At 38.7% G+C, this 72,089-nt stretch overlaps 1 protein-coding gene and 1 pseudogene across 1 annotated transcript; both read right to left on the bottom strand.

The window, feature by feature from the left end:
* Positions 1-30,738: 30,738 nt before the first annotated feature.
* Positions 30,739-31,683, bottom strand: LOC126079270 (olfactory receptor 56A3-like). The gene has a single exon (XM_049890192.1). It carries the CDS (start codon positions 31,681-31,683, stop codon positions 30,739-30,741), a length of 945 nt encoding a protein of 314 aa, XP_049746149.1.
* Positions 31,684-55,632: 23,949 nt separating this feature from the next.
* LOC126080059 (olfactory receptor 56A3-like) lies at positions 55,633-56,580 on the bottom strand (annotated as a pseudogene).
* Between the last annotated feature and the right edge of the window lie 15,509 nt (positions 56,581-72,089).

Genomic DNA, 72,089 nt, shown 5'->3' with positions numbered 1-72,089 from the left:
TGGTTTAGTCCTTTTGTTCTGACCCTGCCTGTATTTTGTTTTGTCTTTCTTGTCAGCTAAAGTAGTTCTTATCTACTTTCTAATTAGTGAGTACTCCTCTCCCACCCTTGCTCCCTCCCCCATCTCGTAACCATCAAAGAATATTTTCTTCCCTGTTTAAACTATTTCTCCAGTTCTTATAATAGTGGTCTTATATAATATGTGTTCTCTTGCAACTGAGTAATTTCACTCAGCATAATTCCTTCCAGATTCTTCCATGTTAGGAAATGTTTCCCAGATTCATCACTGCTCTTTATCGATGTGTAGTATTCCATTGTGTGAATATACCATTATTTATTTATCCATTCATCCATTGATGAGCACCTTGGTTGCTTCCATCTTTTTGCTATTGCAGATAGTGTTGGAATGAACACGGGTGTGCATATATCTGTCCGTGTAAAGGCTCTTATTTCTCTAGGATATATTCCAAGGAGTGAGATTGCTGGTTCATATGGTAGTTCTATTTCCAGCTTTTAAAGGAAGCACCAAATCGATTTCCAAAGTGGTTGTACCATTTTACATTCCCACCAGCAGTGTATAAGTGTTCCAATCTCTCCACAGCCTCTTCAACATTTATTGTTTTGTGTTTTTTTTTGATTGATGGCAGCCTTGTTGGAGTGAGATGAAATCTCATTGTAGTTTTGATTTGAATTTCTGTAATGGCTAATGATTGTGAGCATTTCCTTATGTATCTGTAGGCTACCTGAATGTCTTCTTTAGTGAAGTTCTGCTCTTTTTTGATTGTTGTTTGCTTGATATATTTTTTCCACCCTTTGAGTTTTAGTTTGTTTGTGTCTCTAAGTCTAAGGTGTTTCTCTTGTAGGCAGCATATAGACGGATCGTGTTTTTAAATCCATTCTGCCACTCTCTGTCTCTTTATTGGTGCATTTAGTCCATTTATATTCAGTCTAATGATGGATAGGTATGAATTTAGTGCTATCATTTTGATGTCTTTTTTTGTGTGTTATTGACAGTTTCTTTTTCCCACTTAATATTATGTGCTGAGTAGATTATCTTTATATATTGTCATTTCCTCCTATTCATTGTTGTTGATTTTGTTTCTGCTGGGTCTCTATTTTTTGTCTTGCATTTTATTTTGTTGTGTAGGAGAGTTTGTCTCCTTTGTGGTTACCTTATTATTTACCCCTATTTTTCTAAATTTAAACCTAACATTTATTTCTTTGTATCGCCTTATCTTCCTCTCCATATGGAAGATCTATGACTACATTTCTTATGCCCTCTTTATTGTTTTAATGTTGTCTTCTTTCACATAGCATTGCTGTTACTCTGTTTTGAGCTTTGATTTTTTTTTAATCTTGCTTTGTTTTTTTGATTTCCCTGTCTGTGTTGACTTCTGATTGCTCTGTGTAGTGTTCTAGTCTTGGTTTGATACCTGCTATTACTGATTTTCTAACAAAAGAACTGCCTTTAGTATTTCTTGTAGTTTTTGTTTGTTTTTTACGAGCTCCCTAAATTCTGTTTATCTTGAAAAGTACTCTTTTCACCTTCATATTTAAGAGACAGTTTTGCTGGATATATGATTCTTGGTTGGCAATTTTTTCCTTCAATTTTTAAAATATGTCATCCCATTGCTTTCTTGCTTGCACGGTTTCTGCCGAACAGTCTGAGATTATTCTTATTGGCTCTCCTTTGTGGGTGACTTTTTGTTTATCAATCGCTTGTCTTAAATTTCTTTCCTTATCTTTGGTTTTGGCAAGTTTGATTATAATATGTCTTGGTGACTTTCTTTTACATCTACCTTGCGTGGATTTCGATGAGGATTTTGGATCGATATCTTCTCATCTTTCACGATATCAGGGAAGTTTTCTGCCAACAAATCTTCAACAATATTCTCTTTATTTTCTGTTATCCCTCCCTGTTCTAGTACTCCAATCACTCGAAGGTTATTTCTCTTGATAGAGTCCCACATGATTCTTAAAGTTTCTTCATTTTTTTAAAATTCTTTTATCTGATTTTTCTTCAAATATAATAGTGCCAAGTGATTTATCTTCGAGTTCTGAAATTCTAGCTTCTACTTGTTCAATTCTACTCCCCTGACTTTGTATTGAGTTGTCTACTTCTGTAATTTTATTAATCTTCTGAATTTCTGATTGCTGCCTGTCTATGGATTTTTCCAGCTTATTAAACTTTCCATTATGTTCCCGAATAATCTTTCTAATTTCTTCAATTGCTTTATCTGTGTGTTCCTTGGCTTGTTCTGAGTATCATCTCATTTCCTTCCTGATGTCTTGAAGTGTTCTGTGTATTAAACTTTTGTATTCTGTATCTGGTAATTCCAGTAATGCACTTTCATCTAGAAGATCCCTGGATACTTTGTTTTGAGAGCCTGTTGAGGTGATCATGGTCTGTTTCTTTATGTGACTTGATATTGACTGTTGTCTCCAAGCCATCTATAAGTTATTGTATTAGTTTATGCTTGCTTACTGTGTTGTAGCTTCTTGCTTTGTTTTGTTTTGATATGTCCAAATGGGTTGCTTGAGTGAGGTAGTTTGACTATTTTCACCTTTGGAGCTCTGACATCCTTTCCCCAGATGGCTAGAGCTGTTATCAGGTATATCAGTCTAGGAATCCATTTACTTTTCTTGTATGAATTTGGCTCAGGTGTCCAGGTAGCTGATCATCAAGTGTGTGGTACAGGCTCTGTCCTACAGTCTTAGAGGGGTAGGCCTGATCAGTGTAGGTACCAGTATCTGGTTGCAGCAAAGGGTCACACTCTTGACAAGGTAGGGGCTGATAATTTTCCCCCAATTGTCTCTGAGGAAAGCATGTTCCTGATCTCTAGAGTGTACAGGTGGGTGGTTTCTTCAGATGGACCATGGGCACCCAATGTTTTCGGTCGTAAAGGTTGGTTGGTATCAGTTATCCTTGGACCCCTGTCATGGGTGGCTGGGTGACCTGAGTGGAGCTACCAGTCCTTAGGCCCCTGATGTGGGTAGGTGAGGACCCTGCTTAATAGACAAAGCAATATGAAACATCAAACCCCCAACTCTCCGCCGCACAGCTGAAATGGTTGGAGTTTGTCAACAAGGGCCTATTCTCCTGAAATAGGCCCACACAGGTCCATTCAGAGAGGAAAGGTACTCAAAGTCCCTGGAACATTTATGCCTGGACAGGAGCCGCTTCTGTCCTGAGCTCCTCTGCTAGTGGAGATGGCAAATTATCTTTTTTCCCCATTTGTAAATTTTTTCCTTCTCCAAGGCTGGGAGGATGGCTCTCGGTGCTCAACACGGCTTATCTGAGGCCCAGGGAATTCAGCAACTGAAGCTGGCTTGTGGGTGGGGGGGAGTGGTAAACTATAGGCAAGTACTTAGCTTTTGCTAAGTAGGCTGTGTGGCTGGCTGCTTCTCCCTGAGCAAACTGTGGTGGAATGCTAGTACCAGCATGCCGCCGCCACTCCCAGGAATGTTTCCTGAGGGTTCCCAGCGATTCGGGTACAGTAACTCCTCTCCCCTTCTGAACAATATCTTCCTCCCCCTGCCCCTCAGTTCATTTTCTAAGCTTGCCTTTGATGCTCAGGGCTCCTAGTTTGTCATAAATATAATTGTTTCACTTGTTTTTATCGAGTCTTTGTTGTAAAGAGGGCTCACTAGAAGTGTCTGTCTGTTCTGCCACCCCGGCTCCACCTCTTAATTTTGGTTTTTAAAGTGTTTTCCAAATCTCTACTTATGTTTTTTAGATATATGGAATGCAGTTATAGCAAGTCTTTTAATAGCCTTGTGTTCTAATTCTGACATCTTTGTGTCTTCTAATTCCTTCTTGCTTTGAAGGAACCTCTGGGATTATGTTCATAGGGACCCATTTCTCTTGAAAAAAATGTATGTGGATAGCACGTGTCTGGGTTTGGAGTAAGGACTTCACACTGAATCCACAGCCTCTTACTGAAACTTACCCATAGGCTTCTCACTTCTACTTCCACATGCTTCTCCCAGAGGACCCCCCCATCATCCTTACTTTCTGGTTATTTACATCTTTCTCATTTAAGGCATGAACAAATTGAGCAACACGCAGCTATTTTCAGTTTTCTGTATACACTTGAAATTTTTGAAAGCAGAATTTAAGAAATGCATTAAGGGATGAAAATAATCACAATTTAATTGGCATTATTATATAAAATTCAAACACTGTGTTATAGTTTACTGTGTGCAACATCATGACAATGTTTAAACATATGTAAATTTCATTATTTCTTTCCAAATTTCAGTAATATTTTTTAGAATTTTATTGGCAATTCCAGTTATTACTCCTTTAGCACAGTGAAGTATCTCTTAACTTAAATAATAAAAAAAAAATCTACCTTAGGAGTTTAATGACACAGGAACCTAGTGAAACCCGGTACCATCGAGTCGATTCCGACTCATAGGAGGAGTTATCTAATTTAACATTACTGTCAATAGGGTATTTATTATTCAAAAATTTGGATTACAACAACGTAATGCCTGCTGAAATGAAGGTAAGATAGATTATTTTTTTCCAAAGAAACTGCATAATGGATAAATTTCAAATGTAAGTTTATGTTATGCCCACTAGTTTATGGATAGAACATACAAACATATAATTTTATGCATAAAAGAAATGTTCTTTTTGTAATTCAAATTTCAGCCTTATAAATTGCATATTTTGTATCACTAGATTTATTGCAATATGATACAAGGCAACAAGGCATTTTGCCATTGAAATAGAAAAGTTTTCTCTTTTGATTGTAATAACAGATGAATGAAAAGTCCTTCTTTTAGACATATATTGTACAATGTTATGGAAAACTCTTGGTCTCCTTAGAGAAACCATGGCCAACACTGAAAGATATCACTGTAGAAATTGCATTGATTATGGCCTAAAGAGTCCAAGAGAGTATGAGGTAAAGTGAGCAGTAAATTTAACATGACCAGAAAATTACCATTCACATTTTACTGTACACTCTGGTCAAGATTTGGAGTTGTGGTCATTATTAATGAAGAACAGTAGCAACCTTTGAGAGACTCATTAGAAGCCAGTGTTTATGGGCACCATGATGGGTGATACAGTAGTATCATGAGTAGTACTGTAACTGGCATTAAATAAATGCTATTAAGGAACTGTAGAGGCAAATGATCTATATAGTTAATAAAACTTGTTCCAAATGGTCACAGTATTATGAGTAATAACAGTATTAGTACAGTTTTCTTGTGGTGGGTAATATAGAATTAGCTAGGAAAGGCACACTTGGCAATAAAGAACATGAAGAAATGCTACTTGGACTGAACAGGAAGAGGTAGAGTCTTAACACTTCAAAGAATCTGATGGGACGATAAATAAATATGTAAGAATTTTTTTTCTCTATCCATTATCCTAAGTTTTCTTGGTTAATCACTTTACTTCACATGGGCCCATAAATATTGTAAAGCATTTAAAAAATTAAATTGCTTATATAGACAGGGAACTTATACACTCTATGGGTAGTTTTGAATGCAGTTGAGCATACCCTCCTAATTGACTACCATCTATTTTGTGGTGCTTTCTTCTGTGAGTCTCTTGTTTTGTTTCTACTCCCTTTGTTTTATCTTTATGCTAGTCTCCCTACCAGAAAGTAAGGATGATTTGGGCTTTTTTCTGGCTTTTTTTGTGGGTTTCCTTTTCTTTTTACTATATATTCCCATTCCTTTAATTACAATCAGTAATCAATTCCAAAGTTTACATCTTACTTGAGAGCCAAGCCTGTAAATCCAAGTGCTTGTTATACACTTTCACTTGTATGTCTTGTGGCTGTTCAAACTCAAAATGTCTAAAAGTATACTTCTGATCTGATCCCTGCCTGTTCTATACACTTGCTCAGACCATAAACTTGGGATCATGCTTCAAATGTGCTCTCTCCCACACTCCTGACATCTAATATAAACAGAGGACAAGGACTCTATATTCCTAGTAACTAGCATACATTCATTTAATTATTCAACATCCTTTCAATTATTTACTTAACAAACATTTATAGGTCTTTATCATATACCAGGAGCCTTGGTGGTACAGTTGTTAAAAAAGCATTTGGCTGCTAATCAAGAGGTCAGTCATTCAAATCCACCAGGCACTCTGCAGGAGAACAATGTGATAGTCTGCTTCCATAAAGCTTTATAGCCTTGAAGTCAAGATTCTGGTAACTCCATAGACACATCCAAACTCCCTGAGAGACTGAAATGGTGGGCTGAGGGCAGTGGGGACCATGGTCTCAGAGACATCTAGCTGAATTGGCATAACATAGTTTAGAAAAAAATGTTCTACATTTTATTCCAGTGGTCTCACCCCTTAGTGAGCAAGGAAGAATGAAGAAAACTAAAGATATAAGGGAAAGTTCAGTCCAAAAGACTAATGGACCACATCTACCATGACCTCTACCAGACTGAGTCCAGTATAAGTAGATGTTGTCTGGCTACCACCACTGTTTGCTCTGACAGGGATCACAATAGAGGGTCCTGGACAGAGCTGGAGAAAAATATAGAACAAAATTCTAACTCAAAAAGGAAAAATGGACTTGCTGGCCTGACAGAAACTGGAGAAACTCTGAGAGTATGGCCCTTGGACACCCTTTCAGCTCAGTAATGAGGTCACTCTTGAGGTTCACCCTTCAGCGAAAGATTGAACAGGCCCATGGAACAAAACAAGACTAAAGGGGCACCCCAGCCCTGGGTCAGGGACTGGAAGGCAGGAGGGAACAGGAAACCTGGTAATAGGAAACCCAGGGTTGAGGATAGAGAGTGTTCGCGTGTCTTGCGGTTTTTAACCAATGTCATAGAACAATGTTTGTGCTGTTTGATGAGAAACTAGTTTGTTCTGTAAACCTTCCTCTAAAGTAAAATAAAAAAAAATCACACCCTTGGAAACCCTATGGGAGAATCCTACTCTGTTCTGTAGGGTCTCTGTGAGTTGGAATCAATTTGACGAGAAAGGATACCATATGCCAGGAACTGTTCTGGGCACTGGATTAAGAACAGTGAATATAACGGACAAAAATCCCTGCCCTTATGCTGTTGAAATTTTAGTGAAGGGAGGCTGAGTAAACAAATTAATTAGTAAATTTTATGATCTCTTAAAAAAACAAGTTGCTGTTGGGTTGATTCTAACTCATGGCAACCCTATGTGTTAGATGGTGATAAATATTATGCCAAAGAGTGACACTAGGAAATAATTTGTGTTTCAGAGGAATATTGCGGAGTGCTGCTTTTAATGAAGAAAACAAAAAACCATTGCTGTTGGGCCAATTCCAACTCCTAGTGACCCTATAGGACAGAGTAGAGTTGCCCCATACGTTTTCCAAGGAGCACCTGGTGGCCAAACTTTTGATTAGCAGCTATAACTCTTAGCCACTATATCACCAGGGTTTCAGCTTTTAATGTAGTGTCCAGGAAACCCAACGGACTTGAAGGCGAGAGCTTTTTGTGGAAAGTATTTTAGGCAAAGGAAATAACAAGTAAAAGTTTCCAGAGGCAGGAATTTGGTTGGTGTGCTCGAGAATTTGAGACATTGCTAGACAGTTTGGACATAGTATCATTATGAGTTGGAATTGACTCAGTGGCAGTGGGTTTGGTTTTGGTTTGGTTGGACAGAGTGGTCTGAAGTAGAAGATGGAACAGATATACAAGGATAAGACTGTGTAGGGTCTCTCAGGCCATTGTAACGATTTTGCCTTTTATTCTGAGTGATATATGAAATTGTGCAGAGCTTTAGTGCATATCAGTGACATGACTGGCATGACATATTTTCACTCTATTTGGGCTAAACTGTAAGGAAACACGCAAGGAGTCCCCTCTGTCCATTTACTCCTGGGCCGTTAAAGCAATCCAGAGTGCAAAGGAGGTGGCTTGAATGTGGATATAGCAATGGAAATAGGGAGAAGTCGTAGGATTCTAAGAATGTTTTGAAGGTAACTTTGACAGGATTTGACTGTGGGTGAGATATTGGTGACAAAGGAAAGAATGAAATGAGGATGCCTCTGAGGTTTTGCTGGAAAAACTGGAAGTATGGAATTGGCATTAACTGGGATAGGGAAACTGCAGAGAATTACCCCCTATTCACTAAATGAGCCAACGACTACTATGCTCCCATGCTTTGACTTATGATGGTCAGTTTTCGATATGGTATTCTTTTGTTATTCTGCCAGTCTATCATCCTACTGTCTGCATGTACCCTTCTAACCCTACCTAGAGGATTCACTTCCTGTCTTCTGGGCTTATTCATCCTCCAAGCTGTTTTTAGACTCAAGGCAAAGGGGGCAGCTGCTAAAGCTCTGAGTATGTGTGGCTCTACTTTATTCTTATCCCCTTCTTCAGTACCATCATGCTGGTTTTTGTGTTCATCCATATGGCTAAGAAAAAGGTTTCCCCTGATATTCCTGTCTTACTTAATGTCCTACACCATGTAATTCCTGCAGCTTTAAATCCCATTGTCTATGGGGTAAGAACCCAGGAGATTAAACAGGGAATTTGGAAATTACTGAGGATAAGTGGTTGACAACAGAAAGTGATTATGTTCTTGCTTTGTTCTTCTACATTGGGAATACTCAAAATCACAACTGGAGGCAGGAACTGAGGGGGAAAAACACAAGCCTAATCTGCTCTCTGGGCATGCCTGATATGAGCTATGTGGTTTCCCTTTTTTTCTGGGGTTACATCCTACTTCTTGCCATTCCATGGCTTCCTGGCAGAGACTAAGAATATACATGTATAATCTCTCACCATGTCTCTTAAGCCCGAAGCTATGAATTTTGATAAACTCAGCATCAAACCTAATTGTCTGCTCCTAAATAAATCCCAAAATGGGGCCAGGGGAAATTGAAAATCAATACTTGCTTAAAGAGGTTTGGTTGATATGAAAGGTCAGTACTTAGAGACATTTTCCTTTAGGCATTCGAAAATATTTATTGAATGGGATTTTGAATCCAGCATGGTGCCAGAAAATGGAAATCTAACATAAACACATCTTGGTCCCATTACTCAAGGAGTATACAGCCTAGTGGAGAAGGCTGAGGGGCAGGGACAGCCAGTGCTGCCAGTTGGGAGATTTGACAAAACAGTTCAGGAGGAAATCAGAGACTTCACTAGAGGGAGTGTTGTTGCTACAAGGCAGCATTAGCAGTGACTCTAGTGGGGTAGGTGTCTTTGAGTGGCTGAAGAAGAGAGAAGGAGTTAATTCTGCCATAGACCATAATGACTCTGTACTTAGCCTGTAAGACCTATGAGAGTAAGCATAAAACCCACCTGGTTCATCTCACATTCCTTGTGCCTAGCACATTTCTGTCACATAAGAGGCAGTTAATAAAGATTTGTAGAGTATATGTAAAAAAAGGGTAAGTAAAACAATGTTTTCCATCTTTCTTCTTTCATCTGTGTTCCATTTGAGATTTTCCCTGCTGTGAATTTATCTTTTGAGTTTGTTTACTTGATTGATTAATACTTAATGAATCCAAAATTATTTAAGCATCAAATGTTCTCTAAATAAAACAAGTGAAATGAAAGAGTCTAAGGTTAAGAAAATATTTGTTTAAATTTTAAAATGTACATGTGTTAACTAAAGGTTACACGGCATCCAGTACCAATTTTTAAAGATAATAAAACATGAGGTCATCTAGAAGCATGTTGGACTGGGTATATGGAACAAATCTCTTGATGAAAACAAATAAAATCCTATCTGTGGCTGTGTCCTTATCTGTATCTGTATTCACATCTACAGGTTCACATATATCTATACCTGTATTAATATCTATTCGAATGTCTTTAATGCATCCAGGAACAGGCAAAAAAAGAAAGAATAATAGGCCAAGAAATGAGTGAAATCTGAAGAGTTAAGTCAAACATTGATGCTGGCTTCCAACTTGAAGGCATTTGCGGCATTACATGAACGTAAGCACCAGTTTCATTACTTCATGGAGTTCAGAGACAGAAGATAAAATCCAGGGCTCATAAAAGTGAGGGAATGTATCAGGTGATTTGCCCATAGAGATAAGATTCCACAGCACTACACCCTCAGTGAAAGTGTGCACTAGAAATAAATCCATTCTTCCACCTCTGCACTCTGCACCCATACTTGGAGCATCAGAGAAAACTAACCATCCCACAGCTTGGTATAGTGGAGAAATCTCTGAAATCCCTGAACCATAGGTTTGTCTTCATTTGACTTTGCAATCTGAGTTATCTCCAGTGTTTGGCTCTAAAAGGAAACTAATTTTATCCCGTACTGGCACTGCCTTCAGAAAATAACAGAAGCAAGACCAAATACTTTCTTGAAGAATTAACTTTTATCCACAAAGAATTTCAACATATAACTTTCTGAAAAAAATTGAATTGTTTGCAGAAAAAAATTCTTTTAAATGAAAAAAAAAAAATGAGTAAAAGGCCATAAAAATAACAGATTGCAGAATCCAATCTACAAAAATTTAAGCTATGATGTTATTTGATAAAGAACATTGAACAAATTTCCTTACTGGCCTTTAAGCAATGACAGATATGCTTAAGCATACAAGAAAAGGATAAGTATATTTAAGAGAATAATTAGTCATGTCTCCCAGAAATTAAAAATATAATAACTAAAATTAAAGTTTTAAGAGATAGGTTTAATGGTAGATGGGGTACAGTTGAAGAGAGATTTAGTTAACCGGAAGACGGAACTTAAGAATTTTTTAGCATGAAGCTCCAATGCATAAACAGAAAATTCAAAAATGTGGTTAAGAGCAAAGACATGAGATTCTGATTAGACTTAGTCACTCTATCTTTTTTGGCTTATGGTGATTAAGAAGAAAATATCTGGGATTAATTTTGCTGAGGGCACTGGCAACTATAAAAAGTAACAAAGCAGATTTGACAAAGAACTGGATATAATGGAAGATTAGAAACAGCTAAAGAGAGTCAATAAACTTGATGGAGGTCAGAAGAATCTATCCAAGATGAAAATGGAGGGGAAAAAAAAAGGAAAATGACTAAGAAAGTGTAAGAGAAAGAGGATAAAGTAACACTGTCTCACATACATCTAATTAAAGTTCCAGACAGAAGAGGAGAGAGAATGATGCAGAGGATTTTGAACTTTCCTGAAGAGATGAAATTTATCATTAACTAGATTCAGGAATTCCAATAAATCTCAATCAAGATAAGTAAAAACAAAAATACACCTAGACAAATCATGGTCTTGCTTCAGGTACCAAAGACAAAGAGACCTTAAAGACCAATATGATAAACACAATCAGAAGAATCAGTACAGTGCCAGGCCACTGGCGCTAGAATTTCTGGTTGAGAGTTACTCATTAGCCTCAAGATTCTGGCCTCTTTTTTGAAGAATACCCTCACTCTCCTTCTCCTAAGCCCCTGTACTTACATTATTCTATCTTTGTCTCCTAATTCTTAGGTTTCTTTGTCCAGGTTAATAAGACCTCTCTCACTAGGGGCAGCACTTGTGATATCTTAGGAGCCCTTGTACAAGGGACCCTTCAGTAATCTGCCTGCAATATTGTTGATCTTTGTGTCTGGAGGAGGAATACCAGTGTAGTTGTTGTTGTTAGGTACCATAAAGTCAGTTCTGACTCATAGTGGCCCTATGTACAACAGAATGAAACACTGCCCAGCTGTGCACCATCTTCCCAATCATTGCTGTATTTGAGCCCATCGTTGCAACCACTGTGCCAATCCACCTGGTTGCGAGTCTTCTCTTTCACTGACCCTCTACTTTACCAAGCATGATGTCCTCCTCCAGGGACTAGTCCCTCCTGATAACATGTCCAAAATATGTGAGATGAAGTCTCACCACCCTTGCTTCTAAGGAACATTGTGGCTGTCTTTCTTCCAGGACAAATTTGTTCATTCTTCTGACAGTTTATGGTATATTCAACATTCTTCACCAAAAACATAATTCAAAGGCGTCAATTCGTCTTTGGTCTTCCTTATTCATTGTCCAGCTTTTGAATGCATATGAGGTGATTGAAAACACCGTGGCTTGGGTTAGGCACACCTTAGTCCTCAAGGTGACATCTTTGCTTTTTAACACTTTAAGGAGGTGTTTTGCAGAAGATTTACCCAATGCAATACGCCATTTGATTTCTTGACTGCTGCTTCCAGGGGTGTTGATTGTGGATCCAAGTAGCATGAAAAGCTTAACAAATTCAATCTTTCCTCTATTTATCATGATGGTCCTTATTGATCCACTTGTGGGGATTTTTGTTTTCTTTTTGTTGAGGTGTAATCCATACTGTAGGCTGTAGTCTTTGATCTTCATCAGTCAAACTTTCAGCAACCAAGGTTGTATCATCTGCATATTTCAGGTTGTTAATGAGTCTTCCTCCAATCCTGATGCCCCGTTCTTCTTCATATAGTCCAGCTTCTTGGATTATTTGCTCAGCATACAGATTGAATGTATATAGTGAAAGGATGCAACCCTGATGAACACCTTTCTTGATTTTAAACCATGCAGTATCCCCTTGTTCTGTTCAAACGACTGCCTCTTGGCTTACAAACAGGTTCCTCATGAGCACGATTAAGTGTGCTGGAATTCCCATTCTTCACAATGTTATTCATAATTTGTTATGATCCATACAGCCAAACACTTTTGCATAGTCAATAAAACAGTTAAACATCTTTCCGGTATTCTCTGCTTTCAGCCAAGATCCATCTGAAATCAGTAGTGATATCCTTCGCTCCATGTTCTCTTCTGAATTTGGCTTGAATTCTGGCAGTTTCCTGTTGATGTACTGCTGCAACTATTTTTGAATGGTCTTCAGCAAAATTTTACTTGTGTGTGATATTAATGATACTATTCAATGTTTTCCACATCATGTTGGGTCACCTTTCTTTGGACTGTGCACAAATATGTCGTACTGTAGTTGCTTGTGTGTTGCTGTGGTGCTGGAAGTTATGCAACTGGTATTTCAAACACCAGCAGGTTCACCCAGGGTGGATTGGTTTCATGGGAGCTTTCAGGCCAAGACAGCCTAGGAAAAAGGAACTGGCAGTCTATTTCTGAAAAAAATTGACCAGGGAAAACTTTATGAATATCAGTGGAACATTGTCTGATGTAGCACCAGAAGATGTGGCCCTCAGGTTTGAAGGCACTCAAAATACAAGTTAAGAAGAATGCTTCCTCACAGTAAAATCAACCTTAATGATGTGGATGGAGTAAAGCTTTTGGGACCCATGGATAGACCTCCATAATCTCTTTGGCTACTGAAGTAGAGTTTATAGAAGCTGGATAGGAATTTGTGCTAATTATTGTGTCTGACATCAAACCTATTCAGTAGGGCATGGAGGCAAGAGAGGAGGTAAGGAAAGATATCAATATGAGAGGAAAAGATAAAGTCCTTGAGTGGAATACGGTGCCATAAGCTTCTTGCCCCTGGGGATTTCTGTTGGTTTAGAGGAAGACATGCACAGTGTGGAATGAGTCTAGACTGAGTAAGTGGAAGATAACATTAGAGAGAGTAGAAAGAGTGAAGAAAACAGAAGCAGAAGTGTCCAGGTAATAGAGGGTGGAGAGAAGATGAAAAAGAGAAAACTGAAATTAAAGAGAAGAAGATCAGTCTGAGAATAGGGAAGGCAAAAGAAGCAAAGGCCAGAAGGAGGAGCAGGTGCTTTTAGGAAATAAGAAGGGAAGTAAGAGGCAGATTGATGTAGGTTTCTAAGCAATGATGATGAAGGGAGAGTGTTTGAGAACTCTTGCCCTTCTATATCTGCACTTGCCCTCATGCACCCCATATTAGTAATTAAGGCTACTTCAGGTATCTCCCACCTGATACCATGCTTCTGATCATTGAACTACATTTTGGGTGAACCCCCTCCCCAGACTGTACAGAAATCTGGACTTAGCTATGTAGCAGTTGTTTCCATCTAGCCCTATGCCATTCTCTGCTGAAGTCCTATACCCACCTTCCCTTCTGACCCTGGCACTTATGTTTCAACACTACAACTTCCCCGGTTGCAAGCTCAGCTCTGATACCACCCCAATCCCTGCTCTAGGCAGGTGTCTAATATTACATTTTTGGCTTGTTAGCTTTATTTTCTTAAGAGAAAAGTTACTGGATGGAGACAGTAATCTCTACCAGTAAGAAATCTTCCTGGCCATGACTGTATCTTCCACACGCTAGCTCTCAGAAAAGAGAAGCTTCAGCTTTCTCTGTTTCCCCAGATAAAGAGTGTGTTGTTGACTCTGGGCTCTGAGCCAGCTGGGGTATCTGGTGTCCAACCTTTTCTTAACCAGGGGAGTGGCAGAGCTCTTGGTATCCCAGTTCTTGGTATCCTGTGATCCTTGACAGAGTCAGTGTTGCCTCTGGAGGCAAAAAAAAAGTCTCAGAGTTAATTCACTTCACACCAGTTGAATGGGCATGATGTGATACTTAGAAAATAAAAGTATTAATAATTACATAAAAGTAAAAGCTTAGAGGAAGAAAGTTCAAGGTAAAATGCTACTGGATATGAAGTTCTGATATTTGGAAATATATTGATCAAGAGTATGCATCTATAGAAGTACATGAAACCAATCATGCATGCCTATGCTGAGAATTTCCAGTAATCACAACACATCCAGAAAATCTTAATTTTTTAGTGTCTGTGACTAGCAGTCCTACTTGTGTGAAATATTTTCATGAAGTCCTATTCTTCCGACATTTTTAAAATACAAAAATTCAACAAGGTTGCTTATACAGAACTGCTTACTTCATTATACCCCATTAATGCCTGGCAGATCAAGGATATAGTTGATGCTGTGGTAATAAAAGTTTTCCTAACCACTGTTTACCTTGATCTTTTTTGTAACGCAGAATGGTCTTATGGTCTATGACAAAAACTTGGAAGTTCGATTCCCTGCTCTGCCACTTCCTGGTTTTACTTAACAGTAACTAATAAGAACACAGTGACCAAAGTTTATTAGTGATTACTGGGAATGGATAGGAGAAAGGGGTAAAAAAAAGGACTCATTGCTTAGGGGAAACTGAGCTTCTGTTAAGGGTGATAGAAATATTTGCAAACAGCTAATGGAGGTGGTTGAACAACATGATAAACATGATTAATGTCATTGAGTTGTACATATGAGGAACGTTAAATTTGCAAATGTTTTGTTACATGTATATTTGTCAGAGAAAAAAATTAAAAAAGATTTTAAATGGTCAATCAGAGATATTCAAAATGAAGATGAGATGTCACTGCATACTGACAAGAATGGCTAAAATTAAAAACACTGACAGCACTAAATGTTGGTGAAGATGTGGAAGAACTGAAACTGTCACTGCTATTATGAATGTGAAATGGTGCAAACACTTTTCAAAACAGCTCAGCAGTTTCTTAGAAAGCAGTAGCTAGGGATAAACGAAAAGTCACCTACAAAAGAGAGTCAATAAGAATAAGCTCGGACTATTCAGCAGAAACCATGCAGGCAAGAAGGCAATGGGATGATGTATATAAAAACTGGAAGGAAAAAATTGCCAGCTAAGTATCATATATCCAGCAAAACTATTTCTCAAATATGAAGGTGATATTAGGACATTTCCAGATAAAAAGAAGTTTAGGGAATTTGTAAAAATCAAACCAAAACTACAAGAAATACTAAAGGGAGTTCTCTGGTTAGAAAATCAATGATACCGGGTATAAACCCAAGACTAGAGCACTGGACAGAGCAATCAGAAGTCAACCCAGGCAGGGAAAACACAAAAATAAATCAAGATTAAAAAAATTTCAAAAAAGGAAAAGTAAAAGAAGACAACATGAAAACAATAAAGAGGGACTAAAATGTAGTCATAGATCTTTCATATGGAAAAGACAAGGCAATACAAAGAAATAAAAGTTAGGTTTAAATTTAGAAAAATAGAGGTAAATAATAAGTAACCACAAAGGAGACAAACTATCCTGCACATCAAAAAAGAGTAAATAAAATAAAATAAAGAAAAAATAAAGACTCAGCAGAAAAAAAATCAACAATAACTAATATGAGGAAAAGACAATATATAAAGATAATCTACTCAGCATGAAAAATTACTTGGGGAGAAAACTGTCAACACACAAAAAAAGACATCAAAATGATAGCACTAAATTCATACCTATCCATAATTAAGCTAAATGTAAATGGACTAAATGCACCAATAAAGAGACACAGGGTGGCAGAATGGATTAAAAAACATGATCCGTCTATGTGCTGCCTACAAGAGACAACCCTTAGAGACACAAACAAAAACTCAAAGGATGGAAAAAATATATCAAGCAAACAACAATCAAAAAAGAGCAGGAGTGGCAATATTAATTTCCAACAAAATAGACTTTAAAGTTACATCCAACAAAAAGGATAAGGAAGGACACTATATAATGACTAAAGGGACAATACACCAAGAAGATATAACCATATTAAATATTTATGCACCCAATGACAGGGCTGCAAGATACATAAAACAAACTCTACCAGCATTGAAAAGTGAGATAGACAGCTCCACAATAATAGTAGGAGACTTCGACATACCACTTTTGGTGAAGGACAGGACATCCAGAATGAAGCTCAATAAAGACACAGAACATTTAATGCCACAATCAACCAACTTGACCTCATAGACATATGCAGAACACTCCACCCAACAGCTGCAAAGTATACTTTCTTTTCTAGTGCACATGGAACATTCTCAAGAATAGACCACATATTAGGTCACAAAGCAAACCTTAGCAGAATCCAAAACATTGACATATTATAAAGTATCTTCTCTAACCGTAAGGCCATAAAAATAGAAAATCGATAACAGAAAAGCAGGGAAAAGAAATCAAACACTTGGAAACGGAATAATACCCTGCTCAAAAAAAACTGGATCATAGAAGATGTTAAGGATGGAATAAAGAAGTTCATCAAATCCAATGAGAACGAGAACACTTCCTATCAGAACCTTTCGGACACAGTGAAAGCAGTGCTCAGAGGTGAATTTATATCAATAAGTGTACACATACAAAAAGAAGAAAGGGCCAAAACGAAAGAAGTATCCCTACAACTTGACCAAATAGGAAGAGAGCAACAAAAGAAACCCTCACGCATCAGAATAAAACAAATGATAAAACTTACAGCAGAACTAAATCAAATAGAAAAACAATTGACAGAATTAACAACACCAAAAGCTGGTTCGTTGAAAAAATCACCAAAGTTGATAAACCACTGCCCAAACTGACAAAAGAAAAAAAAAGGAGAGGAAGCAAATAACCCGAAAATGAAATGAGATGGGCGATATTACAACAGAATCACCTGAAATTAAAAGAATCATATCAGATTACTACGAAAAATTGTACTCTAACAAATTTGAAAACCTAGAAGAAATGGCTAAAGTCCTAGAAACACACTACCTACCTAAACTAACACAAACAGAGTTAGAACAACTAAGTAGACCAATAACAAAAGAAGAGATTGAAAAGGCAATCAAAAATCTCCCAACAAGAGAAAGCCCTGGCCCAGACAGCTTCTTGCAAAGTTCCAACAAACTTTCAGAGAAGAGTTAACACTACTACTACTAAAGGTATTTCAGAGCGTAGAAAAGGACAGAATGCTCCCAAACTCATTCTATGAAGAGAGCATATCCCTAATACCCAAACCAGGTAAAGACACCACAGAAAAAGAAAATTACAGACTGGTATCTCTCATGAACTTAGATAAAAAAATCCTCAACAAAATTCTAAGCAATAAAATTCAACAACATATCAAAAGAAATAATTCACCACGGCCTAGTAGGATTCATACCAGGTATGGAGGGATGGTTCCACATTAGAAAAACAATTAAACCATCGCATAAATAAAACAAAAGACAAGAATCATGATTTTATCAATTGATGCAGAAAAGGCATTTGACAAAGTTTAACACCCATGCATGATAAAAACTCTCAGCAAAATAGGAATAGAAGGAAAATTCCTCAACACAATAAAGGGCATTTACATCAAGCCAACAGCCAACATCATCCTAAATGGAGAGAGCCTGAAAGAATTCCCCTTGAGATTAGGAACCAGACAAGAATGCCCTTTATCACCACTCTTATTCAACATTGTGCTGGAGGTCCTAGCCAGAGCAATTAGACTAGATAAAGAAATAAAGGGGGGGCCAAGATGGCTGACGAGGTAGAAGCTACCACGGATCCCTCTTGCAACAAAGACTCGGAAAAACAAGTGAATTGTTCACATACATGACAATGTATGAACCCTGACCATCAAACACAGAACTAAAGAGTTGACCTGAGTGACAGGGGAGTGAAAAGCCGCACCCTGAAGCAGCAACAGCTTCTGAAACCAGCATACCGATCCAAAGTCTTGAGCCCTCGGGGTTCCCTGGTGCCAGAGAGGTGGGGCTGATAGTGGCTTACTGAGAAAGGGTAAGCACGGGACACAGCCCTAACCCCAACCCCTGTGGGGGGGGCCTTGGTAGAAACTCAGCCAGCACAAGCAGGCTGCACACTGACATGGCTGACAAGAGAACGAGCAACCACGGGGAAGCGGTGACAGTTTTCGGAGCCTGGAGCCAGCATCCCAGTCAGAAAGCCTTGGTGCCAGACTTTGGACTAAGTGCAGAGGAGCTGAGCACGGCTTCCTGAGACAGCAAAAGCATAGGAAGCAGCCCTAGACCCCTGAAGTAACCTCGGGGAAAACCCAGCCAGAGCATGCAGGCTGCACAACAATGTGGCTGACAGGAGAAAAAATCACCGGGAAGCAGCGACTGCTTTTGGAACCTGGTGTGCAGTGTCCCAGGCAGAAAACCTTGGCACTGGGCTTTGGACTAGGAGCTTGGAGCAGCTGATCATGGCTTCCTGAGATGGTGCAAGCAGGGGACGCAGGCCTGACCCTCAGGGGCAATCTCAACCTAGCCAGCCCACACAAGCTACACGCCTCTGGAATCCCAGATAAAACAGTCATCACCAAGCAAGATAAGTAACTTTGTCTCTATTGTCCTACTCTACTCTCCTATCTATCTGATCCCTCCCCTCTCTGCCGAAGACGGCTTCATTAACATTGGAATTTTCTCGGCCAGGGACTGAAGTGCTCTGTGTTTTTTTTTTTTTTTTCCCCCCGTAACTCATTCTTCTGGCCTGAGGGAAGAAGCAACTAAAAACCCAGGGGAAAAAAATCCTTCCCTGAATTCCCTAAACTGGAATGAAAATACAGAACCAGCTCAAGCCAAACATATGAGATCCACAGTCTTGGCTTTCATCCCTACAGGGAACAAATGGCTATTATAATGCAAAGGCGATTCTGTTAGAGATCTGACTGTAATTGTTTTAGTGAAGCAGTGCAAAAATGAGTTTTTGAGGTCTGATACCTCTCTACCCATTAAACAGAACCTTCACTGATCCACAGCAGGGAATTGAGGGCTGAAGCTCCAATCAAAACACCTAGCCACCTGCTAAAGGGGTCTGAGGATACTGACGCCTACCTCACTGGCTCTTGTGGGAAGGTTGTCAGCATCCTGTCCTCCTTGGGGTGTGACCTCTTGCTGCTACTATAATCTGGTGCACACAACTATCACCACTACTCCTCTAAGTTAATAGATGCCAGTTTATACCACATACTTGGTGACCCAAAATCTGAACACCTAAGCTGTGAATAGACTATTAAGCTTATATATCTGGTAACAGCTCAAAGAAGCTGGTAATAGGACATAAGTGATTCAAAGGCTACAACAGTCAAGACAGCGCAATCTAGTAGCCCATCTGGGTATATTGAAACAAAACAAGAAGATAAGACTCAAAGAGCAACTATAAAATAAATCATTACAATATCTTATAGATGGCTCGGAGACTGCAGCCAATATCAAACCACATAAAGAAGCAGACCATGATTGCTTCTACAAATCCCCAAATTAAAGAATCAAAATCTTTCCCAAATGAAGATACAATCCTGGAATTGCCAGATGCAGAACATAAAAAACTAATATAAAAAATGCTTCAAGACATCAGGGATGAACACAGAAATGAAATAAGGCAATCTACAGAAAAAGCCAAGGAACACACTGATCAAGCAGTTGAAGAACTCAAAAAGATTATTCAAGAACATAGTGGAAAAATTAATAAGCTGCATGAATCCATAGAGGCAGAGCATTCAGAAATCCAAAAGATTAACAATAAAATTACAGAATAAGACAACTCAACAGGAAGTCAGAGGAGCACAATCAAGGAATTGGAATGCAGAGTGGGGGAGTTGGAGCATAAGACAATTAACACCAATATAGTTGAAGAAAAATCAGATAAAAGAATTAAAAAAAATGCAGAAACCCTAAGAATCATGTAGGACTCTATCAAGAAGAATAACTTGCGTGTGATTGGAGTTCCAGAACAGAGAGCGATGACAGAAAATACAGAGAGAATAGTTGAAGATCTGTTGGCAGAAAACTTCCCTGGCATTATGAAAGACGAAAGGATATCAATCCAAGATGCTCATCGAACCCCATACAAGACTGATCCAAAAAGAAAATCACCAAGGTACATTATCATCAAACTTTCTAAAACCAAAGATAAAGAGAAAATTTTAAAAGCAGCCAGGGATAAAAGAAAGGTCTCCTATAAAGGAGAATCAACAAGAATAAGTTCAGACTACTCAGCAGAAACCATGCAGGCAAGAAGGCAATGGGATAACATATATAGAACACTGAAGGAGAAAAACTGCCTACCAAGGATCATATATCCAGCAAAACTCTCTCTCAAATATGAAGGCAAAATTAAAACATTTACAGATAAACACAAGCTTAGAGAATTTGCAAAAACCAAACCAAAGCTACAAGAATTACTGAAGGAAATTCTTTGGTCAGAAAATCAATAATATCAGATAGCAACACAACACAAGGTCACAGAACAGAACATCCTGGTATCAACTCAAATAGGGAAATCACAAAAACAAATTAAGATTAATTTTAAAAAGAAAAAAAATGCTCCAAACAGGGAATCATTGATGTCATTATGTAAAATATTACAATAATCAAAAAAGAGGGACTGAATACAGGAGGCATAGATCTTCCATATGGAGAGGAAAACAAGGAGATATAGAACAATACAAGTTAGGTTTTTACTTAGAAAAATAGGGGTAAATATTAAGGTAACCAAAAAGAGGTCTAACAATTCCATATTTCAAAATAAAAACCAAGAAAAACGTAACAACTCAGCAAGAATAAATTCAACTACAATGAAAATGAGGAACACACAATTTACGAAGAAAAACATCTCAGCACAAAAAAGTAAGTGGAAAAATGAAATTGTCAACAAAACACACAAAAAGGTGTCAGAATGATGGCACTAAATTCATACTTATCTATAATTAAGCTGAATGTAAATGGTCTAAATGCACCAATAAAAAGACAGAGAGTCTCAGACTGGATAAAAAAATACCATCCATGTATATACTGCCTACAAGAGACACACCTTAGCCTTAGAGACACAAACTAAAACTCAAAGGATGGAAAAAAATATATCAAGCAAACAACAATCAAAAAAGAGCAGGAGCAGCAATATTAATTTCTGACAAAATAGACTTCAAAGTTAAATCCACCACAAAGGATAAAGAAGGACACTACATAATGATTAAAGGGACAATTTACCAGGAAGATATAACCATATTAAACATTTATGCACCCAATGACAGGGCCGCAAGATACATAAAACAAACTTTAACAGAATTGAAAAGTGAGACAGACACCTCCACGATTATAGTAGGAGACTTCAACACACCACTTTCGGAGAAGGACAGGATTTCCAGTAAGAAGCTCAAGAGAGACATGAAAGATCTAATTGCTACAATCAACCAACTTGACCTCATAGACTTATACAGAACACTCCACCCAAAGACTGCAAAGTATACTTTTTTTTCTAGTGCAGACAGAACATTCTCTAGAATAAATCACATATTAGGTCATAAAATAAACCTTTGCAGAATCCAAAACATCGAAATATTACAAAGCATCTTCTCAGACCATAAGGTCATAAAAGTGGAAATCAAAAACAGAAAAATGTAATCCACCATACAAATAAAAGAAAAGACAAAAACCATGTGATCTTATCAATTGATGCAGAAAAGGCATTTGACAAAGTCCAACATCCATTCATGATAAAAACTCTCAGCAAAATAGGAATTGAAGGAAAATTCCTCAACATAATAAAGGATGTTTATACAAAACCAATGGCCAAGATCATCCTAAATGGAGAGAGCATGAAAGCATTTCCCTTGAGATTAGGAACCAGACAAGGATGCCCTTTATCACCACTCTTATTCAACATAGTGCTGGTTGTCCTAGCCAGAGCAATTAGGCTAGACGAAGAAATAAAGGGTATCCGGATTAGCAAGGAAGAAGTAAAATTATCTCTATTTGCAGATGACATGGTCTTATACACAGAAAACCCTAAGGAACCCTCCAGAAAACTACTGAAACTAATAGAAGTGTTTGGCAGAGCTTCAGGTTACAAGATAAACATACAAAAATCACTTGGATTCCTCTACATCAACAAAAAGAACATCAAAGAGGAAATCACCCAATCAATACCATTCACAGTAGCCCCCAAGAAGGTAAAATACTTAGGAATAAATCTTACCAAAGATGTAAAAGACCTATACAAAGAAGACTACAAAGTACTACTGCACGAAACTAAAAGGGACCTACATAAGTGGAAAAGCATACCTTGCTCATGGATAGGAAGACTTAACATTGTAAAAATGTCTATTCTACCAAAAGCCATCAATATATACAAAGCACTTCCAGTCCAAATTCCAACAACATTTTTTAGTGTGATGGAGAAACAAACCACCAACTTCATATGGAAGAGAAAAAGCCCTGGATAAGTAAAGCATTACTGAAAAAGAAGAACAAAGTGGGAGGCCTCACTCTACCTGATTTTAGAACATATTATACAGCCACAATAGTCAAAACAGCCTGGACTGGTACAACAACAGACACATAGACCAATGGAACAGAATTGAGAACCCAGATATAAACCCGTGCACATATGAGCTGCTGATATTGGAGAAAGGTCCAATGTCAGTCATTTGGGGAAAAGATAGTCTTTTTAACAAATGGTGGTGGCATAACTGCATATCCATCTGCAAAAAAAATGAAACAGGATCCATACCTCACACCATACACAAAAACTAACTCCAAATGGATCAAAGACCTAAACATAAAGACTAAAATGATAAAGACCACGGAAGAAAAAATAGGGACAACGTTAGGAGCTCTAATACAAGGCATAAACAGAATACAAAACATTACTAAAAATGATGAAGAGAAACCAGAACTGGGAGCTCCTAAAAATCAAACACCTATGCTCATCTAAAGACTTCACCAAAAGAGTAAAAAGACCACCTACAGACCGGGAAAAAATTTTCAGCTATGACAACTCCAGCCAGCGCCTGATCTGTAAAATCTGTATGATTCTGTTAAAACCCAACCACAAAAAGCAAACAACCAAATTAAAAATTGGGCAAAGGATATGAACATGTACTTCACTAAGGAAGATATTCAGGCGGCTAACAGATACATGAGGAAATGCTCTCGATCATTAGCCATTAGAGAAATGCAAATTAAAACCTTGATGAGATTCCATCTCACTCCAACAAGGCTGGCATTAATCCAAAAGACACAAAATAATAAATGTTGGAGAGGCTGTGGAGAGATTGGAACACTTATATACTGCTGGTGGGAATGTAAAATGGTAAAACCACTTTGGAAATTGATCCGGCATTTCCTTAAAAAGCTAGAAATAGAACTACTATACCAGCCAGCAATCCCACTCCTCAGAATATATCCTAGAGAAATAAGAGCCTTTACACAAACAGATATATGGATATCCACGTTTATTGCAGCACTGTTTACAAGAGCAAAAAGCTGGAAGCAACCAAGGTGTCCATCAACAGATGAATGATGGATAAATAAATTATGGTATATTCACACAATGGAATACTACCCATCGATAAAGAACAATGATGAATCTGTGAAACATTTCATAACATGGAGGAACCTGGAAGGCATTATCCTTAGTGAAATTAGTGAGATGCAAGAGGACAAATATTGTATAAGACCACTATTATAAGTTTTTGAGAAATAGTTTAAATTGAGAGGAAAACATTCTTTTGTGGTTATGAGGGGGGAGGGAGGAGGGCGGGAGAGGGTTATTTACTGATTAGATAGTACATAAGAACTACTTTAGGTGAAGGGAAGGACAACACTCAATAGAGGGGAGGTCAGCACAACTGGATTGGATCAAAAGCAAAGACGTTTCCTGAATAAACTGAATATTTTGAAGGTCAGAGGAGCGAGGGTGGGGGTTTGGGGACTGCGGCTTCAGGGGACATCTAAGTCAACTGGCAAAATAAATTCTACTAAGAAAACAATGTGCATCCCACTTTGAAGTGTGGTGTCTGGGGTCTTAAACGCTAACAAGAGGCCATCTAAGATGTATCAATTTGTCTCAACCTACCTGGTTCAAAGAAGAATGAAGAACACCAAGGTCACAAGGTAATTATGAGCACAGGAGACAGAAACGGCCACATGAACTACAGACTACATCATCCTGAGACCAGAAGAACTAGATGGTGTCCGGGCACAACCGATGACTGCCCTGACAGGGAGCACAACAGAGAACCCCTGAGGGAGCAGGAGAACAATGGGATGCAGACCCCAAACTCTCATAAAAAGGTCAGGCTTAGTGGTCTGAATATGACTAGAAGAATCCTGGTGGTCATGGTCCCCAAACCTTCTGTTGGCCCAGGACAGGATCCGTTCTGTAGCCAACTCAGCAGACATAGATTGGACTGGACAATGGTTTGGAGAGAGATGCTGATGAGGATTGAGGTACTTGCATCAGGTGGACACTTGAGACTATGTTGGCATTTCCTGTCTGGAGGGGAGATGGGCGGGTAGAGGGGGTTAGAAACTGGCAAAACAGTCAGGAAAGGAGAGGCTGGAAGGAGGGAGCAGGCTGACTCATTAGGGGGAGAGTAAGTGGGAGTATGTAGTAACGTGCACATAAGTTTATATGTGACAGACTGACTTAATTTGTAAACTTTCACTTAAAGCACAATAAAATTATTTGAAAAAGAAATAAAAAGCATCCGGATTGGCAAGGAAGAAGTAAAATTCTCTCTATTTGCAGATGACATGATCTTATTCACAGAAAACCCTAAGGAATCCTCAAGAAAACTACTGAAACTAATAGAAGAGTTCAGCAGAGTAACGGGATACAAGACAAACATACAAAAATCAGCTGGATTCCTCTACACCAACAAAAAGAACATTGAAGAGAAATCACCAAATCAATACCATTTACAGTAGCCCCCAAGAAAATAAAATACTTAGGAATAGATCTTACTAGAGTTGTAGGAGACTTATACAAAGAAAGCTACAACACACTTCTACAAGAAACCAAAAGAGACCTACATAAATGGAAAGATATACCTTGCTCATGGATAGGAAGACTTAGCAGTGTAAAAATGTCTAATCTACCAAAAGCGATCTGTAGATTTAATGCAATTCCAATCTAAATTCCAAGGACATTTTTTAATGAGATGGAGAAACAAATCACCTACTTCATATAGAAGGAAAAGAGGCCCTGGATAAGTAAACCATTACTGAAAAAGAAGAACAAAGTGGAAGACCTCACTCTACCTGATTTTAGAACCTATTATACTACCACACTAGTCAAAACAGCCTGGTACTGGTACAACAACAGATACATAGGCCAATGGAACAGAATTGAGAATCCAGACATAAATCCATCCACGTATGAGCAATTGATATTTGACAAAGGCCCCAAATCAGTTAAAAGGGGAAAAGACAGTCTTTTTAACAAATGGTGCTAGCATAATGGATATCCATCTTCAAAAAAATGAAACAAGACCCATGTGTCACACCATGCACAAAAACGAGCTCAAAATGGATCAAAGACCTAAATATGAAATCTAAAATGATAAAGATCATGGAAGAAAAAAATAGGGAAAACGTTAGGAACGCTAATACATGGCACAAATACTTTGCAAAACATTACTAACAATGTAGAAGGAAAACTAGAAATCAAACACCTATGCTTATCCAAAGACTTCACCAAAACAGTAAAAAGATTACCTACACTGGGTAAAAGGTTTTAGCTAATGCATTTCTGATCAGTGCCTGAGCTCTAAAATCTACATGATACTGCAAAAACTCAACTACAAAAAGACAAATAACCCAATTAAAAAATGGGCAAAAGATATGAACAGACACTTCACTTAGGAAGATATTCAGGTAGCTAACAGATACATGAGGAAATGCTCAGGATCATTAGCCATTAGACAAAGGCAAATGAAAACTACAGTGAGATTCCATCTCACTCCAACAAGGCTGGCATTAATCCAAAAACACAACATAATAAATGTTGAAGAGGTTGTGGAGAGACTGGAACACTTACACACTGCTGGTGGGAATGTAAAATGGTACAACCACTTTGGAAATCGATTTGGCGTGTCCTTAAAGAGCTAGAATTAGAACTACTTTACAATCCAGCAATCCCACTCCTTGGAATATATCCTAGAGAAATAAGAGCCTTTATAAGAACAGTTATATGCACACTCATGTTCATTGCAGCACTGTTTACAATAGCAAAAAGATGGACGCAACCAAGGTGCCCATTAATGGATGAATGGATAAATTAATTATGGTATATTCACAGAATGGAATACTACATATTGTTAAAGAACAGTGATGAACCTGTGAAATGTTTCATAACATGGAGGAATCTGAAAGGCATTATGCCGAGTGAAATTAGCCAGTTGCAAAAGGACAAATATTGTATAAAACCACTGTAATAAGACCTTGAGAAAGAGTTTAAACAGAGAAGAAAATATTCTTTGATGGTTAAGAGAGGTGGGAGGGAGGGAGGGCGGGAGCCAGGTATTCACTAATTAAACATTAGGTAAGAACTACTTTAGGTGAAGGGAAATACAACATACAATACATGCGAGGTCAGCACAACTGAACTAAACAAAAAGCAAAGAAGTTTCCTGAATAAACTGCATTCTTCATAGGCCACAGTAGCAGGGGCAGGAGTTTGGGGATGATGGTTTCAGGGGACATCTAAGTCAATTGGCATAATAAAATCTATTAAGAAAACATTCTGCACCCCACTTTGAAGAGTGGCGCCTGGGGTCTTAAACCCTAGGAAGTTGCCATCTACGATGCATCAATTGGTCTCAACCCACCTGGACCAAAGGAGAATGAGGAACATCAAGGACATAAGGTAATCACGAGCCCAAGAGACAGAAAGGGCCACATAAACCAGAGACTACCTCAGCCTGAGACCAAAAGAACTAGATGGTGCCTCACTACAACTGATGACTGCCCTGACAGGGAACACAACAGAGAACACCTGAGGGAGAAGGAGAGAAGTGGGATGCAGACCCCAAATTCTCATAAAAAGACCAGACTTAATGGTCTGACTGAGACTAGAAAGACCCCAGCCGTCATGGCCCCCAGAAATTCTGTTAGCCCAGGACAAGAACCATTCCCAAAGCCAACTCTTCAGACAGGGATTGGACTGGACAAAGGGATAGAAAAAGATGCTGGTGAAGGATGAGGTTCTTGTATCCAGAGGACACTTGAGAGTATGTTGGCATCTCCTATCTGGAGGGGAGATGAGAGGGTAGTTAATTTCACTGATATAGTGGTGAGTGAGAATATGTTTAAGTTTGCAGCAGACTTTTTGAACTGAAAGAATTGTGTCTGTCTTGTGTGCTATGGGGTAGAGTCTAAGTTGTATCTGGTCCTGTGCATGTGCAGTGCTTGGGTGTGTGTAAATGAGAGTGGGCCAGAGTTAGAAACTGTCATTACTGGTGTGTTCTGTGGTAAACACTGGGTATACGTAAAATACCTATGGTGATTGTGCTTGTGGGATCTAGGAAGTGCCATATCTAGAGCACACCTGTGTGTTGTCTTGCCTTGACGCTACTTTGAGCACAATGAGAGTACAATGAGATCTGATGTGGTGGTACCAATTCTAAAGAAATAAAAATCTTTGGCTAGACTCTAACCGGTGCTCTGAGAGGCGTTGAGGAGGTATGCTGGCATGTGCCATTTGGATTAGCAGTTGCTCATGTTGTTTCCAATTTTCTTTAATAGTATACAGTGGAATTGCTTTAAAAATATCATGACCCTGCTGTAGAAAAGGAAGATACTTTATGACACATTCACTCCCTAAATTGCATTAGTCAAATCTTTTTCTCCAATGGGTTCCAATCATATGAAAGTCAGTGTCAGCACCTTTTCACCCACCGAGGAACGTTAAGTAGATTTACATTTTTATTCACCTCTTCACCTAACCTACCACCAAATCTGCCCGGTTCTTTTAATTTTACTTTCTAATAAAAAGAATAATAATTCAGGGTGTAATAGGGGGAAAAAGTCCACCTAACACTATGTTCCAGGCATTTGCTCAGTGCTTTGCAAGTATTATTTTATTAAAGTTAATAGCAAGTCTAAAATTGGTATTACTATTGAGTACAGTGGTTAAGAGCTAAGGCTGTTAACCAAAAAGTCAGCGGTCTGAATCCACCAGGCGCTCCTTGGAAACTACCGGGCAGTTCTACTCTGTCCTATAGGATCTCTGTGAGTCAGAATTGACTCGATGGCAACAGGTTTGGTTTTGGTTTGGGTTAAATTTTCAGCTGCTCACTGAAAGATTGGCTGTTAGAACACACCCAGCAGCTCCAGAGGCCAAAAGACCTGGTGATCTGCTCGCATAGAGATTATAGCCTGGGAAACTCCAAGGGGCCATTCTACTCTGTCCCATAAGGTCACTATGAGTTGAAATTGACTCAATGGCACACAACAGCAACATTGTCCCAATTTAGTCCCTGGGTGGCACAAACAGTTAAGCTCTTGATTACTAACCGCAAGGTTGGAGATTCAAGCCTACCCAGAGGTGCCTTGGAAGAAAGTCCTGGCAATCTGCTTCCAAAAGCTTCCACCTTGGAAACCTTCCAGAGAGCGCAGTCTCTCTGTCTCTCTGTGTGTGTCTCAGGATGCTTATATATTATGAGAGAGTAGTGAATAATTAGCTTTAGAAAACGCATTCTAGCTAGAATAAAGAGGAAGAAATCAGTCCAAAGTAAATAAAAGACACAGTGGGAGCTATGGTGGTGCAGTGGTTAAGAGCTATGGTTGCTAACCAAAAGGTTGGCAGTTTGAATCCATCAGCCACTACTTGGAAACCCTATGAGGCAGTTCTACTCTGTCCTGTTGGGTTGCTACGCGTCAGAATCACCTCGATGGCAACGAGTTTTTTTTGGTTTTGAGGCAGTGAGATCACCTTATTTGTTACTAGAAACAATTTTTGTGTGTAGGGGTATGTGTGTGGGGCTGAGCAAGGACTACAACCCACACCCTGTGACTTTCACTGAATACTTCTTAAGTTGCCAAGTGTCCATACACGATCCTATTCAACTCCTTGCTCCTCTCTGACTTTCTGGTTAAGAAGAATGTAATTCTAGAACTCAGTTTTATTTGTATCCCTTCTAACCATTTTGAGCTCAAAGCAACAACAACGTTCCATTCATTTTTGTATCCTTGATGGCTGACAGAATTCTCAGGACAGTGTGTTCAAAAACTGTCCAATTAATATCTATTAATCATAATCTCAAATTGGATAAACTAGGTATTGTAACTTGTTTTCTTAACCTTCAGGGTATTTTTGTTAAGGGTTTCATTTTTCTCTTTCCTGTGTCAGCAATCTCCTTGACCCTTTCCCCTTTATTTCCGTGTTTGTATTCCTATTTGTCGAAAATTCAGAGATTTTTTTTGAAAATAATATTCACCTGGGTTATTTTATATTTCAGTATTATTATTGGATCATAGACTACAATCTTTTCAATCATTTTTCTCATTAGCAGAGCTAAGTTCATGTATCATAAACTATGACTCCTTAAATTATGACAAATGTTCAAAAGTGCAGACACCATTGAGCAGGAGGATTTAGGAATCTCTCAAATCTAATAAAGTTCAGTACTTACTGTTTTCTTACATGTATATATATATGCAGACACACAGAGAACAGTGATGTCATTGAAGGCTGAGAAACAAAGACCTAATTACAGACCAATGGAAATTTCTCATCAATTAGGACTGAAATTTCAATTTCTAAAGCTTTTTCTCCAATATATTCTTTTCTATAAAAATAGAATAACACAACACAAACCACAAAACATCCACAGTTGTGTTTTCAGTAATACAAAATTCATGAAATATTAACAGGTGTATTTTCAGGAACATGAAATTTTCACCCTAGAGTCTGCCAAAAAAATCTCTGAATTTTAGACAAATTGGAATAGAAACATGGAAATGAAGGAGACAGGGTCAAGGGGATTCCTGATAGAGGAATGAGAAAAATGAAATCCTTAAAAAATACTCTGAAGGTTAAAAAAACAAGTCTCAATACCTAGTTTATCCAATTTGAGGTTGTAATTAATAGATATGAATTGCAGCCCAATCATATATTTAAAAAAACCCATTGCCATGGAGTTGATTTTAACTCATAGCGACTCTATAGAACGGAGCATAACTGCCTCATAGGGTTTCCACGGAGCACCTGGTGGATTTGAACTGCTGACATGTTGGTTAGCAGCCATAGCACTTAACCACTACACCACCAGGGTTTCCATGCATACATTACCCACCCACTTACTCATAAATCATCATACTGTAGGAATGTAGAAATTCAATTCCTGCTGTCCTTATCATCACCCTTTCTTCAATAATCTTTGGATTCCTTGCTTGATCTCTTGAGTTCGCACTCCATAAACAATGGGGTTGAGGGCTGCAGGAATGACATGGTGGAGGACATTAAGCAAGACTGGCACATCAGGGGAGACCTTCTTCTTAGCCACGTGAGTGAGGACCAAGACCAGGAGGATGGTGCTAAAGAAGAGGATAAGGATGAAGTGGGAGCCACACGTGCTTAGGGCCTTGGCCACAGCACTCTCTGTCTTGAGTCTCAGCACAGCTTGCAGTATGAAGGCATAGGAGAGGAAGATGAGGAGGAGGTCAGATCCTAGCAGGGTCCAGCCTACAGCAAATTGGTAGTGGCGATTGATGGTGACATCATCACAGGAGAGCCTTGAGACAGACATATTGGCGCAGATGCAGTTCTCAATGACATTTCTGCCACAGTAGTAGAGTCTTGCTGAGAGAATGGGAATGGGCAAAGTCATAAAGATATTCCTGGCCAAAATAAAAATGGCAGCCTTGATCACAAATTGGTCAGTGATAATGGATGCGTACCGAAGCGGGTGGCAAATGGCCACGTAACGGTCGTAGGCCATGACCATGAATGTGCAGGACTCCATGGCCAGGAAACAATTCATGATGTACATCTGGAGGAAGCAGGCAGAGAAGCTGATGGACCTGAAGTCAAACCAGAAGATGGCCAGGACCTTGGGAATAACAGTGAGACAGAGCACAATGTCCAGTATGGAGAGGAAGCTAAGCAAGTAGTACATGGGCTCATGCAGGGAGGTCTCCAGTCGAATGGTGATCAGGAGGGTAGCATTGGCCCCCATGGCCAGGAAGAAGAGAAGGCTGAGGGGCAGGGGCAGCCAGAGCTGCCAGCTGGAGGACCTGATGAAACAATTTAAGAGGAAGTCTGAAACCTCAAAGGAGATGGTGCCATTTTGCTGAGCTGCCATATTGTCATATGTTTCCACAGTTTTCTTGATCTATAAAATTAAGATAAAAATTAGCTACCGACTCAAGCAAGACACATGAAGATAGAAGAATTTTTCTTACCTGGGTGCGCCTTGTGGATTCCAGCAGGTTATGCAGAACAAGTAAAATTACATGCTTATTCTTTATGCCATGCTACAGGGATATTTCTATCATTTTAAACAGTAAAGAGGACTGAGGTAATATGATTTGTTTACACATACTATTTGTTTAATATTTATTTTTGATAGAATTGTTAGGTCTTCATAGAAACTAAAGATGGAGAAAATTAATTAGCTAGAATATGAATAACAAGTGCAGAAGTTTCTTTCAGATTTTGCAAACATGGAAGCATAACTCTGACATTAGGAATCACTTAGTTCAGAGGAATCTGTTAGTAGATTGTAAACTCAATTAAATAATCAATAGGTTAAAATAGAAAAGCAAATTTGTACAGTATAGAAATTATCAGAGTACTCACTAGTATAAAGGTTAAGTATTGTTTGATGAGGCTTTGTTTTCAATTACGTGTGTGTGTTTATGTATACATACATAATGTGCTTATTGGTTTGTGTACAAATTGAATTTATCATACATCTCATCAGAAAAGTTTGAAAATCATTCACTTCTTTGATAACGAAGGTTAAATATAATTTTACTATCATTTTATTTGTTTTACACATAAATACACACTCAAAAATTAATAATATCTTTTAAGAAAAGACTTTAACATGGGTTCATTGTGTTGCTTTGTAGTAATCCACGGGATAGTTGAAAGTTATATAAATCAATTTGAAGAACAAGAACTAAGAAGATTTTTGTAACAGGCAAGTCTCCAAATTTGTACTTAAAAATTTCTTCTCTGTTTTCTTTTTAATGACCACATAGGCTGCCATATCTGCAATTTAACCATTAACATAAACTCAGATAACTAGCAGAGACCCAAAGAAAAGTCCCTAGTCCCCATGTCATTTTATGGCCTTTTGGCTGTATTTATTTTGCTTTAGTTAGAGATCTTATAAAATTATCACAGAAAATGAATTTCCATTTTTGTCTAAAAAGTAGTTTTTATTTGGCAGGTATTCTTTTCCTGCTTATTTCTTAGATCTTCATATTTATAAGATTCCTAACTTTTAGAAGAAGCATTCTTCTTTAAAAGAAGAATGAACCATTCCACGTAGCTATGAAGAAGCAATCCTTGACATTAATCCAGATGAAAAGTTGGTTCTTCTTATTGCAGTAGTGTGGGGATGATGAAGTCCTTCTTTAATACCCTTCTATCCCCTTTCCAGGAGCTCTGGTGGCACAGTGGTTAAGTGCTCAGCTGCTAACCAAAAGGTTGACTCTTCACACCCACCAGCCCCTCCCCAGGAAAAAGATGTGGCAATCTACTTCTGTAAAGATTACAGCCTTGGAAACCCTACAGGGGCAGTTCTACTCTGTCCTAAGGGGTCCCTGAGTCAGAGTCAGCTTCCTGGAAAAGGGCAGCTAGTATCCCCTTTCTATTTCCTTTTTTTATTTGAATATAATGACCCAAGTTCACACACCCCACCCACCAGATTTTAGTTCAATGTTGCCATTGTTCTCTTGTGATGATCTTTCCCCCTGGCATTCTGATAGATGTGTGGGTTACAAAATTGAATAAGCAACCGTCCTCATTATCAAAGCAGTAAAACCAAAATCTCCCTGGAAATGATGGATAATAATAAGAACCAACGATAACCAGCAATGACGGGGTCATGCATAGAGTATTATGAGAATGTGAGAGAGTACTTGGTGTATGTCAAAAAAATAAAAAAAAGAAATACTTGTTGCCGTCCAGCTCATGCCAACTCATAGCGACCCCGCAGGCCAGAGTAGAACTGTCCCATAGGGTTTTCAAGGAGCGGCTGGTGGATCCAAGCTGCCAGCCTTTTGGTTAACAGCAGAGCTCTCAGCCACTGCACCACCAGTGCTTGGTGTATAGGCTGGAGATAAAGAATTGTGAATAAAATGATGTGATAACTGCATTATATTAAAGGTAAAGGATTCAAAGTTTCCTCTCTCGCTGAATTTTGAAAGAGAGTCCAAAGAAGACCACGATTTGGTGAAAGATATAGGTCAAGTCTTCCTGGGGTGGTTCAGTGTAGTCCATTGTACTCAAATACGTAGTCAGAGGTCTCTGCTAAGGTGTTTTGTGGGTTTAGAAATTCTTTTTCATCAAGTGTTTAAGTAGTGCCGTTTCTTACTCATTAGGCTAAGAAATTAAAAACAACAACAACAACGAAACTCTTGTCATTAAGTGGATTTCAGCTCGTAGGGCAAGGTAGAACTGCACTATAGCAGTCTGAGTAGCGGTTGGTGGATTCGAACTGCTGACCGTTTGGTTAGCAGCCGAGCTCTTAAACACTGTGCCACCAGGGCTTCAGGCTAACCAATAAAATAGAATATTAGATATTAGTTATTTTGGGGGTTCTTGCTAATTGCTGGGAATGGTGCTCAAATTTTCCAGGGCTTTATCCCACTTAATCATTCATCACCCTGTGAGATATGTTTTATTATCACCATTTTACAAGTAAGGGAACTGAGATCTCAAAACCCAGGTCTTAACCACCCGTATTGTACTTGAGGCTGCTCTAACAGGGAAGGAGGATAGGTATTTCCTACCAGGACTTTTTCTTCACCCCTCATGATCCTCCTTCTCAAAGCAAAGTGTTCTACTAATTCGATGTCTTCCAGAGATGATACCTCCCACCTGGTTTATGGAAGAGATTTTCTCTTGCTAATAGCAGAGTACATTAGTAGTGACTTTGGCACATATGGAGTGAATTTTAAACATCTTATCATTTATGACACCGAATACTATGAAATAGGGAGGGTAAACTATCTTAACAATTTATTTTTTCATACAAGCAAACTGAGATCCATTGGTGTTATGTGTCTTTTCCACAATTTAACTGATATGGTTCAAATGTGGAAGAAATAATTTCTTCAGACCCAAGGCCAGTGTCTGTATGAATATACTTGCATTCTATGTGATCTAGAAATGCTTCTCTTATCTGGCAATGTGTTTTACACGTTTTTGGGTGTTAATTCTATACCCCATCCCCCATGCCCCCATAATCCTACTGGCAGTTTTCCAGCATCTGGAATCTCTTTTTTCCTTCCACATGCAACTTCTGCTTCTCTTTGCTCATAGAGTCCGATCCCCTCCTTAGCCAACTTTTATGTTTTGTTTCTTCTTACTATTTTCCAGGGTTTGCTCCCTAAGAGACAATCCCCTAAAGGCTCAAGAAAATTCTAAAATTATTTCCATAGTTATATCTTCTGACTTATTTTTCTATTTCATAGCTCCATACTTCTAGCCCCCCAATCTCAGTTTTTCTTTTCTAGTGGTTCTGTGCTTTGCCTTGAAGGAGTGACCCACTGAAAGTGTGAAATTCTAGAACTGGAGAATGTCCTTAAGATAATAACCAATAGAAAATAATTTCTAGTCTTGAGTTGGTGATGGAAGAACCTCTCCATGCCTTGGTAATATGTTCATTCATCTCTGTCTTTCCCTCACTCTTCTCTTTGAGACTTTTCACTTGTAAGTCTGGGGCATGAACTGATAGCAGCTGCTAAGACCAGTACTTGTCACAACTGACCCAGCCCTTATTAGCTTTGTTTGTACCCACAGCATGTACAAACTTCAGGCTGTCTCATTTCAAGCATTCTTTCTAGACATCACTCTTACCTTCAGGTTTTTCTTTCTTTCTTTTTTTTTTTTTTTGCTCATTCCAATCTCTGATTTTATTCTCTTAAAAAAAAATTGCATTTAATTCTTATATATATGAGCCCCAAATATCACCATCCTCAAGAAGATTTTCTTCTGTAGGAACTTCAAAGTACTCCTGGAAAGAATTAAGTGTCCCCTGCTTGGAAGCAAGGATAGTCTTGAAATGATCTTTGGAGGGTGCAAATTGAGATACAAGTGTCCATGGGAAAGCCTAGAGGAGGCAGAATGGTTTTTTGTCTCCTATGAAGCATTGGGACAATTATTTGTCACACTAGGATGCGATTTGAGGAGGACAGATGGAAATTATTGCATCTTTTTTCTTCACTTAGTGACTCTTTCTTTCCGCTTCTCTTTTCTCTTTAATGTTCCTACATATTCTTCAGTCCATCATTCATTCAACAAGCATTGAACACATATTCAGCCCTGAGAGTAAAGGTGCTGGGAACACATTTGTTCCTCCCCTCGCCTCTTTCAATCTTGGTTTGCAATCAGAACTCGCTAATAGCAGCACTAGGGCTGAGGACCTAGAGCTGATGGCTTCTGGTTCTATCTAGGCAGAGACTAAGGAAGCCAGGGAAGAAGAAATAGGGAAGTAGAAGGTCAGAAAAGAAAGCAGAGACCCTGCAACCCAAGCCTTTTTACAAGCTGTGGGTTTGGCCCATAACATGTATCCACGGAAGCACCATTTTAAAAAGTGGAAGGTTCTTTTTAAAAGGAAATTCTTATTAATGATTTTCTAACACCATAGAATTTAGACATGCCTGTAAAACATTTCTTCCAAGTACACTCTCAGACATTATTGAGTATATCCAGGGACAGGTAGTTCATTGTTTTTTTGGGCATAATTTTTTCTTTGGGGTGGTACTTGTTGTCGTTGATTCAATTCTGATTCATAGTGACCCTGAAGGACAGAAAAAAACTGCCCCATAAGGTTTCCAAGGACAAACTGGTGGATTTCGACTGCTGAGCTTTTGGTTAGCAACCAAGCTCATAATAGCTGTGCCACCAGGGTTCCTAGTATTTAGAAATTCTTTAGATTGAGCGAAATCTGCTGAGCTTCTTCCTGATCCTCACTGGTCCCCAACTGTATATTTGGTCTCAAGTCTATGAAGTTACATACACTGAGTTTAATTCCTATACCATAATTCATACGTTTTTTTAACTGGTCCCAGGTGATGCATTTTCCAGCTCTCTTACTACACCAGTTAATCTCCCATGGATAAACTCTAGCTTCTCTGCATCCCTGACACTACCAAGCACATGGAAGAGGCCCAAAGAAGAAGGTCCCAGAGCACAGGCTGTCATGTGTGCCTCCTGACCCGAGATAAGATGCGATCGCTACCATCTCCACCTCCTTCAGCATCTCAGACTCAGGAATGGAAAGAAACACAGATCTGAACAGAAGAGATAGAGACCTCCTGTCTTCTGGCTAATTTTGGTATGGCACCCCTCCCCCACCCACTCTCTGGGTTCCCTTTCCAGACTTACTTACAGAGGATGTGAAGCTTGGAGTCTGATTCCACTATTCTTGGAGCTCTGGTAAGATTCCTGAAGTACCTGAGGTAGTTATAATCCTGGAGCCTCAGGGACTCTGCCCTCTGGGAACTTCTTCATCTCTACTCACTTGGGCCCAAAGTCAATCATGGGATAGATAGGCAGGCAGGTGTTAGAAGAAAATTATTTTCTTTCTCTCTGAGAGCAAAGGCCCCTGTTAACCCAACCTTAGGAGGTACTACATTGGCTTTGTGTTTTCTAGGCAGTAAGTTGAGTCTCCTGGGTACAGGGATCTCACACACACGTCGGTATATGCTCACACTCATTTGCATATGTATACTCTCCAGAGGTGCAATAAGCTCACTAAAAAGTTCTCATGGGTTTGCTGCACATGCTCATTGGATAGGCCAAACCCATGCTATTAAATAGGTTGTTATTGACTTACCATGACTCCTGTCATGGCATTATAATGATAAAAATGAAAGAGAAAACTGAACAAACTATTACTACGGCAATACAATGTATTTTTCAGTGAGAAAGCTCCTATAGTTATTTGTAACACAGTGAAAGATCTTAAAAATGAGATTTATGTGTAATTGGATATTAGGGAACATGATTTGCTCCTTTATTTTTTATTTTCACTTTGAACCTAATGTGAATTATTCATACACCTCAAGCAATGGCACACAAGAATCATAAGCTTCTTCAAGGCCTTTGTTTTGCTTTAGTTTTATTTACCTTTCTTCTACATAAACCAACATCATTCTTCTTCCGTTTTCTTTCTGAAAAGCACAAACTCTAGTGTACTTAAAATATATCTTTTTAATTAATCTTCAGGGTGATTGTTGTTGTTGTTAGGTGCCGTCGAGTAAGTTCCAACTCATAGCAACCCTGTGCACAACAGAATGAATCACTGCCCGGTCCTGCGCCATCCTTACAATTGTTCATATGCTTGAGCCCATTGTTGAAGCCACTGTGTCAATCCACGTCGTTGAGGGGCTTCCTCTTTTCTGCTGACTCTGTACTTTGCCAGGCATGATGTCCTTCTCCAGAGACTGATTCCTCCTGGCAACATGTCCAAAGTATGTAAGATGCCGTCTCGCCATCCTTGCTTCTAAGTAGCATTCTGGTTGTGCTTCTTCCAAAACAGATTTGTTCGTTCTGGCAGTCCATGGTATATTCAATATTCTTCGCCAACACCACAATTCAAAGGCATGAATTCTTCTTTTGTCTTCTTATTCACTGTGCAGCTTTCACATGCATATGATGTGATTGAAAATACCATGGCTTGGGTCAGGTGCACCTTAGTCTTCAGGGTGACATCTTTGCTCTTCAAAACTTTAAAGAGGTCCTTTGCAGCAGATTTACCCAATGAGTCTTTTGATTTCTTGACTGCTGCTTGCATGGCTGTTGATTGTGGATCCAAGTAAAATGAAATCCTTGACAACGTCAATCTTTTCTCTGTTTCTCATGAAGTTGCTCATTGGTCCAGTTGTGAGGATTTTTGTTTTCTTTATGTTGAGGTGCAATCAATACTGAAGGCTGTGGTCTTTGATCTTCATTAATAAGTGCTTCAGGTCCTCTTCACTTTCAGCAAGCAAGGTTGTGTCATCTGCATAACACAGGTTGTTAATGAGTCTTCCTCCAATCCTGATGCCCCGTTCTTCTTCATATAGTCCAGTTTCTCATATTATTTGCTCATCATACAGATTAAATAGGTATGATGAAAGAATACAACCCTGGTGCACAACTTTTCTGACTTTAAACCAATCAGCATCCCCTTGTTCTATCCGAACAGCTGCCTCTTGATCTATGTAAAGGTTCCTCATGAGCACAATTAAGTGTTCTGGAATTCCCATTCTTCTCAATGTTATCCATAATTTGTTATAATCCATACAGTCAAATGCCTTTGCATAGTCAATAAAACACAGGTAAACACCCTTCTGGTATTCTTTGCTTTCAGCCTGGATCCATCTGACATCAGCAATGATATCCCTGGTTCCAAGTCTTCTTCTGAAACTGGCCTGAATTTCTGGCAATTCCCTGTCAATATACTGCTGCAGCCACTTTTTAATGATCTTCAGCAAAATTTTGCTTGCATGTGATATTAATGATATTGTTCTATAATCGGTTGGATCACCTTTCTTGGGAATACGCATAAATATGGATCTCTTCTAGTCAGTTGGCCAGGAAGCTGTCTTCTATACTTCTTGGCATAGATGAGTGAGCACCTCCAGCGCTGCATCCTTTCGTGGAAACATCTCAATTGATATTCCATTAGTTCCTGGAGCCTTGTTTTTCACCAATGCCTTTAGAGCAGCTTGGACTTCTTGCTTCAGTAGTATCAGTTCCTGACCATAAGCTATCTCTTGAAGTGGTTGGACATCGACTAATTCTTTTTGGTATAATGACTCTGTGTACTCCTTCCATCTTCTTTTGATGCTTCCTGTGTTATTTTATATTTTCCCCATTGAATTCTTCACTATCACTGACAGCATTGTGCTTCAGGATAGATCTTGAAATGTTCATTTTGACAATGAATGCAACACCATTCCACTTCAAGTTGTCATTCCCAGCATAGTAAAAATGATTTTCCAATTCAAAATGGCCAATACCAGTACATTTCAGTTCACTAATGCCTAGGATATTGATGTTTATGCGTTCCATTTCATTTTTGATGATTTCCAATTTTCCTAGATTCATACTTTGTACATTCCAGGTTCCGATTATTAACGGATGTTTGCAGCTGTTTCTTCTCAATTTGTGTCATGCCACATCAGCAAATGAAAGTCCCAAAAGCTTTACTCCATCCATGTCATTAAGGTCGACTCTAAGGAGGCAACTCTTCCCCAGTCATCTTTTGAGTGCCTTCCAACCTGGGGTGCTCATCTTCCAGCACTGTATCAGACAGTGTTCTGCTGCTATTCGTAAGGTTTTCACTGGAGTTTTTGTTTGTTTGTTTGTTTCTCAGAAGTATACTGCCGGGTTCTTCTTCCTAGTCTGTCTTAGTCTGGAAGCTCAGCTGAATCCTGTCCTCTATGGGTGACCCTGCTGGTATCTGAATACTGGTGGCATAGTTTCCAGCATCACAGCAACACACAAGCCCCCACAGTATGACAATCTGACAGACATGATTAATTATATGTCTATCTATAAGAGAATTGTTTGGATATTTCATTTATATAAATGTCACGGGGTTATAAATTTGCTGTTATTTTTTATTTTCAATCAATACTATATCTTAAATATCTATACATCTTGCTATGTGTAAATTGCTTTCATTATTTTTAAATTGTTTTTCAATGTTATGTTATGTGCATTAATCCTTTTATTTAAATGGACAACACCCAGGTGTTGACCTATAATTCATTGTTAACAAAAATAATAGTACTGCTGTGTTAAAACGACTTGGGGGCAGTGTCTCCTCTAACTTCACAAGGGGGAAGGAGAATCAAGATCAACAGCCCATAGCTGATTCTTGTGGTGGAAGGCAGACATGCCTCCTCTCCCCATTGTCTTTACCAATTTTGTCACCAACTGTTCCTTCCACGGCACTGTCTACTTTGCTGTTGGGTTAGATAATTCCTTATAATGGCCGCACAGACAATACTCATGATTATGGGGCTTATTAGGGAATTAACGGTTACAATTCAGGTTCAGGAATGCTCAGGATACAGTTCCTCCATAAGGGTGGCCTTTTCCCAGCCATACTGACAGGCACCCCCTTTCTCTGGCCCTGTGTCTCTGCCCAAAGGCACTCACCTTTCCTGTTCTGTGGGCCTGGAAGCCCACTGCATGTTTTCTCCTGCTAGTCTCTCCTGTCACAGCTTCTCACTGTCTCCAGGGTTATACCTCTCTATTTGTCTCCTGGGTCCAGTGATCCTAGGTCAGAAGGACCTGGTCTCTGCTCCTGGCTGTTCTCCCTTGGTGGTGGTAGGATCCTCTCTCTGGTCTGAAATTGGTTCTCTTTAAAGTCAAAACTGGCCAATCCCCTTGGTGAGCCCAGTCACTTGGGTGGGAGTTACACAATCATGGCGAGAAAGGCCACACTAAAGCAATCCATTGCACCACATGTCAAATCCGTGTATGTCTCTATGGGAAGGTACATGTGCAGGAATAGTTTTGCTGAGTCATGAGGTGTAAACATATCAATTTCACTAGCGGCAACAAAATTTCTCTTCAACATATTTATAAAGTCACACTGAAAATCCATAAATTTTCTTTATTTTTCACATCCTTTACACCATTTGATATTATCTTTATTTTTGTAGAACTATATGGCATCTTATTTTTTAATAAAGGGTTTAGAAACATTCCAAAAATCGTGATATGTTGTGCTTTTGTTTTTATTTTTTTTCAACTCAACATACTTTCTACTTTCTGTTTTGATCCATGTGCTATTTAGAACTGTAGTTTTTAGTTTCCAAATATTAGGAGATTTTTTCCAAAGGTAATTTTGTTATTGATGTCTAATTTAATTCCGTCTTGACCATAGAATATACTTTGCGTGACTTAAATCTTTTTAAATTTATTAAGATATACTTTATGGCCCATAATTTGGTCCTGCTTGATAAATGTTGTGTGTGCATTACAAAGAATGTATATTCTCCTAATGTGCTTTGTTTTGGAACTTATTTTTTTCTGACATTAACATAGACATTGCTGTTGAGTCAATTCAACTCATAGCAAATTTGTAGGGCAGAGTAGAACTGCCCCATAGGGCTTCCAAAGAGTGGCTGGCGGATTTGTACAGAAAATCTTTTGGTTAGCAGCCACAACCCTTAACCACTCTGCTACCAGTGCTCCATTAGTATTGATATATATATCTAAATCTATATATGTAACTTTACTTTTAACCGGTTTGTATTTATATTCATGGTGGAATTCATGTAGGCAGCATATAGTTGGGTCTGGCTCTTTTATCCAATCTGACAAGCTCTGCCTTCTAATTGAGATGTTTGGTCCATTTATATTCAGTGTGGTTATTGATAGAGTTGACATATCAGTAGTACCTATCATCTTGGCATTTGTTTTCTATTTTTCCCATCTATTCTTTTTTTCTTTCTCTTGGATTAACTGAATATTTTTTGTAATTCCATTTTATCTCATTTGTTGGCTTAGTGGTTATATGTATTTGGTTATTCTTGTGGTTGCTTTAGACTTTATAGCACACATTTTTAACTAGTCATGCTCTGTCTTCAAGTGATAATATACCAGTGCACATATAGTGTAAGAACCTTACAACATAGTTCCATTTTTCCCTTCCTGGCTTTGTGCATTTATTGTCATGTATTTTACGCTTCCATGAGTTGTAAACCCCATACTACATTGTTATTATTTTTGTTTAAACAATTACCTTTCAAATAATTTAATTAATTAAAAAAATAAAACATACACTTACTCATGTAGTAACCAGTTTTGATGCTTTTCAATTGCTTTGCATAGATGAATATTTCCATCTGGTGTCATTTCATTCTGCTTAAAGAACTTTTAACATTACTTGTAGAGCAGGCCTATTGGTGATAAATTATTTTAGTTTTTATTGTCAAAAAGTGTTTTGTGTATTTTTTTTGAAGGTTATATTTGTGGGGTATAGAATTATAGTTCTTTTTTTCACTGCTGTCCTTTAAAATTGTTGCATCACTTTCTTCTCACTTCCAGTTGTTCTACTAAGAAATCTGCTTTCATCTTTAACTTCCTTTGTATGTATGTAATATATCTTTTTTCCCTCCAGCTTTTAAGATTTTTTTCTTTTTCACTTGTTTTGAGAAACTTGATTTTGATGGCATAGTGGTTAAGTACTACAGGTAGGTGGTTTGAATCCACCAGGTGCTCCCTGGAAACGCTGTGGGGCAGTTCTACTCTGTCTTGTAGGGTCACTATGAGTGAGAATCAACTCGATGGCAGTGGGTTTGGTTTTATTGGTTTGGGGGTAGTTTTCTTCATGTTTCTTATTCTTGATGTTCATGAGCTTCTTGGAACTGAAGGTTTATAGTTTTTTTAATCAAATTTGGCAAATTTCAGCCATTATTTTTTCAAATATATTTTCTCTCCCCTCTTCTGTCTTCTTTCCTTCTAGGACTTCATTTGCACAAATTTTATGCCCTTTCAGTTGTTACTGATGATGGGTTCATTTTTAATTTTTTTCTCTCTTTGTTTTATTTGCTATAGCTTCAGGTTCATTAAACTTTTCTTTCTCCAGTCTACACTTCCCTTAATTCTACCCAGTATATTTTTCACCTCAGATGTTGTAGTTTTTATCTCCAGAAGTTTAATTTTGGTTTTTAAAGTATCTTCCATATCTCTACTTACCTTTTTTAGATATACAGAATGCAGTTACAACAAGTCTTTTAATAACCTTGTATTCTAATTCTGATATCTTTGTGTCTTCTAATTCTGACATCCTTACTTTGAAGAAACCTCTGGGATCAGGTTCAAGGGGACCCAGTTCTCTTGAAAGAGTGTATGTGGAGAGCACCTGGCTGGGTTCAGAGTAAGGACTTCACACACAGAACCCACAGCCTCTCCCTGAAACTCACCCATAGGCCTCTCACTTCTACCTCCAAGTGCTTGTCCTAGAAAAATCCACACATCATCCTTATTTTCTGGTTATTCACACCTTTCTCACTTTAGACTTGAACAAATTGGCAACACACAGCTATTTTCAGTTTTTTGTATACACTTGAAATTTTTGAAAGCAGAGTTTAAGAAATTCATTGAGATGAAAATAATCACAGTTTAATTGGTATTGATTATTACATAAAATTCAAATAATGTTATACTTTACTGTATGCAACATCATTACAATGTTTAAACATGCATAAATTTCATAATTCATTTCCAAATTTCAGTAATATTTTTGAGAATTTTATTGACAATTTCAGTTATTACTGCATTAGTACAGTGAAGTTTCTCTTAAACTAAAAAGAAAAACTACCTTAGGACTATAATAACTCAGGAAAAAAAAATAATAACTCAGGAAGGGTTATCTAATTTAGCATTACTAAATAAAAAAAAATTTATTATTCAGAAATTTGGATTACAACAACATAATGACTTTGCTGAAATGAAGGTAAGATAAAATTTTTTTTCAGAATAAACTTAGCATAATGGATGAATTTCAAATGTAATTTTATGTTATGTCCACTAGTTTATGGATAGAACATACAAACATATGATTTTATATGTAAAAGAAATGTTCTGTTTTGTAATTCAAATTTCAGCTTACCTTTTGAATATTTTATATCACTGGATTCATCGCAGTATGATACAAGGCAACAAGGTCTGTTGCTACTGAAATTGAAAAGTTTTGTATTTTTATTTATTTATTTTTTTATTCTTCTTCTTCAATAGTGCTTTACTTATCCAGGGCCTTTCTGTATAAAGTTAATGATTAGTTTTTCCATATCTTTTTTTTTTTTTAATAACTTTTATTAAGCTTCAAGTGAACGTTTACAAATCCAATCAGTCTGTCACATATAAGTTTACATACATCTCACTCCCTACTCCCACTTGCTCTCCCCCTCTTGAGTCAGCCCTTTCAGTCTCTCCTTTCTTGACAATTTTGCCGGCTTCCCTCTCTCTCTATCCTCCCATCCCCCCTCCAGACAAGAGTTGCCAACACAATCTCAAGTGTCCACCTGATATAATTAGCTCACTCTTCATCAGCGTCTCTCTCCCACCCGCTGACCAGTCCCTTTCATTTCTGATGAGTTGTCTTCGGGGATGGTTCCTGTCCTGTGTCAACTGAAGGTCTGGGGGGCATGGCCGCCGGGATTCCTCCAGTCTCAGTCAGACCATTAACTATGGTCTTTTTATGAGAATTTGGGGTCTGTATCCCACTGATCTCCTGCTCCCTCAGGGATCCTCTGCTGTGCTCCCTGTCAGGGCAGTCATCGATTGTGGCCGGGCACCAACTAGTTCTTCTGGTCTCAGGATGATGTAGGTCTCTGGTTCATGTGGCCCTTTCTGTCTCTTGGGCTCTTAGTTGTCGTGTGGCCTTGGTGTTCTTCATTTTCCTTTGCTCCAGGTGGGTTGAGACCAATTGATGCATCTTAGATGGCCGCTTGTTAGCATTTAAGACCCCAGACGCCACATTTCAAAGTGGGATGCAGAATGATTTCATAATAGAATTATTTTGCCAATTGACTTAGAAGTCCCCACAAACCAGGTTCCCCAGACCCCCGCACTTGCTCCCCTGACCTTTGAAGCATTCATTTTATCCCGGAAACTTCTTTGCTTTTGGTCCAGTCCAATTGAGCTGACCTTCCATGTATTGAGTGTTGTCTTTCCCTTCACCTAAAGCAGTTCTTATCTACCAACTAATCAGTAAAAACCCTCTCCCACCCTCCCTCCCTCCCCTCCTCGTAACCACAAAAGTATGTGTTCTTCTCAGTTTTTACTATTTCTCAAGATCTTATAATAGTGGTCTTATACAATATTTGTCCTTTTGCCTCTGACTAATTTCACTCAGCATAATGCCTTCCAGGTTCCTCCATGTTATGAAATGTTTCAGAGATCCGTCACTGTTCTTTATCGATGCGTAGTATTCCATTGTGTGAATATACCACAATTTATTTACCCATTCATCCGTTGATGGACACCTTGGTTGCTTCCAGCTTTTTACTATTGTAAACAGAGCTGCAATAAACATGGGTGTGCATATATCTGTTTGTGTGAAGGCTCTTATTTCTCTAGGGTATATTCCTAGGAGTGGGATTTCTGGGTTGTATGGTAGTTCTATTTCTAACTGTTTAAGATAACGCCAGATAGATTTCCAAAGTGGTTGTACCATTTTACATTCCCACCAGCAGTGTATGAGAGTTCCAATCTCTCTGCAGCCTCTCCAACATTTACTATTTTGTGTTTTTTGGATTAATGCCAGCCTTGCTGGTGTGAGATGGAATCTCATCGTAGTTTTAATTTGCATTTCTCTAATGGCTAATGATCGAGAGCATTTTCTCATATATCTGTTGGCTGCCTGAATATCTTCTTTAGTGAAATGTGTGTTCATATCCTTTGCCCACTTCTTGATTGGGTTGTTTGTCTTTTTGTGGTTGAGTTTTGACAGAATCATGTAGATTTTAGAGATCAGGCGCTGGTCGGAGATGTCATAGCTGAAAATTCTTTCCTAGTCTGTAGGTGGTCTTTTTACTCTTTTGGAGAAGTCTCTAGATGAGCATAGGTGTTTGATTTTTAGGAGCTCCCAGTTATCTGGTTTCTCTTCATCATTTTTGGTAATGTTTTGTATTCTGTTTATACCTTGTATTAGGGCTCCTAGGGTTGTCCCTATTTTTTCTTCCATGATCTTTATTGTTTTAGTCTTTATGCTTAAGTCTTTGATCCACTTGGAGTTAGTTTTTGTGCATGGTGTGAGGTATGGGTCCTGTTTCATTTTTTTTGCAAATGGATATCCAGTTATGCCAGCACCATTTGTTAAAAAGGCTATCTTTTCCCCAGTTAATTGACACTGGTCCTTTGTCAAATATCAGCTGCTCATACGTGGATGGATCTATGTCTGGGTTCTCAATTCTGTTCCATTGGTCTATGTGTCTGTTGTTGTACCAATACCAGGCTGTTTTGACTACTGTGACTGTATAATAGGTTCTGAAGTCAGGTAAGGTGAGGCCTCCCACTTTCTTCTTCTTTTTCAGTAGTGCTTTGCTTCTCCGAGGCTTCTTTCCCTTCCATATGAAATTGGTGATTCGTTTCTCTATACCCTTAAAATATGACATTGGAATTTGGATCGGAAGTGCGTTAAATGTATAGATGGCTTTTGATAGAATAGACATTTTTACTATGTTAAGTCTTCCTATCCATGAGCAGGGTATGTTTTTCCACTTAAGTATGTCCTTTTGAATTTCTTGTAGTAGAGCTTTGTAGTTTTCTTTGTATAGGTCTTTTACATCCTTGGTAAGATTTATTCCTAAGTATCTTATCTTCTTGAGGGCTACTGTGAATGGTATTGATTTGGTTATTTCCTCTTCGGTGTTCTTTTTGTTGATGTAGAGGAATCCAAGTGATTTTTGTATGTTTATTTTATAACCTGAGACTCTGCCAAACTCTTCTATTAGTTTCAGTAGTTTTCTGGAGGATTCCTTAGGGTTTTCTGTGTATATAATCATGTCATCTGCAAATAGTGATAACTTCACTTCTTCCTTGCCAATCCGGATACCTTTTATTTCTTTGTCTAGCCTAATTGCCCTGGCTAAGACTTCCAACACGATGTTGAATAAGAGAGGTGATAAAGGGCATCCTTGTCTGGTTCCCGTTCTCAAGGGAAATGCTTTCAGGTTCTCTCCATTTAGAGTGATGTTGGCTGTTGGCTTTGCATAGATGCCCTTTATTATGTTCAGGAATTTTCCTTCAATTCCTATTTTGGTAAGAGTTTTTATCATGAATGGGTGTTGGACTTTGTCAAATGCCTTTTCTGCATCAATTAATAAGATCATGTGGTTTTTGCCTTTTGTTTTATTTATGTGATGGATTACATTAATGGTTTTTCTGATATTAAACCAGCCTTGCATACCTGGTATAAATCCCACTTGATCGTGGTGAATTATTTTTTTGATGTGTTGTTGGATTCTATTGGCTAGAATTTTGTTGAGAATTTTTGCATCAATGTTCATGAGGGATATAGGTCTGTAATTTTCTTTTTTTGTAATGTCTTTACCTGGTTTTGGTATCAGGGAGATGGTGGCTTCATAGAATGAGTTATGTAGTATTCCGTCATTTTCTATGCTTTGGAATACCTTTAGTAGTAGTGGTGTTAACTCTTCTCTGAAAGTTTGGTAGAACTCTGCAGTAAAGCCATCCGGGCCAGGGCTTTTTTTTGTTGGGAGTTTTTTGATTACCGTTTCAATCTCTTTTTTTGTTATGGGTCTATTTAGTTGTTCTACTTCTGAATGTGTTAGTTTAGGTAGGTAGTGTTTTTCCAGGAATTCATCCATTTCTTCTAGGTTTGCAAATTTGTTAGAGTACAATTTTTCATAATAATCTGAAATGATTCTTTTAATTTCATTTGGTTCTGTTGTGATGTGGTCCTTCTCATTTCTTATTCGGGTTATTTGTTTCCTTTCCTGTATTTCTTTAGTCAGTCTAGCCAATGGTTTATCAATTTTGTTAATTTTTTCAAAGAACCAGCTTTTGGCTTTGTTAATTCTTTCAATTGTTTTTCTGTTCTCTAATTCATTTAGTTCAGCTCTAATTTTTATTATTTGTTTTCTTCTGGTGCCTGATGGATTCTTTTGTTGCTCACTTTCTATTTGTTCAAGTTGTCGGGACAGTTCTCTGATTTTGGCTCTTTCTTCTTTTTGTATGTGTGCATTTATCGATATAAATTGACCTCTGAGCACTGCTTTTGCTGTGTCCCAGAGGTTTTGAATAGGAAGTATTTTCATTCTCGTTGCTTTCTATGAATTTCCTTATTCGCTCCTTGATGTCTTCTATAACCCAGTCTTTTTTCAGGAGGGTATTGTTCATTTTCCAAGTATTTGATTTCTTTTCCCTAGTTTTTCTGTTATTGATCTCTAGTTTTATTGCCTTGTGGTCTGAGAAGATGCTTTGTAATATTTCGATGTTTTGGACTCTGCAAAGGTTTGTTTTATGACCTAATATGTGGTCTATTCTAGAGAATGTTCCATGTGCGCTAGAAAAAAAAGTATATTTTGCAGCAGTTGGGTGGAGAGTTCTGTATAAGTCAATGAGGTCAAGTTGGTTGATTGTTGTAATTAGATCTTCCGTGTCTCTGTTGAGCTTCTTACTGGATGTCCTGTCCTTTTCCGAAAGTGGTGTGTTGAAGTCTCCTACTATAATTGTGGAGGTATCTATCTCGCTTTTAAATTCTGTTAAAATTTGATTTAAGTATCTTGCAGCCCTGTCATCGGGTGCATAAATATTTAATATGGTTATGTCTTCCTGATCAATTGTCCCTTTTATCATTATATAGTGTCCTTCTTTGTCCTTTGTGGTGGATTTAAGTCTAAAGTCTATTTTGTCAGAAATTAATATTGCTACTCCTCTTCTTTTTTACTTATTGTTTGCTTGATATACTTTTTTCCATCCTTTGAGTTTTAGTTTGTTTGTATCTCTAAGTCTAAGGTGTGTCTCTTGTAGGCAGCATATAGACGGATCGTGTTTCTTTATCCAGTCTGTGACTCTCTGTCTCTTTATTGGTGCGTTTAGTCCATTTACATTCAGGGTAATTATAGATAAATAAGTTTTTAGTGCTGTCTTTTTGATGCCTTTCTATGTGTGTGGTTGACAATTTCATTTTTCCACATACTTTTTTTGTGCTGAGGCGTTTTTCTTAGTAAATTGTGAGATCCTCATTTTCATAGTGCTTGACTTTATGTTAGTTGAGTCGTTATGTTTTTCTTGGTTTTTATCTTGAGTTATAGAGTTGTTATACCTTTTTGTGGTTACCTTATTATTTACCCCTATTTTTCTAAGTAAAAACCTAATTTGTATTGTTGTATATCGCCTTGTATCACTCTCCATCTGGCAGTTCAATGCCTCCTGTATTTAGTCCCTCTTTTTGATTATTGTGATCTTTTATCTATTGACTTCCATGATTCCCTGTTATGTGTATTTTTTTTTTAATTAATCTTAATTTGTTTGTTTTTGTGATTTCCCTATTTGAGTTGATATCAGGGCGTTCTGTTTTGTGACCTTGTGTTGTGCTGATATCTGATATTATTGGTTCTCTGACCAAACAATATCCTTTAGTATTTCTTGTAGCTTTGGTTTGGTTTTTGCAAATTCTCTAAACTTGTGTTTGTCTGTAAATATCTTAATTTCGCCTTCATATTTCAGAGAGAGTTTTGCTGGATATATGATCCTTGGCTGGCAGTTTTTCTCCTTCAGTGTTCTGTATATGTCGTCCCATTCCCTTCTTGCCTGCATGGTTTCTGCTGAGTAGTCTGAACTTATTCTTATTGATTCTCCCTTGAAGGAAACCTTTCTTTTCTCCCTGGCTGCTTTTAAAATTTTCTGTTTACCTTTGGTTTTGGTGAGTTTGATGATAATATGTCTTGGTGTTTTTCTTTTTGGATCAATCTTAAATGGGGTTCGATGAGCGTCTTGGATAGATATCCTTTCGTCTTTCATGATGTCAGGGAAGTTTTCTGTCAGGAGTTCTTCAACTATTTTCTCTGTGTTTTCTGTCTCCCCTCCCTGTTCTGGGACTCCAATCACCCGCAGGTTTTCCTTCTTGATAGAGTCCCACATAATTCTTAGGGTTTCTTCATTTTTTTTAATTCTTTTATCTGATTTTTTTTCAGCTATGTTGGTGTTGATTCCCTGGTCCTCCAGATGTCCCAGTCTGCATTCTAATTGCTCAAATCTGCTCCTCTGACTTCCTATTGCATTGTCTAATTCTGTAATTTTATTGTTAATCTTTTGGATTTCTACATGTTGTCTCTCTATGGATTCTTGCAACCTATTAATTTTTCCCCTATGTTCTTGAATAATCTTTTTGAGTTCTTCAACAGTTTTATCAGTGTGTTCCTTGGCTTTTTCTGCAGTTATCCTAATTTCATTTGTGATATCATTAAGCATTCTGTAAATTAGTTTTTTATATTCTGTATCTGATAATTCCAGGATTGTATCTTCATTTGGGAAAGATTTTGATTCTTTTGTTTGGGGGGTTGGAGAAGCTGTCATGGTCTGCTTCTTTAAGTGGTTTGATATGGATTGTTGTCTCCGAGCCATCACTGGGAAACTAGTTTTTCCAGAAAATCCACTAAAAAAAAATGCAGTCAGAGCCCTATCAGAGTTCTCCCTCCGGCTCAGGCTATTCAGATGTTAATGAAGCCGCCTGGGGAGGGTGGGGGAGGGAACAGAGAGATAGGAGAGTAGCACCTCAGAATATAGCCAGAGTTGCTTGTCTTGCTTGGAATGACTATTATATCTGAGATTCTCGTGGGGCGTGTCACCTATGTGTGCTGGCTGTGTGGAGACTGCCCCCGGGGGGTCTGGCCCGCTGGAGTCACGGTCAGATCCTCCGCTGCCAGCCCCACGCCCAGCGTCAAGGCTCCCCTACTGGGACGGTGCACTCTCGACTCCAAAATCAGTCGCTGCCTCCCAGGGACTTCTCGTCCCTCCAGCCTCGTGGCCGTGCCGCACCCGAGAGCCAGTTGGGCCTCCTCCCGGGGTTAGTTCAGATGGATGGAGCAGCTTCCCGTGCTTGTGCCGTGACCGAGTGTCCCGGCTGGGACGCTGTTCTCCCCGCTCCAAGACCAGTCACTGCCTCCCGGGGACTTCTCCTACCGGCTGCGTCCCACGCCGCCGGTGGAACCGGCTGGTCCCCCTCCCGGGGTTAGTTCAGGGGGGTGGAGCAGCTCTCCATGCTTGTGCCGTACCTGACTGGTATGCTGGCTCCAGGCTCTGGAAACAATCTCTGCTTCCCCGTATTAGTTCGTTCTCCATCTCTAAATCTGTGTTTGTTGTTCAGGGTTCGTAGATTGTTATGTATGTGATCGATTCACTTGTTTTTCCGTGTCTTTGTTGTAAGAAGGATCCGAGGTAGCGTCTGCCTAGTCCGCCATCTTGGCTCCGCCCTCTCAAGTTTTGTATTTTGATCGCAAGAACAAATGAATGAAAAGTCCTTCTTTTAGACATATGTTTTATCGTGGAGTGTTATGGAAGACCCTTGGTCTCCTTAGAGAAACCATGGTCCACATTGAAAGAAATCACCATGGAAATTGCATTGATTATGACCTAAAGGGTCCAAGAGAGTATGTGGTAAAGTGAACAGTAAATTTAGCACGAACAGAAAATTACTGTTCACACTTTAGTATACACTCTGGTCAAGACTTGGAGTTGTGGTCATTATTAACGATGAATAGTAGCAACCTTTGAGAGACTCATTAGAAGCCAGTATTTATGGGCACCATGATGGATGATATAGTAGTACCACGAGTAGTACTGTAACTGGCATTAAATAAATGCTATTAAGGAACTGTAGAGGCAAAATGACCTACATAGTTAATAAAACATGTTCCAAAGGGCCATAGTATCATGAGTAATAGCAGTATTAGTATAGTGTTCTTGTGGTGGGGGATACTGAATTAACTAGTAAAGGCACACTTGGCAATAAAGAACGTGAAGAAATGCTACCTGGACTAACAGGAAGAGATGGAGTCTTAACACTTAAAAGAATCTGATGGGATGATAATTAAATATATAAGAATTTTTTTTCTCTACTCATTCTTCTAAGTTTTCATTGGTAAATCACTTTACTTCACATGGGCCCATAAATTTTGTAAAGCTTTTAAAAAATTAAATTGCTTATATAGACAGGGAACTTGCACACTCTATGGGTACTCTTGAATGTAGTCGAGCATACCCTCCTAATTGACAACATCTATTTTGTGGTGCTTTCTTTGTAAGTCTCTTCTTTAGTTTCTACTCCCTTTGTTTAATCTTTATGCTAGTCTCCTTACCAGAAAGTAAGGATGATGAGGGTTTTTTTTTTCTGGCTTTTTGGTGGGTTTTCTTTTCTTTTTACTATATACTCCCATTCCTTTTATTACAATCTGTAATCAATTCCAAAGTTCATATCTTATTTGAGAGCCAAACTTGTAAGTCCAAGTGCTTATTATACACTTTCACTTGTATGCCTCATGGGTATTCAAACTCAGAATGTCTAAAAGTATACTTCTGAACCTATCCCTGCCTGTTCCATACAGTTGCTCAGACCAGAAACTTGGGATCATGCTTGAAATATGCTCTCTCCCACACTCCTGACATCTAATGTAAACACTCAGAGGACAAAAACCTTGTAGTCCTAGTAACTATTATACATTCATTTAATTATTCAACATTTATTCAATTATTTATTTAACAAACATTTATAGGTCTTTATTTTATTTTTTATTTTTTCACCATATACCAGGAGCCTTGGTGGTGCAGTAGTTAAAGCATTTGGCTGCTAACTAAAAGGTCAATGGTTCAAATCCAGCAGGTGCTCCGTGGGAGAAAGATGTGGCAGTCTGCTTCCATAAAGATTTACAGCCTTGGAGGCAAGATCCTGGTAACTCCATAGACATGTCCAAACTCCCCGGGGGACTGAATTGCTGGGCTGCGGGCTGTGGAGACCATGGTCTCAGAGAACATCTAGCTCAATTCGCACAACATAGTTTATATATATATATAAAAAAAGTTCTACATTCTACTCTACTGGTCTCACCCCTTTGGGAGCAAGGAAGAATGAAGAAAACTAAAGACACAAGGGAAAGATTAGTTGGAAAGACTAATGGACCACATCTACCACGGCCTCCACCACCCTGAGTCCAGTACAACTAGATAGTGCCCTGCTATCACCACTGATTGTCCTGACAGGGGATCGCAAAAGAGGGTCCTGGACAGAACTGGAGAAAAATGTAGAACAAAATTCTAACTCAGAAAGAAAGACCAGACTTGCTGGCCTGACAGAGACCAGAGTATGACATTCTTTCAGCTCAGAAACAAGGTCTCTCTTGAGGTTCTTCCTTCAACCAAAGATTAAACAGTCCCATGGGACAAAACAAGACTAACGGGGTGCACCAGCCCTCGGGCAGGGACTGGAAGGCAGTAAGGAACAGGAAAGCTGGTAATAGGGAACCCAGGGTTGAGGATGGAGAGTGTTGACATGTCGTGGGTTTGTTAACCAATGCCATAGAACAATGTGTGTGCTGTTTGATAAGAAACTAGTTTGTTCCGTAAACTTTCATCTAAAGTACAATTAAAAAAAAAAAAATTACAGTCCTAGAAACCCTGTGGGATAGTTCTACTCTGTTCTATAGCATCTCTGTGAGTCTGGATCAATTTGATGAGAAAGGATACCATATGCCAAGAACTGTTCTGGGCACTGGAATAAGAACAGTGACTATAACAGACAAAAATCCCTGTCCTTATGCTGTTGAAATTTTAGTGAAGGGAGTCTGACTAAACAAATAAATTAGTAAATCTTATGGTCTTTTCAAAAACTAGTTGCTATCAGGTCGATTCTGACTCATGGCAACCCTTTATGTTAGATGGTGCCAAACTGACACTAGGAAGTAATTTGTGTTTCAAGGGAATATTGTTGAGTGCTGTTTTTATTTAAAAAAGTCAATTCTAACTCATAGTGACCCTATAGGACAGAGTAGAATTGCCCCAGACAGTTTCCAAGGAGTGCCTGGTGGATTTGAACTGCTGACCTTTTGGTTAGCAGCCGAAACTCTTAACCACTACAAAACCAGGGTTTCTACTTTTAGTATACTGGCCAGGAAACCCAATGAACTTGAAGGAGAGAGCTATTTGTGGAAAGTATTTTAGGCAAAGGAAACAACAAGTAAAAAGTTCCAGAGGCAGGAATGTGGTTGATGTGTTTGAGACTTTGCTAGACAATTTGGATACAGTATCACTATGAGTCAGAGTCAACTCAATGGCAGTGGGTTTGGTTTTAGTTTGGTTGGATAGAGCGGTCTGAAGCAGGGGATTGAACAGGTCTATGAGGATCAGACTGTGTAGGGTCTTGCAGGCCATCATAAAGATTGTGCCTTTAATTCTGAGATGTGAAGTTATGCAGAGCTTTAGTGCATATCAGTGACATGATTGGCCTGACATATTTTCACTCTATCTGGGCTAAACTGTAGGGAAACAAGTTCTCTCTCTCCATTTACCTCTGAGGGCATTACAGTAACCCAGAGAGGAGATGAAGTGGCTTGAACTTTGTTATAACAATGGAAATGGGGAGAAGTTGTAGGATTCTCAGAAGGTTTTAAAGGTAAGGCTGACAAGATTTATCTGTGGATGAGATATTGGTGATAAAGGAAAGAATGAAATGAGGATGCCTCTGAGGTTTGGGGCTGGAAAAACCGGAAGTATAGAATTAGAATTAACTGGGATAGGGAAACCACAGAGAATTACCCCCTATTCCCTAAATGAACCAAAGACTATTATGCTTCTGTGCTTTGACTTATGATGATCCAGTTTTTGATATGTTATCCTTTGCTATTCTGCCAATCTATCATCCTATGGCCTATGTGTAACCTTCTGGCCCTACCTAGCGAATTCATTTCCTCTCTTCTGGGTTTATTTATGTATTTTAGTCTCTTTTTACATATTTCTGGCTTCTCCACTAGGCTGTGCACTCCTTGAGTAATGGGACCAAGATGTGTTTATATTAGATTCCCATTTCCTAGCACCATGCTGAATACAAAATAACATTCAATAAATATTTTTGAATGCCTAGAGGAAAATGTTAAAGTATAACTGTTAATGTAACATCTTTTAACAGTGTCTTTTTAATGTTACACACATTATTCTAAAGCCTATGCTTGTCTCTAAGTACTGACCTTTCACATTAACCAAACATCTTTAAGCAAGTGTTGATTTTCAATTTCCCTTGGCCCCATTTGGGATTTATTTAGGAGCAGACAATTAAGTTTGGTGCTGAATTTATCAAAATTCATAGTCTCTGGCTTGGGAGACATGGTGAAAGGTTATACATCTATATTCTTAGTCTCTGCTGGGAAGTCATGGAATGGCAAGAAGTAGGATGTAACACCAGATAAGAGGGAAACCATATAGCTCATACCAGGCATGTCCAGAGAGCAGATTAGACTTGTATTTTTCTCCCTCAGTTCCTGCCTCCAATTGTGATTTTGAGTATTCCCGATCCAGAAGAGCAAAGCAAGAACATAATCACTTTCTGTTGTCAATCACCCCTCCTCAGTAATTTCCAAATTCCCTGTTTAATCTCCTGGGTTCTTACCCCATAGACAATGGGATTCAAAGCTGCAGGAATTACATGGTGTAGGACATTAAGTAAGACAGGAATATCAGGGGAAACCTTTTTCTTAGCCATATGGGTGAACACAAAAACTAGCAGGATGGTACTGAAGAAGAGGATGAGAATAAAGTGGGAGCCACATGTGCTCAGAGCTTTAGCAGCTGCCCGCTTTGCCTTGAGTCTAAGAACAGCTCGGAGGATGAAAGTATAGGAGAGAAAGATGAGGATGAGATCAGAACCCAGAAGAGTCCAGGCCACAATTAACTGGTAGATTCAGTTAAGGGTAATATTATCACAGGAAAGCTTGGACACAAAGAGGTTGGCACAGATACAGTTCTCAATGATATTTTTTCCACAATAATGGAGCCGAGCAGAGAGGATGGGGATAGGTGCAGTGAGAAATGTATTCCAGGTCAAGATGAAGACAACAATCTTTGCCACAAATTGGTCAGTGATGATGGATGGGTAGTGTAGAGGCTTGCAGATGGCCACATAGCAGTTGTAGGCCATGGCCAGGAAGGTGCATGATTCCATGGGCAGGAAGTTATTCATAATGAACATCTGGAGGAAGCAGGCAGAGAAACTGATGGGCCTGAGATCAAACCAGAAGATGGCCAGGACCTTGGGGATGACGGTGAGGCAGAGCACAATGTCCAGGAGGGAGAGGAGGCTGAGCAGGTAGTACACAGGCTCATGTAGGGAGGCTTCCAGCCAGATGGTGATCAGGAGGGTGGCATTGGCCCCCATGGCCAGGGGGAAGAGTAGGCTGAGGGGTAGAGACAGCCAGTGCTGCCAGTTGGGAGATCTGACAAAACAGTTCAGGAGGAAATCAGAGACTTCACTAGAGGACGTGTTGTTTCTACAAGGCAGCATTAGCAGTGACTCTAGTGAGGTAGGTGTCTTTGAGTGGCTGAAAAAGACAGAAGGATTAATTCTGCCATAGACCCTGATGACTCTGTACTTAGCCTGTAAGATCTATGAGAGTAAGCATAAAACTCACCTTGTTCATCTCACATTCCTTGTGCCTAGCACACTTCTGTCACATAAGAGACAGCTAATAAACATTTGTAGACTATATGCAAAAGGGTGAGTAAAATGATGCTTTCAGTCTTTCTTCTTTCATCTGTGTTCCATTTGACATTTTCCCTGCTGTGAATTTATCTTTTGAGTTTGTTTGCTTGATTGATTAATATTTAATGAATCAGAAATTATTTAAGCATCAAATATTACCTAAATAAAACAAGTAAAATCAAAGAGACGAAGGCTGAGAAAGTATTTGTTTAAATTTCAAAATATAGAGAAATTAACTAAAGGTTACATGCCATCCATTAAGATTTTTTAAAGATAATAAAATATGAGATCTTCTAGAAGGCTGTTGGACTGGATACATCGAAAAATCTCTTAATGAAAACAAATAAAATCCTATCTATGGCAGTGTCTTCATCTGTATCTTCAGATTCTTAAATATATATATACCTGAACAACTAAATAGACCCATAACAAAAAAAAGAGATTGAAACGGTAATCAAAAAACTCCCAATAAAAAAAGCCCTGGCCCGGATGGCTTCACTGCAGAGTTCTACCAAACTTTCAGAGAAGAGTTAACACCACTACTACTAAAGGTATTCCAAAGCATAGAAAATGACGGAATACTACCCAACTCATTCTATGAAGCCACCATCTCCCTGATACCAAAACCAGGTAAAGACATTACAAAAAAAGAAAATTACACACCTATATCCCTCATGAACATAGATGCAAAAATCCTCAACAAAATTCTAGTCAATAGAATTCAACAACATATCAAAAAAATAATTCACCACAATCAAGTGGGATTTATACCAGGTATGCAAGGCTGGTTTAATATCAGAAAAACCATTAATGTAATCCATCACATAAATAAAACAAAAGACAAAAACCACATGATCCTATCAATTGATGCAGAAAAGGCATTTGACAAAGTCCAACACCCATTTATGATAAAAACTCTCAGCAAAATAGGAATTGAAGGAAAATTCCTGAACATAATAAAGGGCATCTATGCAAAGCCAGCAGCCAACATCACTCTAAATGGAGACAACCTGAAAACATTTCCCCTGAGAACGGGAACCAGACAAGGATGCCCTTTATCACCGCTCTTATTCAACATCGTGCTAGAAGTCCTAGCCAGGACAATTAGGCTAGACGAAGAAATAAAAGACATCCGGATTGGCAAGGAGGAAGTAAAATTATCTCTATTTGCAGATGACATGATCTTATACACAGAAAACCCTAAGGAATCCTCCAGAAAACTACTGAAACTAATAGAAGAGTTTGGCAGAGTCTCAGGTTATAAGATAAACATACAAAAATCACTTGGATTCCTCTACATCAACAAAAAGAACATCGAAGAGGAAATTACCAAATCAATACCATTCACAGTAGCCCCCAAGAAGATAAAATACTTAGGAATAAATCTTACCAAAGATGTAGAAGACCTATACAAAGAAAACTACAAAGCTCTACTACAAGAAATTCAAAAGGACATACTTAAGTGGAAGAACATACCTTGCTCATGGATAGGAAGACTTAGCATAGTAAAAATGTCTATTCTACCAAAAGCTGTCTATACATACAATGTACTTCCGATCCAAATTCCAGTGTCATTTTTTAAGGTGATAGAGAAAGAAATCACCAATTTCATATGGAAGGGAAAGAAGCCTCGGATAAGCAAAGCATTAATGAAAAAGAAGAAGAAAGTGGGAGGCCTCACTCTACCTGATTGCAGAAACTATTATACAGCCACAGTAGTCAAAACAGCCTGGTACTGGTACAACATCAGACACATAGACCAATGGAATAGAATTGAGAACCTAGACATAAATCCATCCAAGTATGAGCAGCTGATATTTGACAAAGGCCCAGTGTCAGTTAATTGGGGAAAAGGTAGTCTTTTTAACAAATGGTGCTGGCATAACTGGATATCCATTTGCAAAAAAATGAAACAGGACCCATACCTCACACCATGCACAAAAACTAACTCCAAGTGGATCAAAGACCTAAACATAAAAACTAAAATGATAAAGATCATGGAAGAAAAAATAGGGACAACCCTAGGAGCCCTAATACAAGGCATAAACAGAAGACAAAACAGTACCAAAAATGATGAAGAGAAACCCGATAACTGGGAGCTCCTAAAAATCAAACACCTATGCTCATCTAAAGACTTCACCAAAAGAGTAAAAAGACCACCTACAGACTAGGAAAGAATTTTCAGCTATGACATCTCCGACCAGCACCTGATCTCTAAAATCTACAGGATTCTGTCAAAACTCAACCACAAAAAGACAAACAACCCAATCAAGAAGTGGGCAAAGGATATGAACACACACTTCACTAAAGAAGATATTCAGGCAGCTAACAGATACATGAGAAAATGCTCTCGATCATTAGCCATTAGAGAAATGCAGATTAAAACTACGATGAGATTCCATCTCACTCCAACAAGGCTAGCATTAATCCAAAAAACACAAAATAATAAATGTTGGAGAGGCTGCAGAGAGATTGGAACTCTTATACACTGCTGGTGGGAATGTCAAATGGTACAACCACTTTGGAAATCTACCTGGCATTATCTTAAACAGTTAGAAATAGAACTACCATACAACCCAGAAATCCCACTCCTCGGAATATACCCTAGAGAAATAAGAGCCTTCACACAAACAGATATATGCACACCCATGTTTATTGCAGCTCTGTTTACAATAGCAAAAAGCTGGAAGCAACCAAGGTGTCCATCTACAGATGAATGGGTAAATAAATTGTGGTATATTCACACAATGGAATATTACGCATCGATAAAGAACAGTGATGAATCTGTCAAACATTTCATAACATGGAGGAACCTGGAAGGCATTATGCTGAGCGAAATGAGTCAGAGGCAAAAGGACAAATATTGTATAAGACCACTATTATAAGATCTTGAGAAATAGTAAAAACTGAGAAGAACATATACTTTTGTGGTTACGAGGGGGGGAGGGAGGGAGGGAGGGAGGGAGAGGGATTTTTACTGATTAATTAGTAGATAAGAACTGCTTTAGGTGAAGGGAAGGACAACACTCAATACATGGAAGGTCAGCTCAACTGGACTGGACTGGACCAAAAGCAAAGAAGTTTCCGGGATAAACTGAATACTTCAAAGGTCAGCGGAGCAAGGGTGGGGGTTTGGGAACCATGGTTTAAGGGGACTTCTAAGTCAATTGGCAAAATAATTCTATTATGAAAACATTCTGCATCCCACTTTGAAATGTGGCATCTGGGGTCTTAAAAGCTAACAAGCGGCCATCTAAGATGCATCAATTGGTCTCAACCCACCTGGATCAAAGGAGAATGAAGAACACCAAGGTCACACAACAACTAAGAGCCCAAGAGACAGAAAGGGCCACATGAACCAGAGACCTACATTATCCTGAGACCAGAAGAACTAGTTGGTGCCTGGCCACAACCGATGACTGCCCTCACAGGGAGCACAATAGAGAACCCCTGAGAAAGCAGGAGATCAGTGGGATGCAGACCCCAAATTCTCATAAAAAGACCATACTTAATGGTCTGGATGTGACTAGAGGAATCCTGGCGGTCATGGTCCCCAAACTGCCTGTTGGCACAGGATGGGAACCATCTCCGAAGACAATTCATCAGACATGAAAGGGACTGGACAGAGGGTGGGAGAGAGATGCTGATGAAGAGTGAGCTAATTATATCAGGTGGACACTTGAGACTGTGTTGGCATCTCCTGTCTGGAGGGGGGATGGGAGGATAGAGAGAGTTGGAGGCTGCCAAAGTTTTCACGAAAGGAGAGACTGGAAGGGCTGACTCATTAGGGGGAGAGCAAGTGGGAGTAAGGAGTAAGATGTATATTAACGTATATGTGACAGACTGACTTGATTTGTAAACGTTCACTTGAAGCTCAATAAAAGTTGAAAAAAATATATATATATACCTGTATTAATATCTATATTTGAATGTCTTGAACACATCCATGAACAGACAAAAAAAAAAAGAAAGAATATCAGGCGAAGAAATGAGTGAAATCCGGAGATTTAAATCAAATGTCCTTGTTGGGTTCCAACTTGAGGGCATTTGTGGCATTACATGAACTTAAGTACCAGTTTCATTACTTCATGGAGCTCTGAGACAGAAGACAAAATCCAGGACCCATTCAGGTGGGGGAATGTGTCAGGTGATTCCCCCATAGAAATAAGATTCCATAACGCTACACCCTCAGTGTAAGTGTGCACTAGAAATAAATCCATTCTTCCACCTCCCTTCTCTGCACCCATACTTGGAACATGAGAGAAAACTAACCATCCCAAAGCTTGTTATAGGGGCAAAACCTCTGAAATTCCTGAGCCATAGACTGGTCTTCATGTGACTTTGCAACCTGAGCTAACACCACTTTGGCTCCAAAAGGAAATTAATTTCATTCCATAGTGGCAGTGCCCTCAGAAAATAACAGGAGCAAGACCAAATCCTTTCTTGAAGAATTAATTTTTCTCCACAAAGAATTCCAACATATAGCTTTCTGAAAAAATTGAATTGATTGCAGAAAAAAAAAATTTTGAATGAAAAAAAAATTGAGTAAAGGTCTGTAAAAATAACAGCAGAATCCAATCTACAAAAACTTGAGCTACGGAGTTATTTGGTAAAGAATATTGAACAAATTTCCTTGCTGGGTTTTAAACAATGAAAGATAAGCTTGATCATACAAGCAAAGGATAAGTATATTTAAAAAAGAATAATTAGTCATGTCTCCCAGGAATGAAAAATATAGTAATTAAAAATTTAAGAGATACATTTAATGGTAGACTGGGCACCAGTTGAAGAGATAGTTACCCAGAAGACTGAATTGGAGGAATTTTTTAGCATGGAGCTTCAATTGGTAAACAGAAAATTTAAAAATATGGCTAAGAGCAAAGACTATGTGATTCTGATTAGACTGAGTCACTCTATCTTTTTTGTCGTGTGGTGATTAAAAAGAAAATGTGTGGGATTAATATTTTGCTAAGGGCACTGGAAACTATAAAAAGTAACAAAGCAGATTTGACAAAGAACTAGATATATTAAAAAACACGATATCAATAATAATAACTCATTGGATAGATTTTAGAAGATTAGAAACAGCTAAAGAGAGTTAATAAACTTGAGGGAGGTCAGAAGAATCTACCCCAGATGTAGCTGGAAAAAAAAAATGCTGAAGAAAGTGTAAGAGAAAGAGGATAAAGTAACACTTCCTAATACATGTAATTAAAGTTCCAGACTGAAGACAAGAGAGAGTGATGCAGGGGCTTTTGAACTTTCCTGAAGAGATGAAATTCATCATTAACCAGATTCGGGAATTCCAATAAATGTCAAGCAGGATAAGTAAAAATAAAAATTCACCTAGACATATCATGGTCTAACTTCAGGTACCAAAGACAAAGAAAAAATCTTAAAGACCAATATGATAAATACAGTCAGAAGTATCCATACAGTGCCAGGCCACTGGCACTAGAATTTATGATTGAGAGTTATACATTAGCTACAGAATTCTGGCCTCTTTTTTGAAGAATACCCTCACTCTCTTTCTCCTAAGCCCCTCTACTTACGTCATTCTATCTTCTGTCTCTCAATTCTCAGGTTTCTTTGCCCAGGTTAATAAGATCTCTCTCACTAGGGGCAACAGTTGTGATATGTTAGGAGTCCTTGTGCAAGAGACCGTTACCAGTAATCTGCCTGCAATATTGTTGATCTTTGTGTCTGGAGGAGGAATACCTGTGTAGTTGTTGTTAGGTGCCATCAAGTTGGTTCTGACTCATAGTGACCCTATGTACAACAGAACAAAACACTGTCCAGCCCTGCACCATCCTCACAATTGTTGCTATGTTTGAGTCTATTGTTGCAGTCACTATGTCAGCCCATCTCGTTGAGGGCCTTCCTCTCTTTCACTGACCCTCTACTTTACCAAGAACGATGTCCTCCTCCAGGGACTAGTCCCTCCTGATAACATGCCCAAAGTATGTCTGACGAAGTCTCACTACCCTCACTTCTAAAGAACGTTCTGGCTGTACTTCTTCCAGGACAAACTTGTTCACTCTATCAGTTCATGGTATATCTAATATTCTTCATCAACAACATAATTCGAAGGCATCAATTCTTCTTTGGCCTTCTTTATTCATTGCCCAGCTTTTGCATGCATATGAGGTTGGGTGAGGCACACCTTAGTCCTCAAGCTGACATCTTTGGGTTGGGTCAGGCACACCTTAGTCCTCAAGCTGACATCTTTGCTTTTTAACACTTTAAAGAGGCCTTTTTCAGCAGATTTTCCCAATGCAATATGCCATTTGATTTCTTGACTGCTGCTTCCATGGGCATTGATTATGGATCTAAGTAAAATGAAAAGCTTAACAACTTCAATCTTTACTCCATTTATCATGATATTGCTTATTGGTCCAGTTGTGGGATTTTTGTTTTTTTTATGTTGAGGTGTAATCCATATTGTAGGCTGTAGTCTTTGATTTTCATTGATCAACCTTTCAGCAAGCAAGGCTGTATCATCTGCATATCACAGGTTTTAATAAGTCTTCCTCGAATCCTGATGCCCCGTTCTTCTTCATAGAGTCCAGCTTCTTGGATTATTTGCTCAGCATACAAATTGAATAAATACAGTGAAAGGATACAACCCTGATGCACACCTTTCCTGATTTTAAGCCATGCAATATCCCCTTGTTCTGTTCGAACGACTGCCTTCTCATGAACATGATTAAGTGTACTGGAATTCCCATTCTTCGCAATGTTATTCATAATTTTTTATGATCCATACAGTCACTTTTGCATAGTCAATAAAACACAGTTAAACATCTTTCTGGTAGTCTCTGTTTCTGCCAAGATCCATCTGACATCAGTAATGACATTCTTCGTTCCATGTCTTCTTCTGAATCTGGCTTGAATATCTGGCAGCTCCCTGTTGATGTACTGCTGCTACTGTTTTGAATGGTCTTCAGCAAAATTTTACTTGCATGTGATGTTAATGATATTGTTCAATGATTTCCACTTTATATTGGGTCACCTTTCTTTGGAATGGGCACAAATATGTCGTACTGTGGTGGCTTGTGTGTTGCTGTGATGCTGGAAGCTATGCCATTGGTATTTCAAACACCAGCAGGTTTGCCCATGGTGGATAGGTTTCATGGGAGCTTTCAGGCCAAGACAGACTAGGAAAAAGGAACTGGAAGTCTATTTCTGAAAAAATTGGTGAGTGAAAACTTTATGAACATCAGTGGAACATTGTCTGACGTAGCACCAGAAGATGTGCCGTTCAGGCTGGAAGACACTCAAGACATGACCTCAGAAGAGCTACTTCTTCATTATTAAGAATCATCCTTAATAATGTGGATAAAGTAAAACTTTTGGGACCCATGGAGAGACCTCTCTTCGGCTACTGAAGTAGAGTTTATAGAAGTTGAATAGGAATTTGTGCTAATTATTGTGTCTGACACCAAACCTATTCAGTAGGGCCTGGAGGCAAGAAAGGAGGTAAGGAAAGATATCATGATGAGAAGAAAAGATAAAGTCATTGAGTAGAATATGGTGCCATATGCTTGTTCCCCCAGGGAATTTCTGTTGGTTTGGAAAAAGCTGTGCACAGCAGAATGAGTCTAGACTGAATAAGTGGAAGATAATATTACAGAGTGAAAAGAGTGCAGAAAATAGAAGCAGAGGTGTCCAGGAAATAGAGGGTGGAGAGAAGATGAAAAAGAGAAAACTGGAATGGAGAAGATCGGTCTGAGAATAGAGAAGTAAAGGAAAGAGAAGAAGGAGGAGCAGGTGGTTTTAAGTAAAAGGCAGACTTGTGAGGTTTCTAAGTAGTGATGATGAAGGGAGAGTGTTTGAGAACTCTTTTCCCTTCCAAATCTGCACTAACCCTCATGTACCCCATAAATGTTCAATTAAGGCTGCTCTAGATATCTCCCACCTGATACCCTGCTTCTGGTCCCTGAACTGCAGTTTGGGTAAACTCCCTCCCCAGAGAGCACAGAAGTCTGACCTTAACCGTAGAGCAGTAATCTCCGTCTAGTCCTATGTCATTCCTCTGCTCAAGACCTATCCCCACCTTCCCTTCTTACTCTGGCCCTCATGCTTCAACACTACAGCTTCCCCAGTTGTAAGCTCAGCTCTAATACCATCCCAACTCCTGCTCTAGCCAGGCGCCCAATGTTATATTGTTGGCTTGGTGGCTTTATTTTGTTAAGAGAAAGACTTACAGGAAGGAGACAGCGATCTCTGCCAGAGAGGAATCTTCCTGGCTCTGACTGTATCTTCCAAATGCTGGCTTTCAGAAAGGCGAGTTGATGCCTAAGCTTCAGCTTTCTCTGCTTCCCCAGATAAAGACCGTCTTTGTTGGTTCTGAAGGGGCTGAGGTATCAGGAGTCCAACATTTTCTTATCCCAGGGGATGGGGGAGCTTCCTTTCCAACTCTCCATATCATGTGATCCTTGATAGAGTCAGTGTTGTCTCTGGAGGCTCAGGAAAAGTCTCAGAGTTAACTCACTTCACACCAGTTGAAGGGGTATGATGTGATACTTAGGAAAGAAAAGTATTAATAATTACATAAAAGTAAAAGCTTAAAGGAGGAGAGTTTAAGATAAAGTGCCACTGGATATGAAGTGCTGATATTTGGAAATGTATTGATCAAAAGTACGCATCTATAGATGTACATAAAACCAATCATGCACTCCTACGCTGACAATTTCTAGTAATGTAGCACACCCAGAGAACCTTCTTAATTTTCTAGTGTCTGTGAACTATAGTCCTACTTGTGTGAAATATTTTCAAGAAGTCCTATTCTTATGCCATTTTTTCAATACAAAAAACCAACAAGGTTGCTTATATGGAACTGCTTACTTCATTATAACTCCATTAATGCCTGGCAGATCAAGGATGTAGTTGAGGTTGTGGCAATAAATTTTTTCCTAACCATTGTTTACCTAATGCAGAATAGTCTTGTGGTCAATGACAAAAACTTGGAAGTTCAATTCCCAGCTCTGCTACTTTCTGGTTTTACTTGACAGTAACTAATAACAACACAGAGACCAAAGTTTATTAGTGATTACCAGGAGTGGGTAGGAGAAAAGGGTAAAAAAAGGACTCACTGCTTAGGGGAAACTGAGCTTCTGTTAAGGGTGATAGAAATGTTTCCAAACAGCTATTGGTGGTGGTTGAACAACACAATAAACACAATTAATGTCATTGAATTGTACATATGAAGAATGTTAAAATTGTGTTTCGTTACATGTATATTTGTCACAGAAAAAAATTAAAAAAGGTTTTAAATGGCCAATCAGGGAAATACAAAATGAAGATGAGATATCACTGCATACCCACAAACATGGCTAAAATTAAAAAGACTGACAACACTAAACGTTGGTGAAGATGTGGAGGAACTGAAATTGTCACTGCTGGTATGAATGTGAAATAATGCAACAAGTTTTCAAAACCATTCAGCAGTTTCCTAGAAAGTTATACGTGTATGATTCAGGAATCCCTCTTCTAGTATTTACTCAAAAGAAATAAAAGCATATATTCACACGAATTTTTGTAGGTGCATGTTTTTAATATCTTTATTCATAGTAAGTAAAATCTGGAAACAATTCAAAAAATCCCTGGAGAAGTAAATATATAAACACATTGTGGTCTATCCATACAATGGAGTACTATTTACCAAAAACAAACACTGAACTACTGAAACATACAAGAACACATATGAAACTCAACAACATTATATTGAAAGAAGCCAAAGACAAAAGAATACATTTGGTATAATTCCATTTATATGAAATGTTAGAATATGGAAAGCCAGTGTACAGTGGTTGAAAGCAGAGTGATGCTTGCCTAGGGCCAGGAGCTGGGGAAGAAATTTAATGCAAGGGGACATGAAGGAACTTTTTTCAATGACAGAAATATTCTTTTTCTTGATTTTGGTGGTTGTTAAAAAACGTGTACATCAACTTATGGGAAGATTTTTTTTTCTCCTTTTTCTTTAATTATTGCTTCATTCTCAAAAAAAGTTATTGATATATGTTCACAAATACTAATTAGCACAATATTGCAGCAAAAACACGAGAAAATTTGAGAAAATCAGAGACTGTAAGAACACTGGCCGGAACGAAAACAACAGCACCTGCTTTTAGTGGGTGTAGATGAAATCATGTCATTCAAAGTGTCATTGTAATTGGGTAATAATGATAGCTCAGACCACAGCAGATTAGAAGGTTCAAAAAGTAAATTAGCATAGTTTCAGACTTGTAGGTATATTGATACCTGTAAGCTGGGCTTACAAAAAATGTTTTTGTTGTTATAACTAACTACAGTGATGTTTTTATAAAAAATAATAAATTTCTACTGAAACATTGCACAAAAATTTTACAGACAGTCATTTTGGTGTTATTCCCTCTGACAGTGTCACCTAGTGGGTCCACACCCCCTGGAGCCTTCTAGTGATGCCACTGAATATGGAAGATGAGCATAACACACACGGGAGCCACAGGTATTGAAAGCCTTGAATTGGGCATTCCATGATGGCAAATGGAACACAGAGTAGAGTAACTTTGCAGAGGAGAAATTAATTATGATATGTTCAATTAATCCTACAGATAAGGCCACCATCTCAAAGAAATTTTTGGCTCTGATCCTGGTACAGGAAAGACAAACAACGGCCATGTGCTCACATTAGGTATGGGGATGATATAGGCAGCACAGAAGGACAATAGAAAGATGAGAAATACAAAAGAGGTGACAAAGATTAAAGATCTCACCATCATGATTATACCTAGAATGGCTATCATTTTGTTGGTGAGGATCATGGCATATCTCAGGGGATTGCAAATGGCAACATAAGAGTCTATGGTCATGATTGTCAGCACCCCAGACTCCAGGCCGGTGAACAGGTGAATCATAAACATCTGCGTGAGGCAGGCACCAAAAAGTATTTCCCTAAAATTGAACCAGAAGATGCCCAGCATCTTGGGGATAGTATCAGTGGGTAGGCTCAGGTCAGTGGAAGCCAGCATTGCTAGGAAGTAGAACATGGCTGATGTTCCCTAGGAGAGCAATCAGGTATACAGCATAGAAGGGGAAACTTATCTGTACGTGAAAATTTTCCAGGCCTGGAATCCCCAAAAGGACAAAGGAATAAGGGTGGAATTCGGTGGTGTTGTGAAAGGCCATCTTCATGCTTGCTGGCCAATTTTACATTGTTTAAGACTTATATTCCATTCACATCATTCTTCCAGGAACTAGAGAGACGTGGGGTCCATTCTCCTTTGAAATACTTGGGAGAAAACCCTGGAGAAGAAAGTGATGAAAGATTAAAGAGGACCTCAAAATCAGAACTCACCAGATCCTTGAATTCTTGTTTTTCTAAGGCGCACCCCAAACTTGAAGTTCTGTGACAGTCCTAGGAATAATACAATTTTACTTACATTTAGAGGGACTTCTGTAATGTCACGATGGAGAATGGATTGGAGGCGCAAGTTTAGTGTTTGAAGTATGCGTGGCGATAGATGATGCTAGAATGATCTAAATAAATGAGAATGAATATGAAGACAGAATGACACAGAAAATCAATTGGCAGGGCATAGTGTTTGATGAAATTTGGAGGGTGAAAGAGAGTGGTAAGTCATGTTTGACTTCCAGGATTCTATGGGTGCTCACTTTAGGCAAATGGGTGAATACTGATACTGTTCACTGAGATATGGAACATAATAAGAAAGCATTTTACATATTTATTTTAGTTGATTAATACGATGTTGACGGAAGTTCTGAAATATGTAGGTATGAAGATCCTATCGACTCAAGTAGAGATCCTCAGTAGGTATAATGTTAGTTAAGTGCCCATCAGTGCTGAAGTTTAGTTTATGAATGTAAATGAGAATAAAAAATCTCAAGAACAGAAAACATAGGATCCTTATTGAGAATGAGACAGTACTGTATTTTGTTCTGTTCCATGTTCACATATGTAGACAGCTGCATTGGAATGGATATCACAGCAGTGGCTGAACTTCTTTGTGCACCCGAAAGCTCCCCAGCTAACTAATGAAGCAAGAAATGAAGAAAAGGGACTATTTCAGAGATGAAAAATCAAATATCCTTGGGGAGTAATGTAGATTCTCTTTATATATTCATGCTCCTGGTTGTCCAACTTTATTAAATTTTATTTTATAATATTGGTCAGTCCAAATAAAATAATGAAGCAGGTTAGGCTGTGTCTATGGAGTGAGAGCGTGGTCATTTTCAGAAGGCACTATTTTTGTGACCAAAATATATATTACTTTCTTCTCTAAGCTACAATTATAGGCTGATATCTGAAGGAGCACTCAACATTAGTTCCTAAAAAGGAGACTGATTTTATTGGGCCTACACAGTACAAAATCATTAATCTCACACAAAAGCAAAATTTTGCTAAAGATCATTCAAAAATGGCTGCAGCAATATATTGATAAGGAACAGCCAGAGATTTAGGATGGTTCCAGAAGAGGACGTGGAACCAGGGATATCAATGCTGATGTCAGATGGATCCTGGCTGAAAGCAGAGAATACCAGAAGGGCGTTTACCTGTGTTTTATTGACTATGCAACTGGCGTTCGACTGTGTGGATCATAACAAATTGTGGATAACACTGAGAAGAATGGGAATTCCAGAACACTTAATTGTGCTCATGAGGAACCTGTTCATAGATCAAGAGGCAGTTGTTTGGACAGAACAAGGGGATACTGATTGGTTTAAAGTCAGGAAAGGTGTGTGTCAGGGTTGTATCCTTTCACTATACCTATTTAATCTGTGTGCTGAGCAAATAATCTGAGAAGCTGGACTATATGAAGAAGAATTGAACATCAGGATTGGAGGAAGACTCATTAACAACATGCATTATGCAGATGACACAACCTTACTTGCTGAAAGTGAAAAGGACTTGAAGCACTTACTAATGAAGATCAAAGACCACAACCTTCAGTATGGATTGCACCTCAACATAAAGGAAACAAAAATCCTCACAACTGGACCAATAAGGAACATCATGATAAATGGAGAAAAGATTAAAGTTGTCAAGGATTTCATTTTACTTGGATCCACAATCAACAGCCATGGAAGCAGCAGCCAAGAAATCAAAAGATGCATTGCATTGGGTAAATCTGCTGCAAAGGACCTCTTCAAAGTGTTGAAAAGCAAAGATGTCACCTTGAAGACTAAGGTGTGCCTGACTGAAGCCATGGTATTTTCAATCACATCATAGGCATGTGAAAGCTGGACAATGAATAAGGGGACCGAAGAAGAATTGATGCCTTTGAATTGTGGTGTTGGCGAAGAATATTGAACATACCATGGACTGCCAAAAGACGAACAAATCTGTCTTGGAAGAAGTACAACCAGAATGCTCCTTAAAAGGATGGCCAGACTGCGTCTTACATACTTGGGACATGTTGTCAGGAGAGACCAGTCCCTGGAGAAGGACATCACGCTTGGCAAAGTACAGGGTCAGAAAGAAAAGAGGAAGACTCTCAAGGAGATGGATTGATACAGTGGCTGCAACAATGAGCTCAAGCGTAACGATTGTAAGGATTGTGCATAAGGTCGCTATGAGTTCTGTTGTGCATAAGGTCGCTATGAGTCGGAACCAACTCGACGGTGCCTAACAACCACAACAACACACAGTACGAAGAAGGATGTAGTGATAGCAACCATCCTTCCCCTCACATCCTCCAAATCCCTCCCTTAATGTCCTGTCTGCGTATTCCCTCTGGGATGGATATCATTGTGGTGGAGATGATGGTGATGTCTCCTCTTAGAATGTGCCTAAGCTCCTCATTCTCAGCAGTTCAGTTGCTTGGCTAATGGAAACTCTGAGAAATCAAACTCAGTCCCAAAGTGTCATGTAAGCAAACAGGCCACAATATACAGCAATGTCAACTTCTTCTAATGTTTTTCCTGCTGTCCTGCCGCTGTTGATGGGTGTTTGTTTCTTACTACCTCAGCTTCCCCAAGAGTTCTCGATCAGAAGTAGGAGTTTATATCTCATTAGCATACGGATTTCTAAAGTCAGTTTCAAAGAGGACCTAATTATTATTTGTTTAAATGCCTTGTTTTGTGTGCTAAAGTAAAATTTAATTATGCTAAGATTTAAAATATTTAGATGGCCCTTAGTGATTGCTCAAGAGAAATTTGTTCATTTCTCTTTCTTTTTGCAGTGTTTATCTGCTGTCCATAAACAGTGGCATTTGCTCTTATTTTATCACTCTTAGTAGGAAACAAACAAACAAACAAAAAACCCAAACCCATCGAGTCGATACCAACTCATAGTGAGTGTAGGGCAGAGTAGGTCTGCCCCACAGGGTTTCCAAAGAGCAACTGGTGGATTCAAACTGCTGACCTTTTGGTTAGCAGCTGAGTTCTTAACCACTGCACTGCCAAGGAACCCAAAATTAACTTTAAGGAATCTCTTATACAAGATGTTGTCAACACAACTTTTAAAAAATGTAAATAAGCCTGCCATCTGAGAGTTGACTAATTCAGTGATTGCCATGGTTAGAGCAGAGATATCCAAAAACCAAAACCAAACCCACTGCCGTCGAGTCAATTCCAACTCATAGCGAATGTATAGAACAGAGTAGAGCTGCCCGATAGAATTTCCAAGAAGTGCCTGGTGGATTCGAACTGCCAACCTCTTGGTTAGCAGCCCTAGCACTTAACCACTATGCCTCCAAGGTTTCCATAGATATCCAAAGACACCTAAAAGGGATGTAGCAACCCTCAGGTAAAATGAAACTTGACCGTTACTAGCTACAAAAAAAAAAAAAAAAAAAAGAAAATTCATACCGAAAAGAGAGCAACAGATCGTATATTAGCTTATACCTGGATTTTGTAGTGAGAAAGCACACTGGCATGAGGACCCAGCTTGTCTGGGCTCTCCTACTTTCATGCAATTAAGTCCTCAAAACATAAAATCCTTTTCATTGTTCAGAGATCTGGGTTAGTTAAACAATCACCTGATTGTATGGTGGTCTCTCACACAACCTGACCACAGGGAGAAATATTGTTGTAACTGTATTGTCTCCTCAGCAGTTGGGTTTTTACAGCAGTTCTACTCTGTAACACATAGGGTTGTCATGAGTCAGAATCAACTCCAAGGTAATTTTTTTAGCCAGTTTTTTACCTCTTCATTTCCAAGCTTCCTAATTCCCCTCCCCCTTTCATTTGCCTTTTACACTAAGACCTCCTGTGTAATACTAGACAAAGTAATGAAAGTGAACATTTTTGTTTTCTTCATGACCTTAAGAATTAAAATTTTACTGTTTCACTCTTGAATGTGAAACGAA

This window comes from Elephas maximus, chromosome 7, assembly GCF_024166365.1.
Source record: "Elephas maximus indicus isolate mEleMax1 chromosome 7, mEleMax1 primary haplotype, whole genome shotgun sequence".
NCBI classification, from domain to species: domain Eukaryota; kingdom Metazoa; phylum Chordata; class Mammalia; order Proboscidea; family Elephantidae; genus Elephas; species Elephas maximus.
Note: the sequence above shows the minus strand (reverse complement) of the source record. Positions and strands in the feature narration are given on the sequence as shown.

Bases quoted from the DNA above. Each gene is read 5' to 3' on its own strand.
- LOC126079270 (XM_049890192.1), bottom strand. From the start codon at position 31,683: ATGGCAGCTCAGCAAAATGGCACCATCTCCTTTGAGGTTTCAGACTTC.